The sequence below is a fragment of the Phodopus roborovskii genome, unplaced genomic scaffold (assembly GCF_943737965.1).
Source record: "Phodopus roborovskii unplaced genomic scaffold, PHOROB, whole genome shotgun sequence".
In the NCBI taxonomy this organism is placed as follows: Eukaryota; Metazoa; Chordata; class Mammalia; order Rodentia; family Cricetidae; genus Phodopus; species Phodopus roborovskii.
In genome coordinates, this window is record NW_026126416.1 from 6,330,009 (window position 1) to 6,401,626 (window position 71,618).

Genomic DNA, 71,618 nt, shown 5'->3' on the forward strand with positions numbered 1-71,618 from the left:
AGTGGCTGCAAAAACATCACGTGTTAACAAGTAAGTGAATTTACAAACATGGAATCCAGAAATAATAATCTACTGCATCTTCAAAGCCTATTACTGCAATGCAGAACAAGTCTGGGAAAACTCAGCTCTTCCCAACTGATAATGAAGAGATGCTAGCACTCTTTTAAATCAACTGGCAACAGGGTGTTCCAGAGAAGAGCTCATTTTCAGGACAGATGTGAATATTTCCACAGGAGTCAAATCTCATACAACTCAAATCTGCCTCCATGGGAGTTATTTAAATCTGATGTATTCAGCTATTGGCAGTTAACAATCATAGTCATATCTCCTGAGTGCTTTGCATTGGAAATGGTCCTGCTTAGCTGGTGCCCTAAAGGCTTGGCACACACAAAATACACACTACAAATCTACACCTCGATGATGTCTATGTAGTTTTACATTTATGGGTGAAGATTAAATGGGAATGCATATGTTAAACGGGAAAGAGTGGTTTGGGGATGCCTCTGTGGATCAGAAGCTTGTGGTCTTAAGTATGGGGATGAGTTTGAATCTGCAACATCAGTATCAAAATCAGGCACAGTGGTTGTGTATGTGTAACTTTGGTGTTGGGGAAAGAAGTGGGGGGGAGAGAAACAAGAAAGGCTGATCCCACCCACTCTCTGGCTGGCCATTCTACAATCGATAAGTCTATTCTAAACAGCGAGTCATAGTTCAGTTAGTTCAGTAAGAGACCTTGTCTCAAAAAAATAAAATGGAGAACAATTAAGGAAATATCCAGCTAGTGTCAACCTTTGGCCTTCACATGCACAAAGACATTCTCTCTCTCTCTCTCTCTCTCTCTCTCTCTCTCTCTCTCTCTCTCCCTCCCTCCCTCCCTCCCTCCCTCCCTCCCTCTCCCTCCCCGTTTCCCTCTCTTTCTCATAACTCTTAGAGTGAAAAGAATCTTTTTAGAGATGTACAATTATGGGACAGTATCACTTTCCTCCAAGTTTCTTTTAATGTAACATTAAATTGTGTACCAAAGATAGTCAAAGGGCTTGGGGAAAGTAAAACATTTCCACTCAGCAGTTATGTCTGCAATTCAGAATCATAACCTTCAGACGTCTTATTTTAATCAAGGTGCTTGAGAAAGATCTTAAAAGATGAATTTATTTTTTACCTGTTTAAATGTTTTGCCTCCATGTACTTAAGTACAACACATGTACTTAAGAGGGCATCAGATCCTCTGGAACTGGAGTTACAGCTGGCATGTGGGTGTTGGGAACTGAACCCAGGTTTTCTGCAAGACCAGCAAGTGCTCTTAACCGATGAACTTCCTCTCCAGCCCCTCAAGTGGTCATCTTTGCTGTTTGCTCACTTTCCACAATTAAAAGTATCAAGTAGGACTGAGAATATAGTTCAGTTGCTAGAGAACTTGCCCAGCATGCATGAAGCTTGATCCTCAGCATGGCATAAAAGTAGTACAGTGTATGGTGGTACATGTCTACAATCTTAGAACTTGGGAGGTAAAGAGACAGGAGAATCAGAGGTTCAAGATCATCCTGGGATACATACTGAGTTAGTCTGAAGTATACAAGAGTCTATCTTTACAACACAAAAACAAACAAAAAGAAACAAGCCACCAAGTTAAGTTTAAAACTTGGGCCATTTTTCACACCAACTAATGAAAAGAATAACACTAAGTAGCAGTAACAATGTGTATAGTAAGCATTTTCTAGTAAGAATCATTTTAAAACTTTCTCCTGGTAGATACTTACTGATAACTAATTTTATCATTCCTAATTTGGGGTCTCAATTACATAGAATGTTTTCTTTTTCTTTCCAGACAAAGTATCACTACCTAGATCAGGTTGACCTTGAACTCACAGACATCTACCTGCCTCTGCCTCCTGAGTACTGAGATTAAAGGTGTGTGCCATCACAGCCAGTTTTATAGAATTGTTTATTAAGGAAACTGTTAAGTTATATCTTTAAGGTTCTTTGAGTGAATATTTATAACATGTGTGACTTGATATGAAACATTACACACACAAACACACATACACACTCATCCCCTGCCACACAAATTTCCCTCACAAGCTCATCTTGCTTTGAATGTCTTTTGAAAATTAATAAAATACATCATTAATTAGTTTCTAGCAATGACTGAAGGTTATTTGTTCTCCCTAACACACTGCTTTAATGATTATAGATAAAGAGCTGTCTGAATGGACTCCATTTTTCTCTGCCTACAAAAGTAGAGCACAGTGTTTATGGTGTAGTTTGGCCTTGGTCTGAGATCTCTCAACCATTTCTTCCCCTTATAGGCAGAACTGAGGCCAGGATGCTGTGATGATTAGTGATGTCAACTTGGAACCTTGGAGATGGTCCTAAGGGGTTATCTTGATTGTGCTAATTGAAACATAAGACTTACTTATCCACGGTGGATGACACCATTCCCCATGTAGGATCCTGGACTATATGAGTAGGAAAGGGAAAGAGGGAGAGGGAGAAAGAAGGGAAGAGGGAGAGACAACATTGAAGTAGCACAGCATTTATTGTTCTCTGTTCTTGAGAGTAGACACTGTGACCAGCTGCTTAGAGTTCCTTGATCTTAGTTTTTCTACTGTGATAGACCATGACTTTGAATTCTTGGATTGTGAGGCAGAATTCTTTCCTTACTCTAAGATGCTTTTGCCGAAGTATTTTATCATAGCAGGAGAAACTAAGACAGATGTCCTAGAAGAGGGAATGGAAGCCCCCAACAGACTTCTTAGGATTGGAAGGGCCACTAGAGATCAGCGTGACCAAGTCAAACCAGGCTGTAGACTGACTTCCTCTAACACACTCGTGATGGTTCAAAACTGTCTGGAAAAAAACAAAAAGTTGAGTTCTAGACTTGGCATGGTGGCTCAAATCTATCTTTAATCCCAGCACTCAGGAGGCAGAGACAAGAGGATCTCTGTGAGTTTGAGGTCAGCCTGGCCTATATAGCAAGTCCAGGACAGCCAAGACTACATTGAGAGAACCTGTCTCACAAAACTAAAAACAAGCCAATATATAAATAAGGTTGAGTCCCTCCCATCAAGAGATAGCATTCAATTCCCCTCCCCGTATGTAGGCTAACTTTACCTATTTGTTTCAGTGTAGAAATATGTCATACCATTCATTACTCTACCTGGAACTCTAGCAACAAACAGATGGCAACATCCTTTATTTACATAGGTCATTTTCTGCTCCCTACTCTGTTTGAGCTACTCAGTCCTGCCTTTGTGGAGCATTCATATGAATGGTGGGTATTTAACCTTCTAGTCTACTCTCCATGTATCCTGAACATCCACAGAATGGGATGTACCCAGAGCCACTGAGAGGCAGGTGCCACAATTTGAATCAGTATCCATGTGTGAAATGTCTGGTTTTTGCAGTGTGCTTTTTCGGGAATCTATTCTAGCTCCTTTTCAGGTAAAATTGCAGGATGAGCCCTAGAATAGGTTGGAGTGGAGATACAGACACTGAAGGATAGTGACAGGGACCACTACTTGACTGTTCTGCAAAGCTGTTCCATTGAGACAGGCTTGAGAATGGCTCCCATCAACACCTGATGCTACATGTGCGTGTTTTTGAGTTGGCTCACTCCACCTAATCCCCCAACTGCTTCCTTTTCATCCTCCAACTCCCTTCCTCCTTCCTGCCTGCAACTTACTGCTCCAAACATACGAATTAGTTTTCCAAAATGAGAAGAATGTCCACAGGAGTTGTAAGTAAAACTGTGCACCAAGGGCTATCTTGAGAGCATCTTATAGTGAGTGGTTGGGCCCTATCACATGCCACATCAGTTTTTGGTAACTTGTTTCAAGGAGTTGGAACTGTCTTGCTTTGTTCTCTGAAGACATTTCTTTAGGTAAGCTTTGTTTTCCAGTCCCCACAGTGTATTCCAGAATCTCTCACTGGGCAGTGAGCCCACTTGCCTCACCAGCTCTGCATCAGCATTGCCAAGCCTAGATGGGTCTAGACATTGTATTAAAAAAAAAAAAAAACAGCTCCTTCTGGGACAGGCCTAGAAGACATTGGCACAGGATTGCATCTATCTATGGATATTAAAAATCTTCCTGGCAGACAGGATTTTGTCAAGATCCACCCAATGTGGCCAGTTATGTAAAGGATAAAGGAGTTCACTGGCTCATAGCCATTTAATAGAATTCGGTCAATAAAATTGAGTGGATTATGCCTACACGGAAGATATGCCACGAATTCCTAAACAAGAGGACCAAAAGAAAGTTGCAGTTTGAGGACGCTTAAAAACAACTCTGAATTTATATTGGAGAAGATGATGCATTTTTAACGTCTTGCTCTCAGAAATAAAAATAACTCTTTGGGCCAGCTGTTGATCCTTTTCTGGGAGAGCTTGGAGGTGGGGCACAACAGGGTTGACGAAATTGCACTGAACTGATGCATTAGATTACCTTTTTCAGTACCTTCATGTAGGTTGAGCATTCTCGGCTTTCTTTTTTCTTTCTTTCTTTCTCTTTTTCTTTCTTTCTTTCTTTCTTTCTTTCTTTTTTTTTTTTTTTTTTTTTTTTTTTTTTTTTAACATGCCCTGGTCAACCATCTATCCATTGCCACGTCTCAGTCATGATCAGTGAGTCCTGCGAATTTCAGGTTATCTCCCCTGGAAACTACTGGTCATTTTCTGAGTCTGCATTCCTCAAAACCTTGAAGTCCACCTTGGCCCAAGACCCCTCCAGAGGGACACGCCCCTTCTCCCTCCTCTCGGGAAACTCAAGATCCGCAAGGCAGACTCCCGCCTAGCCCTGCCCAGCAGCCTTCTGGGAACTGTAGTTGTGGCCTCTGACACAGCTGCCACTGTGGTGGAGTCTAGGACTACAGATCCCTACAGGCTCCACGCACCGCGCGCCTGCGTGCTGGCACCTGCTAGAGGCAGGGTTAATTCGTCCCGAGAGCATCGCAAGTCGGCGGTGGAGGCTTTGGCAGCGGCGGACGACATGGACAACGCAGGGAAAGAGCGAGAAGCGGTCCAGCTGATGGCGGAGGCCGAGAAACGAGTGAAGGCCTCCCACTCATTCCTGCGAGGGTTGTTCGGGTGAGCGTCAGTTTGCCCTTAGGGGTATTGGTGCCGGGTCCCTTGCCCAGCCAGCTGCCACCGCAGAGTGCCCCGCGCAACCTCTTAGGGTTCCTGGGTTCCCAAAGGCCTTCAGAACATATCCAAGTGGCCCACGCTTGGCGTTGGGTCCCGCGGCCCCTAGGCGCCATCGCATCCCCTGGGCCATGCCTAGGGGTGCTCTAGTCTGCATACACCGCGGGAATTCTCAGGCTTTGGGCACTCTCCTCCCCACCCCCACGGGGCACCCTCCCCCGACCCCCACGCCCGAAGAACCCGTAGCCCTCAACCCCCAGGCACCCTTTAACAGCCCAGAACGCCTACGCGACCCCGGAGATTTCTGTGCAGTCCCTTGCCCTACGCGTCTCCAGTGGTCTTATGTTGGTGCCAGGGTCCGCGCCGGGCTTCCCTCCGGGATCGTCACCTTCCTGACGGACCCGATTCGTTAATTTATCCTGGTCCGGGCCGTATGTGTATCACCTGGGGGAAGCCAGAACAGAGAGGTCCTGGAACTCAGCCTGGCGCGCCTGGCATCTGTTAGAGGCTTACTGGGAGCTGGGAGCGCAAGATCGGCGACCCTAAATCTCTGGCCCATGGGCCTTGAAAACATTTCCTGGATGGTGTGTTTTTCCTTTGCTGGAGTGATTTGGTATCTGTAGCCCGGGCCTCCTGTTTGATGGACCGTAACATTGCCTCTGTTTAAAGTCAGTATCTTTTGGGAATCCCGTGATTTCGCATAATTCTTACATGCTGTAGTAGGGAAAGCTTTACATTTTCATCTTACAAAAAGCAGAACGTGAACTGAGAGCTTGTGGAAGAATTCTGGGCTGTTGATTATGTGAATGATTCAGCTGTTTGTGACAGCAGCAGACATTATGCGTGTGCCTCGTTTATTTATTTTTTTCTCCATTTGAAAGTGAAAGATCTTTACCAAGAGCAGATTATAATTATTGGAGAGAACAGTAAAGTACATACTTAACTGAGACGCTATTTTATTTCTGTACAAATTCAAATTGGACACTTAGTTCTGAAAACATACCCAATGAGCTTTGACTTGTTTTTTCCAATTTCGTTCATTTGACTGCTAATTATATTTGTTATTATGTAACAGTTTAGTGGAACCCGGTTATGTTTCCATCCCCAGGAAATGCTTAGGGTCACTTTGATACAGTGCATGGTAGCCTGGTCTGTCAAGATAAAGAAGAGGAGACTATCCTTGGGGACTTCTAAGGGCATTTATCACTAGTAGGTCTTAAATTTCTCATATGAGGCTTGAAACCGTAGCCTATACTCTCTTTCCCCTTTAAAAGGGACAAGGAGCATTGCTCATGTTTAATACAGGTGCCAAATACTAATATTTCTGTCTGTGAGTCACAAAACACGAGATTCACTGTGTGAAATTTAAAGGCCAAGTGCCTCACCATGGGAAGTGATTGATTTGAATGCACAACGAAATTCACATCAGGGTATGCTTCCTTGAGCCTGTTGTGGACATTTCTTTTGGTCAAGAGGTGCATTGTTGTGAGGAAACTAGGTCAAATCTTGAGGCCGTCATCTAAAAGGAAACTTTATTTCTGAAGAAATGTGTTTTTGACTGTTGCTGCCCTATCAGTGACAGGCCATGAGGGAATACTTTCATCTTCCATCATTCATACTCAGTTTGCATAGAGTTACTACGACATACTCACGTAGAAGCAGCAGGTCAGGTTATTATCATGGCTTGGGAACCTGGAATAGGTTAACTTTGTTCCTTTGGGCCTCAGTTTCTTCTGCTATAAGCCACCGAGTATCTCAGATTAGTGATCTGTGAGTTCATATTTTTTAAAATACCTAGGCTTATGGAAATGGCTGCTGGGTGATTACCCACATATTCACCAAAGCTGTCAGCTCCTTTTTTCAAGGAAGCAGAAGGGCAGATGAGTTGAGTTTTGCAGGATTTTGGAGCCAAAAATTTGGTTGCTGGTCTTTTAATAAATAAATTCCTTAAGAGTTTTAGTCAGGCCAAGTGTCCTTTGCACCATAAGAACTGGAAGGTTCCCGGCAACATTTGGTCCTGGAAAGCTTAGGGGAAGAAATATATATAGAGAGAGAGCTTCACGAGGTTTACTGTAAGTATGCAAGTATTTGAAACCCCAAACCAGACCTATTTCTCTTTAAGTTTTAATGGGAAGACCATGGTTATGTATCAATTTTAGATGTAGAGTCCTGTGGTTGTGACATTACATGCATCTGTCATCACCTTACATGTTGCCCTGCCCTGCCTCCCTCTGGTTTTATTTTTCATATATGGTGGTGTCATCTATCCCCATGTGAGGCCCTCAGGCTAATGAAGAGTTAATAATCACATGTCTTGGTTCATCCAAGTATCATCAGAGTTCTTGTTTATGAGATGGACAGGTGATATTTTGAGGATGTGGCATTTGGCTTATTGCAGATGTTTCACGTCACTGACTATTAATCTCCCAACTGCAGATTAAAGCCTAGCCTGAGTTCATCTCCTATGTACTGCAGAAGGCTTTTGTGGCAATACTATGTCCTCAGTATTGTTCATAACTCTCTACTTTCTGTTGTTGCTTTAGATGGAAATATGCATTGATAGTCACAAGAATGGGTCCATTAGATGGTTGCTCTGTGTGTAAGCGACATGCCTTTTCTTCCTGGAAGCTAGAGGAGGGGAGGGGGCATCAGGACTTTTTCTTTCCCCAGCAAAGTCCCTTGTAGCTCCTCTACAGGAAAGTAGTCAAGGAAGGATACAGATGCACCTGCAGCCAGTGTTACTCTTGTTTGGTTTTCTATCTAATTCCTGGCTAAGGAGTGATGTGTCTTTTTAGCTGGAGTCAAATTAATTCTCACTTTTTCTGAAGAGCACAGTATAAAACCTCCACTTAAAAAAGTCAGATTTTCAGTTAGTGCATTGCTAGAGAGGAGCAGTGGAAAAGTGTGGTTAATTTCAAATTCTGGTTTAGAATCTCAACAAACTGCTAGGCTTATCTTAAGCTGGCCAAACTGACAGTAGGATACTTTCGAATTGCCAAGACCTGCTTGCTATCTTCAGTTGTTGCTAGGGGAACAAAGGTTGAGGATGTCTTACATAGTGCATATTAAAGAAATCCATATTTAGGGAATGACAGGGAAATGTTTCTGAGCTACCTTCATTTGTTTGTTTGTTTGCAGTTTGGGTGCAACCCCCAGGCCTTGTACATGCTAGGCAAGCATTTATCCTGCCACTGAGCTATATCCCCAGTGCCATGATGGTTCCTTTGCAATGTTCCTCAATCTTGGACCTTATCAAAGAGCTATGTATTTGGTGGTCTCGGTGTAAATTTAGTGAAGGATCCTTTTGGATTACAGCAACTAAGTATGAGTCTGCTTAATATCTGTTTGTGAAAACTCAAATATTTCCTAGGTTTTTGTGGGCTGTATCCATATCTTCAGTTGTTTTTATTTCAGTGAAGATTGTGTTTCCATGTTCAGCATGGTCATGTGATATAGCCTTGCTAGTGCTTACATCTTTCTCAGTTATATTTAATGTTTAAATGTAGATTCAACTTTTTTTTAAAAAAAATCATTAATCAGCTGGACATGGTGGTACTCACCTTTAATCCCAGAACTAGGTAGGCAGAGGCAGGTGGAGCTCTGTGAGTTCCAGGCTAGCCTGGTCTACTTAGTGAGTTCAGCCTGGTCTACATAGTGAGTCCCAGGACATCCAGGGATATGTGCAGAAACATCTCAGAAACAAAAAGAAAAAGCAACAACAACAACAACAAAAAATAATTACTGTGGTCATCCATACCTGTGATCCCAACAATCAAGAGGCGGAAGCAGGTGGATCTTGAGTTTCAGGCCAGCCTGTCTCAAAAATAAGGCAGTAAATGTAGATTAAGTTTCTTATAGAGACAGATGTTTCAGTGTAAGAAGCATGGGAGTATTTGTGTATGTTTCTTATAATGTAAGATCTAAAATGTGGATAACTGCGTATTATGTAGAAGAGAAATAATAATACATGGCCACTTAAATCTGTAATTCTGGGATTTTGTACTTTGGATTTTTTCACATATTCCTTATTTTTTAGAATTATTCATGAGTGTTTGCAAATGATATTGCTCTGTCCTGGTTGATTTATTTTTGTTTGTTATCTGGGAAGAAGAACTTCAGTTGACAAAAATGTGTGCCTAGATCAGTAGGCAAGTCTGTGCATTAGCCCCCAGGAGGTGATCCAGAGTTATATAAGAAAGCAGGTTAAGCAAGCCATGAGGAGCAAGTTAGTAAGCAGCATTCCTCCATGGCTTTTGCTTCCATTTCTGCTTCCAGATTCCTGCCTTGACTTCCTTTAGTGGTCTGTGATCTGGGGCATGTCAGCCAAACCAGACTCATATAAGTAAAACAGAGACAGGAAGTTGATACCCCCTGCAAAAAGCCAGTGAGAAAAATAAGTAATAAAGAAAGCCAGAAAGCAATATAGGTAAAAGCGGAAATAAAGTAGAAGGTATGGAAATAAACCTTTTCCTCCTCAAAGTTGCTTTTGATTATGGTGTCTTATCACAGCAGTGGAAGTACTAACTAAGGCATCCCCAAACTGGCATTTATTGAACTATCAAAACATTGGTTATAAACCAAGAGTGCCCATGTCACCAGATCACGGTAACATCCTAGTTATATAGGTGCTGGGAATTGAATCTGGGTCTTCTGTAAGGGCAGTGGAGGCATATGTCCAGCCCTCTGGTGTATTTCCAGGTCTGTGTCCCAAGCCTTTCGGAAGAGCCTTACATTAACTGTGTCTCTTCTGTGACTGTCTTTTGTGAGCAAATCTGAAGGTGATATTGATGTGACTGATCCTCAGCTGTTGAAGTACTTTGTTATAGTTACTGTATTTTCTGTTTCATTTGATCCTTTTTGTGATCTCGTTTTTTATCTAGAACATTTGTGGTTTGTTCAGCTGTTACATTTATGACAAAGTTTTTTGAAATGGTTCATCTTCTGTTCCTTACTTAGGCCTCTGTTATCTCATTTGTTCTGGGAAACACCTGTACCTTGTGTGTTTGAAAGTGTGGGCATTTTGCTATTTGTACTTAGACAACAACAACAAAAAAAAAAAGCTTCCATGCATTTTCATTTTTTAACCTTTCCCATTAGTCTTAGATCTGTGATAAAATGTATGCAACACCACCCACTGATATTCTCTAGTCATCTCTTAACCTTCCTGGAGTTTTGGTTTGTATCCTTGTATCCGTGGCACTTGAGGGAGTGTGACTGTCATTCCCTCTTGAGTTCTTTTGAAAATGCCCCACTGCTGTTAGCTATGTATGCTAGCATTGAAATCCACTCCTACCGTGATTTCTTAGATTTGTAAGCACCTTTGCTTTTTGATGTGGGAGCCCAGAAATTTTATTTATAGAACTAGATAGTTTACCTGGATAGCTCAGTGGACCTTCACACTTAGTTGGCCAGGTCAGTGTTTGGATTCAGGTGTTATTTGAGTCCTGGGAATTTTCTGAGAGTCTGATTGAAATACCTGTGTGAAGGGCTGTTTTCTCCTACCACTTGGAAGGAATCCAAGTACGGAGTCAGTCTCCTGGCCTGCCTGCCACTGAGTTCAGAAGGGCTTACCTGCAGTGATTCTCCTACAGACTTTACAGAGAGGGGAAACACACACACACACACACACACACACACACACACACACACACACACACACACACAAAACAAGATTTAAATTTTTGGCTCAGCCTGATTTGTTGTAAGTGGCACTGGACCAAGACTTGTAGAGTCTGGGCCAGATCAAAGCTTTAGTCATATTTAACCACAACACCATTTTGGAAAAAAAAAAAAATATTCAGATAGCAATTAACTCAGTCCCAATGGCACAACAGTTTAAGGCATGTTTACATTGAGATGCTTTATGAAGTTCATTTGGCTTCTTTCACAAGAATGGTTACTATTGATTGGGGGGATGGGATGGGGTAAATGGGGGAGAGGGGCTGGGAGGTTAGAAATGGTGCCTGAGATTGAGAGTCCATGGAGCTTGACTGAGGTAAACATTATGCTCTGGGTGTCAGGATTGGCCTGGCCTGCCCTAAGATAACATAGAAATCGCTTAGGTTGTTGAAAAGCACAAGTGACATCACTCATAAGAATGGATTTTATGGTCCAAAAGCAATGCTCAATATTTACGGGAAAAGGTCTGGGAAAAGAAAAAAAAAAAAAAAAAAAAACAAAACAAAACATAAATGCTGGAAGATACAGGGAGAGCCTGTCTCATCCTACAGCAAAGGATCACCAGGTATAAAATGACATCCTTCCTAGCTTCCTAGCTTTCCAGGAAGAGCAGCTGCTGTGTACCTCACTTCATTGAAGAGTTAAGTTGTGTGTTTAACTTCTCCAGTGGTTTTCTGTGTGCACAAGGCCTTTTGCCCTCTACACTTGCCCTTGACTCTGACAAGGAGCAGTGAGGGAATATAGAAAGGGCAGACACATAGACACACCTACAGAAAATCTGGGGTCAGGTGGGCTGTCTTTGCTCTGGTGGAGGGTACCAACTGTGCAACAACCTAGAACCTCAGTGTGACTGTTACCTAAAGCACATGGGGAGGAGTTTGCTATCTTGGTAGGAAGTCTCTGTGAGTAAGCATTTTCAGGCTGTAAACATGTAAGAGGAGGAAGCTGTACTTGATTAGTTTTGTACACATCAGTCAAACATCAGCACTGTCAACATTTGCTCCTAGACCAGAGAAAGGCTTTTTCCACTGATTCTGAGCTGAACTGTATAGTGAAGGCTTTGCCAGTTTCCCTTGGATCTGAGATGATGGATCCTCAACATGGCATGTCATCAATACACATTCACCCAGGACTTGATCTGCTCTTTACACGTTCATGGCTTTTGCTCCCCATAACCTGCAGCAGCAGTGGTAGAAGCTCCTGTGGTAGGGGAGGAGGGGTGTGGACCTTTGCCAGCTTCTTAGGGTGCTCTTTGCTGCTGAAGAGTTGGGTGCAGCGTCGGGAAGAAGTGATGCTGTGGAGCAGCAGTTAGGGCTCCTTTTCTTCTGAAAGACTCACATGATCCCCACTGTTGCCTTCTTCCCTTGCTCTGCCACCTGGCAAGGAGTTCCCTTCCTCCCTCTCGTAATGGCAGTCTTCTACAGACTATGGCCCTGCATGCCACTCCTTTTCTGTTCTCTGACCTGACCCTTCAAGCCTCATGCCTGGCTTTGGAATTACTTGGGTGGGTGAGGCTCTCTTGCTGGGGAATGGTTCCCTCTGAAGCTTGGAGCTTTGGCCTGCAGACCCCTACTTGACTGACTTCCAGCGGGAGCCCTCCACACTGGATTTGTTTCTCCTCAGCTCCATTTCCCTGAAGGCTTACTATATTCAATATGTGTTTGTAAGTTTATATTCAGGCAACATTATCTTTTAGGAATTGCAACAGTTGTTAATATTTTATAAAGATTGAAATTCAGTTCAAAGAATTAATTTTTACAAAGGTTAAAAAAATGAGATAAAAACCTTACTTTGCAGGCCATAATTCATTATGTAAACCAGGCAGGCATTGAAATCGTAGAGATCTCATGCCTCTGTCTCCAGAGTGCTGGGATTAAAAGCATGTGTCACCACACCTGGGAAAATGCATTTAAAACACCACTAGTCAGGTCAGGTTGTGTATAACTGGTTTATAAGTTTATTGAATTGATGCTGTTCGATTTCTTAGGTATTTACCTATTGTGCATTTGTTCTGTTACTGGCTCTTATTGGCACATACTCTGTTTATAACGTTGAACCTTCAGAACATTGCCAGAATAACAGTCCAGTTAGCCTTCCTTACTATTCGTACCTACCCCATTACCTTTACCTAGGAGATTAAGCCCAGCTATTACTTTTATCAGCCAGTTGTGAAATGTCGGTATTCTGTTTGAGAATCTGTTTTTCCCCCCTAAATAAGCAGAAGTGGTGGGGGAAAGTCTCATAAAGTTGAATCTGAATGTCTGGAAGAGAGCTTCAAAGAGTCATGTTAGCAGCATGTGTCAGTGCCCAGCTTGGTGTTGCTTCTTTCTCTTCATCTCTTGACCTGACTGCTCCTGTGTAAGGCTATGAATGGCATTATCTGCAGGTGGCCTGAGCAAGACCCAAGCCATAGATGTTTAGTCCTTTCTGCTGAACATTGAGCTCTGTTGTCAGTTAATAGAAAAATGGAGGAACTTTTGAATGCTGCCTCTCCTGTCCCATGGACTGTTAGACCTCACATAGCATTCTGAAGAGTATCCCCCTTCTGCTACCTTTTTGGTAAACATATTGTTTTTTAATTGGTACACAGTAATTGTACCACAGTGTGACATTTCAATGTGTGTAGTGCAGACCAGATCAGTTGCCATAACTATCACCCTGAATACTTATCACATCTCTCTGTGGGGAATATTCAGAGTCATGTCTGCTGGGTATTTTGAAATGTTGTCAACAATATATTTATCCTGCTGTGCTGTAGAACTTGAGGCATATCGCTGGATGCTGATGCATGGATTGAGATACAAGGGACTAGGTTTAATATAGTTTATTAATTTTATTTGGGGAGAAGTCATTTAGGTAAGAAACTAATGGCCCGCAAGTTCCCGCTCCAAGGATCCATAACCAGGCTGCTCTCAGTGACCTGACCAGAACTAAGAGAGTGTGCTGGGGTCCAGGGCCCCAGGCCTAACCTTACCCTTTATCACATACACACCTGTGGGCGAGGTCAGTGCTACAGGAGCAGGTAGGGTGGATATCTCACTTTAATTCCCGTTCTAATCTAAAGAAAAAGATTTAGGCTTTGATATATATATAAAGATAGAAAATATCAAGTATACTCTAGGAGAAGGAAATGTAAGAATATACACTCTTAAGAACTATTGCCAGTGAAGCAACAAGAACAAATGGCAAGAACTACCTATCCAGTCCTAGCATAAAGGCATAACAGAGATCACTATAGAGTTTTCCTAAGCTGGAAAGTTTAAGTCTTGTATCTAAAATTTCAATCTAGGAAGAGAGAACAATAATCTTCTGCCTCATCAAAGACCTGAGAAGGAGGATAACAATAATAGGGTAGGCAGGAAGTGCAGGTGAGCAACTTCCAAAAGGAGCATGGAAGACAGAAGCAGCAGGCTACCTGTACAGTCACCCAAAGTCTCACAGCAACATAGGGGCAACCCTCTTTGGCTAAGGCCTAGAGTATGGATTAAGATACAAAGGACTAGGTTTAATATAGGTTATTAATTTTATTCCAGGAGAAGTCACTTACATAAGAAACCAATGACCCACAAGTTCCCACTGCAAGCATCCATACCCAAGCTGCTCTCAGTGACCTGGCCAGAACCAAGAGAGCGTGCAGGGGCCCAGGACCCCAGATCTAACCTAACCCTCCCTCACATCCTCACCTGTGACCACACCAATTTGGGAGTGGTCAGTGCTACAGGTGTGGGTGGGGTGGATATCTCATTACAGGAGCATTCTTTCACATGTTTACCTGTGCCCCTGTACATGTTAGCCATCCTCTGACCTCTCCTACCCCATAATGCTTCCCAACCTTGGTAACTATAGTTCTACTCCATACTTTGTTTCAGTCAGATTTTCTACAGGACCAGAACAAGAGGATGGGGAAAAAAAAGTCAGAATATTATTAAGTGAGCTTTAAAATAGTGATGACAGACAAATCACACTGAGATGCTGAGGGCCTGGTAGTTACTCAGTCCTTAAGGCTGGTGCCTAAACATTAAGAGTAATCCCACAGAAGCTGTTTCTCATTTTCTTTGTGGATAGCCCATGTTTCTGGCATCTTCATTATCCTGATGTCTTTATTATAACTCAGGTTTCACTTTCATCAGTTCTGGCAGGGAATCTAGCCACATGTTGCTTTGCTACAGTATCTCCTAAGACCTAAGTGCAAGCCTCTATGACCTCATTACTTGCATTTTTCATGCCTCTAAAATCATTACCATGTGAACAGTGCTGGATTCTGGCAGCTTGAGGTGTAGCCTGACTCCTTGGACCACAGCTGCTGTGGTCTAAGCCTAGTAGAACACTTCCCTAGGTGGGTCTGTTAGAGCAGATGTCCTGGAGGCTTTCTGTTGAAGTCTCTCCTCCCTCTTTGTCCTCTCTTCTCCCCATCACCTTCTTTCTTTCTGAGACAAGGTATCATGTAATCCACACGGGCCTTGAATTCACTAAGTAGTTGATGATATGGTGGTGTGCATTTGTAATCCTAGCATTCCTATGAGCTGGGGTGTGTGTGGGATGGAGACCTGAGAATCAGTAGGAAGCTCTTGGACCAGCAAGCCTGGAGTGTGCAGCCTAGTAGCAAAAACAAGAGAAACCCTATTTCAGTGAGGTGGAAGGGAAGAACAAATTCCTAAAAGTTTTCTTCTGACCACTACACACTTATGTATACTCTCTTACATACAAAATGTACACATAAAATGATTTTATTAAAGCTGTGCAAACTAAAAAAAAAAAAAAAAAAAAAAAAAAAAAAAATGCAGCAAGATTAGCCAGACTTTAAAGTCTACACATTTCAGTGAACTTCTATACAGAAATAGTTTAAAATACAAGTTTCTCAAACAAGTTCTGGAGTTCTTAGTGGTTGTGGCCCTGCCTCCAAGGCACTTTTCCTATCCACTCAGTGTCTGTGACTTCTCTTTCATGGCATGAATCTTTAACACTTGAAGATTCTTTCTCCAAACCCATGTTACCCACAGCTTTTAAATTGTTTGTGTCCCTTTCCTCTCAAAACTACATCTTTCAGATCTTTCTGTTCTACTTGTCTACCATGATCTGGTTAAGAGTATCAAGCAGTAACCATTCTATAGCCTCAAATGCTACCATGTCCATTACTTTTTAATTCACCCTCACTCAGATTTTCAGGATGGGCAGAACATAGTCACATTCTTTGCCAGATATGCTACAAATGGCCCTGTTCTTGCTAGAGTCTTTGTTTCTCTCTGAAACTTGGTAAGTAACACCTTCATATATATATACAGCATTCTAGTTTTCTCTACCCCCACTGCAATGGCACATTAGGCTCTGTTTATAACCATGTAAGGCTTTGCTAGCATGTACCTCCAACTTTCTCCATATTTCTCTTGCTACATGATCAGAGCTGTCACCTTGATTAACCCCACTTCTGGTACTGATTTCTATATTATTTGCTTATTGCTGTGACAGAGTATCTGATAAAAGCAACTTAGGAAGGATTTCTTTGGTTCATAGTTTAAGAGAAGGCCATCATGGTGGAGGTGTGATAGTAGATGTGTCTGGTACTGTTGTCCTCACCTCTGGTACAGGAAGCAGAGACTGTATGGTAAGCAGGGCCCAGCTATAAACCTCAATGACAACTCCTAACGACCCACTTCATTCATCAAGGTTTCACAACCTTTTAAAATAGCACCAACAGGTGACTAGTTATGCTCAAACACATGAGCCTGTGGGGACATTTTCCCTTCAAGCCATAACACTATCATACAGTGAACACACACACACACACACACACACACACACACACACACACACACACACAAATGGCAGAAGTGCTATACTTTTATATTTCATTTTTATTTTATTATTGAGATTACAATATAATTACATTATTTCCTCCTTCCCTTTCTTCCCTCCAAACCCTCCCAAAGACATTATTAATAGCCTGTGATGCTTTAGACCCTGACCAACCAACAGTTCAAAAGGGCTTTTCATGTCTAGTGTTAGGACTTTTTTAGATGGTCTTTGGCTCCCAGAGGGAGCATGTCAACCCAAATGAAAAATATTCATGTAAACTATATGTTTGTTTATATAGACTTATTGCATTATAGGTTTTTTGAGGTAGATGGTTAATAGTATGATTCCTTATGACCTTTTCAGACTTCATTATTGTTATTTTATTTTCTTCTCTCCTTTTCTATATTTGTGGCAGAGATATTTTTAAAGAAATTGAATTTGTCTCCTTTTTTTTGATATTTTCTGGTTTTGTTTGCTATTTTGAGGGATGCATAAATAACTTATTAAAAAACTCATGTTAAGTTGGGCTCACTACTGCATGCCTGTAATCCTGGTACTGGAGAGGCAGGGATATTTTGGGGGGGCTTTCCTCGGTTATACAGAGCAAGATCTTGTGTCAAAAAAAATTAGTAACAATACCTCCCTTTAAAAAAAAAAAAAATCCAAAAAACAACAGTGAAAGCAGCAGCAACAAAAAGCAGTAATGTAGACAGATTCTTGCATCCACACAGCAGCTAGCATTGCCATTGCACCCTGTGTGCCAGGCGCTGTGTTGACCTCTCCCTACAAGTTAGGTTGAGGAGATATTCCTGCTAGTGAAGAAGCATCATCCTGGGTAATAGCCCCCATCCCCCACCTCACCCTGGCGCCAGTAGTAAGCACAGTGGCCCTTGTCTTTGTAGTTTGGAGTGGCTGGATAGCCCTCAGGGTATCCTAGTTATAGATCTGAATTCTGGTTGTGCCTGTGCACTGCTACAGTGTTATTATTTGAGGTATTTCTACTCTAATATCTTGTGATTTTAGAGGCAGCTTTATTTCTGCCTCTGCAGTTGTCACCTTTCCTTTTGGGTACATCTCATGATGTGTCTGTGCCATTAATTCCCACAAGTCTACTTTGATACCTCCCTCCTCCCACCCACAGCTTTAAAATAGTATGTATTATAGTTGCCAGTGTGGCTGTGTGCTCCAAACAGTGATTATTCAGGGTGGGGAAAACTAGGACTTCAGAGTTATTTGGGGATTAATTGGGTTTTGGCAGCTTTGCTATTCGCAGAACCGTAGTAGGCTGCCTTGGGACTTTGACCACAGTGGAAAAGTGTTGGGGCTGGATATGATGTTGCACGCATCTTCACCCCCAAACCATGAGGTTTTGTGAACACCCTGATTTCCCTCCTTAGTGTCATGTGGCAGGCACATACTAACCTCAGCAGCTGTTTTCTCAGTAAGAAGCTCCTGCCTCTGAAATGGAAGGGGTGTCAGGCTGGGGCCTCCAGCTGGAGTCATATCTTGTGCCTGCTTGTGTTCCCTTTCTTGGTGGAGAAGGTGTTTCCTTGTTCAAGATCAGAAGCCCCTAATAGTAAAAGACACTGACTTTAGCTCAGTTCAGCTTTCTTCATGCCACTTAGTGCTGTGGACCGACATAATGTTACCTCATAGTAGAGATTCTTTTTCAATATGTTGTTTCCAAGAATATTCTATCTGTGGAGTTCAGGGTAGCTATCAGTTGAAATTATTTTAATGTAAATCTGAGGAGTGGCTTTAAAACTTGCAACATTTAATGTTGGTGTACATGAAGTAAGTAGTTGAGGTACTTTTAAAGACAATTACAAGTTTACAGCTACAGTCATTTGTGGAGACTGTTCTTTCCTTCCATCTTTACATGGATTTGGAGATTGAACTTAGGTTGCCAGGCTTGTGCGGCAAGAATCTTTACCATATCAGCAGCCTACCTTTTGTTTTTATATGGCTTCCTAAAGTACCCACCTGACTGCTTTAGGATAAGATTCATTGTTGTCTTGGATGATGACCTTCTGATCCTCTTGCTTTCTCAAATGCTGATAGTACAGGTACCGGCCATCATGTACAGTTATATGGGTTGGGTGAGAATCAAACCCAGGGCTTTGTGTGTGCTAGCCAAGCATTCTACCAGCTGAGCCACATCCCTAGACTGTATTCTCTCTCTCTCTCTTTTTCTCTCTTTCTCTCTCTGTCTGTCTCTCTTGCTGTCTCTGTCTCTCTCTCTTTCTTTAGATGTTTTGTTGTTTGTGTTGTTTGTTTTGAGACAGGTTCTCATGTAGCATGGGCTAGCCTCAAAGTCACTGAGGATGACACTTTAAACTCCTGGTCATTATGCCTCTACCTTCCAAATGTTGGGGTTATAGGCATATGCTTACATGCTTGGCTTTGTTTGTTTTTCAAGACAGGGTTTCTCAGTATTGCTTTGGAGCCTGCCTGTCCTGGAACTAGCTCTGTAGGACAGGCTAGCCTCAAACTACAGAGATTCGCCTGCCTCTGCCTCTCAGGATTAAAGGTGTGTGCCACCACCAATGCCTGGCTGCTCTTCAATTGATTTTTAAGAATGATTTTTTATGTGTACTTCTGTGTATCTATGCGTGGGAATGTGCACGAGTACAGGTACCATTTGAGGTCAGGCATGGGATCTGGATCTAGATGGCTGTTGTGAGCCATCCAGCGTGGGTACTAGGAACCAAACTCAGGTCTTCTCAAGAGCAGAATGTGTTCTTAATCCCTAAGCCATCACTCCAGCCCCCTTTTGTAGCATTGAGGGTGCTTGTGGTCATGCTGTTCAGGACAGGTAAGTGTCTCTTGATCTAATCCAGCTGGCTCATTCAGTCTAAATTTTCAGTCAGGAGCCTGTGCTGAGTAATGAAGATGAGCCACTGGCCTCCAGATGCCAGTATCTCTTGTGAGATGATGGTAGTGTCCTCTGGTTATTATAATGATAACAAAAAAAAAAAAAAAAAAAAAAAAAAAAAACAAATGGCTTGATGTGACAATATCTGGTGTGAACTTAGCACAGCACAGGAGTTTTGTTGTTTGCATCTCTACTTGAAAGTAGGATAAAGTACATTTTAATTAAGCTAGTTTTATTTAGAAACTTAATAAGAATGGCTGCACTAAACTGTAATTACAGTTGAAGATTCCTGGTACTTGACAAAAAAAAAAAAAAAAAAAAATCAAGACACGGGAAAAGGCTAGCTCGTGTTAACTCTGTAGAGCTGTGACTAAAAGTGAGAAACTCCTCATGAGGAATTTTCCACTAGGGAAGTCTATTAGTTCATTGCTCAAAGAAAAGAAAAGAAATAGAGATGGGTTGAAGATGGTTCAGAGCTTAAGAGCACTGGCTCTTCTTCTATAGGATGTGGGTTCAGTTCTCAGAAACTACACTGGCAACTCATAAGCTTCTGTAATTCCAGTTTCAGGGGACCTGACACCTTCTAACTTCCATGGGCACCAGGTACACAAATGGTGCTCATTCATTAAGGCAGGCAAAACATTCATACACATAAAGAAAATAAATATTTGGGGAAAAAATGAATGTGGTTGATTGGAGAGATGGTGCAGTGGTTAAGAGCACTGGCTGCTCTTCAGAGGTCCTGGGTTCAATTCCCAGCAAACACATGGTAGCTCACAACCATCTGTAATGAGATCTGGTGCCCTCTTCTGGCATGCAGGAATACATGCAGACAGAATACTGTATATACAATAAATAAATCTTTAAGAAGAAAAAAAATAATGTAAATTTAAAGTAGAGGAAAGAGCCCTGAAGGTTGAGGTTAAAAACCTTGCTTGTTTTGGCTCTTTATTTTTTGAATAGTTTTATGACATTCTGTCATTCCTTGTGTGACATGGCCCCAGTTTATTTTTATTTGGCAGGCAGGAATAGCTCTTTATTGAGATAAAATTCACCTGGCAGATAGCTTACCTGTCTGAAGTATTTGCTGATTTTTAAAAAAAATCTTTGCATATTGGAGTTGTGCAGCCATGACAGTAACCATCCCCAACTCAAACAACACACCATTTGCCTATGGCACCCCTTCCTGTTTTTCCCCAACACTTCTTTTTTTTAATCATTTTTCTTCTTTTACATCTCTATCCCAGTTCCCTCACCCTCCCATCCTCCTATGCCCCCCAACTCCCCTCTCATCTATCCCCCCTCCACTCCACAGGGAGGGTGATACCTTCCAGGAGGGATCAACAAAATCTGTCAACTCATTTGGAGTAGGGCTAGGCCCTCCCTCCTGCCTCTAAGCTAAGGGAGTATCCCTCCATGGGGAATGTCCTCCCAAAGTCCTTTCGTGCACCAGGGGATACATCCTGGTTCCACTGTCAGAGGTCCCTTAGACTGCCCAGGCCTTCTAACTGAGACCCATGTTCAGGGGGTCTGAGTCACTCCAGTGCTGGTTTCTCAGCTATCAATCTGGGGGTCCATGAGCTTCCCCTTGTTCAGGTCAGCTGTCTCTGTGGGTTTCTGTAGCCTGGTCTTGACCCTTTTTCTTATCACTCCTCCATCTCTGCAACTGGATTCTAGGAGATCTGCTCAGTGTTCAGCTGTGGGTGTCTGCCCCTGTTTCCATCAGCTACTAGATGAGGGCTCTATGATGACATATAAGTTAGTCATCAATCTCATTATTAGGGGAAGGCATGCTTTGATGTCTTGAGTCTGGTTTGTGACATTAGAATATCTGAGATTGAGTAGTTTAAAGGAAGAAGAGAAGTGTGTTTCTCAGCTCTAGAGAGTAGACCCTGAAAAATCAAGGTGCTGGCATCTGGTGTGATCCTTTACTGTCCTCACATGGTGGAAGTCTGTAGTTAAAGGGAGAATATTGTGTACTTGCTTGGCAATGGAGCAAAGGAGAGAGATCCAGCTGCACAGGCCCTTGCTGTACTAGTTCACTGATCATGGCCTACCTGAGCTTACTGGAGATGTGCTTGTCTTCTTTCTTCCACTCCCTGTCAACTCTGTGTTTCTACACTCCATTCTGAAGTCCTCATTATATGTGCTACACAGTCAGAGTCTCTTGGGCCTTGGTCTTCCTCTGAGATTTTATTTTTGCGATGTAGACAGACAAATGTCTTGAATGGAAGGGCTTGAGCTAATTAGAAGAAGAGTGGAATTCAGACACTCTGGGTGAATCACCAAAGTCTTAATTTTGGCTAGAAGAAATTGCTGAATGTATGAAGATATTCCCTAGAGGCTGGAGAGATGGCTCAGAGGTTAAAAGTACTGGCTGCTCTTTCAGAAGACTTGGGTTCAAGTCCCAATATCCACATGGTAGCTCACAACCATCTGTAACTCCAATTCAAGGAGCTCTGATGCCCACTCTGGCAACAAAACACTCATACACATAAAATAATTTTTGTAATTGAAAATAAATAAAAACCAAGCTATTCATCAATAAGAATTAGCTGCCCAATGAAGAACTTTCTAGAACTACATGCATTCTTTGCTGCTTGTGGAGCATCCTCTTCTCAAGATGTTTACACGGTGTTTTTCTGTACTATGTGTGGTGAGGATGGGCTCTGAGGTTCTTCCATGTTGGAGACAGGCTGGCCCCTCCCAAAGCTGACAATTTTGTGCCTTTTCTGGGGGTTGGGTGGTTGCTTTTCGGGCAAGGTCTCACCATGGAGGTTAGACTGGCCTAGAATTCACCATCTTCTTGCCTTTGCCACTCCAATGTGGGGGTTACAGGACTGGGCCGCACATCTGGCTTTTAGATTTTATGCTAAACTGTTAAGAATGGCAGGAGAAAGTATCTTGACCCTTCAAAATGTAATCTTTGAGAAATATACGTCTAATATAAAGAAGTCTATTTACATAGCCTGTTAGAAAACTTGCATTTCTAAAACTCTTAGATATATTTATTTTTTTGTGTATGAGTGCTTTGTCTACATTTATGTATGCCTACCAAGAGGATATCAGGTCCTCCTGGAACTGGAGTTTCAGATGGTTGTGAACCTCCATATAGGTGATAGGAACTGAACCCAGGTCCTCTGCAAGAACAAGTGTTCTTAACCACTGAGCCCCAAACTTGCATTTGTTATACATGGAACACTCTAGTTAATGTTTTAGATTCTGGATTCACCAGATCTTTGTAAAGGTGTCAGTTTTGTGGCCCAGGACAGAAACTTTAGCATTCCTCAGCCTCCTCATCTGGAATTTGGGGTCAGGAACAGTATTAATTGTTAAGATTCTGTAGTTTGTCTCATGCACTGAAGAACTCACTGAGTGTTTCAAGGTTATAATATTAGTGATTATTACATAATAAATAATAAAATAATCTTGTTTCAGGGAGAAAGGAGAGATGTGGGTGATTATTAACAACAAGTTTAACCTCCTATTTAAATTTCTCTTAGAGGAAACACAAGAATAGAAGAGGCATGTGAAATGTATACCAGAGCCGCAAATATGTTCAAGATGGCCAAGAATTGGAGTGGTATGTACAACATTTTGTTACATATCAGGCAAATACTTTAAAAATAATATTGTAGAAAGACAGGACTGCGTATTCCCTTTAAAGAGTGAGAATCTTGGTCCCCGAGGCAGGCATTGGAGCATCTCAAGTAACTAACCTGTTTTCATTGTTGACCACTGGGACAGTGTCTGCCTCAGTTTCAGCAAGCCACCAGTGGAGCAGGCTGTAGAATCCAAAAGAGCATTTCATGGACTAGGAAGGGTAGGTATGCTTCTTAGAATTGTACTCCAGTAAATGCAATGCCATAACTATAGGAAAACTCAACTAACAAAATGGATAGAAATGCCTTAGCATGCATTGAGAATTTCAAAGCAATTCTCTACTTTGAGTTCATTGAGAACTAGCTAGCACATTAGCTAGCACATTCTTTAAGGTGAGTCCTCACATTAAGATTCTTCTCCTTGTCTGAGTGGATTAACTCTTGCTAACACTAATTGAAGAAAAAGATGCCACCTTTTCCCTTGGAAAAAGAGACTTCTATAGCTCGGATGGTGATGGGACCCTTATGCAAGTGAATGTAGAGGCAACCTTAGGCCAAAGAGAACATGGGTCTCCTGCTTGGCAAACAGCTGTTTTAAAGTAGAAAGTGGCTCCTGCCTTTTCCTAGCTGCTATTTCCCATTGCCTTTAAGGCAGACACTTGGTTTCAAAGAAGATGCTTTTAAGCTGGGTAGATCTGAAAGGCTGCATCTGGCTCTGAAGTTCTGTATCAGCTTACTTTGCAGTAGAGCCTTAGTTAAAAGGGAGATGGAAGGGTTTCAAAAGCACTTATGCCTACACTGTATTTACTGAAGAACAAATGGAAAATAAACAGAATTGTCCCTGTAGTCCATCTTTTCTACTCAAGTCCTGTAATCAGGTGAAAAATGATCTTACCCAAGAGTGCTTACCGGTTTTCTCTGAAGGTAAGATCCTAGGAGATTCACGTGGAAAGGTCCTTGTCCTCCATGTACCTGTGGAGGTCTTCCATGTCTTCTGCTAGGATGATGTTCCCAATGTCCCTGTGTTCTTCTCTTTCTCAATGTGTGGCTGACTATAGCCTGAACTGTCCTGGAACTCATTAGAAGCCCAGATAGGTTTCTACTTGGAGCCATCTTCCTCCCTTGTCTGCCAGATGCTAGGTTAGTAGGCATGTGACACCATGCTTAGCTCCCAGGCAGTCTTACTGAGGCTGAGTAAGTCAGGTCATATATTGGGTTTGTACACTGACCTTCCAGGACTGCCTTCTTTCTTCTTCTGACCTCATGAGCTCATGCTCCTGGCTCCCACCCCAGAACCTTGGTATGTGCTGTTACCTCTGTGTGCATACCTGCCCTTGTTTGTTGCTTTCTTCAGATCCGTCTTCAAATGTTATCTTCTCAGCCCATTCTCTTTTAACTACTCCTCATAACCATCTCCTTCCTGGACACTCGCTACTCTTCCCCACTGCTCACACCACCACCTAGCAAAAACATGGAAGTTACATGGTGTTTTAGTTACTTATATTTACACATGTTCTTCACATAGTGGCTCTCACTAGCATGTAATTTTAAAGGTCAGAGTGTTTACATGTTTCCATTCTGACTTTATCTCCCAGGTCCACACTGTGTCTCTGGGATGGTAGATATTCAGTATATTTATTTGTTAATTGAATAAATAAACACAAGGCTCTGAAACTAAGGCAGTGGTGTACTGGTGGTGATCATAGCACATTTTGTCTCTTGTAATTTTGAAAGTTATTTTATAATGATTAAGTTAATGCTTTTCAGCCACTATTCAAACTAAGCCTGACACACTAGGCAGCTTCCCAGAGGCCACTCTCCTGTAAAGACACTTCCTGGTCGAGAGAGACCTTCCCTTGTTAGCAGTGGCCAGGATATGTGTTCCAAGTGATAAAGTGTTGGCATGAAGAGGTAAAACCAGCACTAACTATTGTCTCGGAGATTGAGATAGCTCAAAGTAGCTGGCTGTTGTGCTGTGTGTACCCCAGCAGGAAATACACAGGTTCTGGGACGGTAAACACAGTAGAAAGTGAGATGCTGGTAGGAGCTGTAAAGTGTGCTGGAGCACAGGGATTTGCGGAGGACAGATGTGTCTGCAGCAATGGAAGTGGCCAGCACCAGTGCTTCTGGAGCCAGGTCCTCCCAAAACTTCACAGCGGGTCCAGGTCACTACATTCTTCCAAGGCAGAGCCCATCAGAGCTCCTGATCAGCTGGCTGATTGCTGCAGCTAGCTTCGCCTTGGCACTTCTCAGTCTTTTGCCTCTTATATGACTCTTCTGTTGCCAGCAGGGATTATTTTGATCCAGCTCTAGCCCTAAGGCCAGTTCTCATCAATCAGTATCTCCCTTATTGCTTTTCTGCTGCTGGAACAAAATACCTTCATCTGATTTATAAAATACAAGTCCAAGATCAAAGAGGTGCCAGCAAATTCAGTATCTGGTAAGGGCTCCTCTCTGCTTCCAAGATGGCATCTTCTTGCTTCATCCTACAATGCAACTTGTTCCTTACAGTATCTTCTATACTGGTATTAATTCCTCTCATAAGTGTGGAATACTCATGGATTAACAACTCCCTAGAGGCCCTAATGAGTAATACTATCACATTGGGTATTAAACTCCACAATATGAAAAGGGTGGGGGACACCAACATTCAGACCACAGCAGCATACATGTTGTGCTAGGTAGTAAATGTTTCCTAAATATCTGTGTTCTCTTGTGTCAGACACAGAGGCATAGGACAAGAACTGAACTGGGGCAGGCTACAGGGTTTGTGTGGCTTTCTTTCCTTGATGATGAGCAGAGGTCCACATGGGAATTTGGTTGATGCCTGTGAAGAGGGTATTTGGGACAAGGGAGACAGCTAAAGCTTTCATAGACTTGAATGTTTTATTTCTTAAGGTAAATTTAAAGCAAATGGTTACTTAGCAGAGTGCTTTGTGATTGTCAGTACAGCCTCTAGCTGTGAGCAGAATTCCAGAACAGCTTGAAGGAGGAGAAGCTTACTTTAGCTCATGGGTTCAGGGACTTGGTCTGTACTTGTTTGACTCCATGTGCACAGATAAAATGTCATGGGTTAGGGGGGATGAGGGGGTGAAGGTAGAGGGGCTTCTCTGTCTTACTGTGGATAAGAAGCAAGAGCAACTGTGGATAAGAAGCAAGAGCAAGGAAAGGAAGGTGGCCTTGACAAGCCTTAGCCCCAGCCCTCAGTGACCTTGATTTTTCATTTAGGCACACCTCTTGAGGCTTCTAGAACTAACCAAAATAGCACCACCAGCTGGAGACCAAGCATTTGAAATAGGAGCCTAGGCATGGTAACACATGCTTGTCTGTAGTCCTGACACTTGGAAGGCTGAAGCAGAGGGAATTGATTAAAGCTTCAGGAAAGACAAGACCTGGTCTTAGCAAACAACACCTTCCTTCCCCCAAGTATTTTAAACTTGAAGTGGTTCTCAACCTGTGGGTCACAACCCCATGGAGGTTGAATGACCCTTTCACAAGGGTCACCTAAGACCATCAGTAAACAAGGCATTTACTTTACGATCCATGGCAGTAGCAAAATTACAATTATGAAGTAGCAATAAAAATAATTTTATGGTTGGGGGTTAGCACAGTATTAGGAAGGTTGAAAACTGTTGCCTTAAGTTTTTGTGCCATTCTAAGTCATGATTTTCCTAGTGGAGCAGATTGAACAATGACACCTGAGTGACATGGACATTGGAAATGAGAAATGAGAAGATGAATAGCCTTGGCTTTAGGGCTTAGCCTTTCTTTAACTGTGTAAATCTAAGTGCCCCTTTTTGGGCTGATCTTATGGTGAGGGACAAAGATCAAGATCCTAAATGTTGGCTGTCAGTCATTGAATGGTGAGCCAAAAAAAAAAAAAAATGGTGGTTTGGTGTCCAGGATGCTTGGCTGGTCCTCTAGAACTACCAAGGGAAAGTGACCAACACTAAGATGCACTTGTCTTGATGCATGTGGTCTCTGTCTGCAGGCTTCTTTTTAGAGACTTGTACCTTTCCTGTGTGGGATATGGCATCATCTTTGGAAAGGCTGTTCCTTACTGTTTAACCATGCATCTTCTTCAGCTGCAGGAAATGCGTTTTGTCAAGCCGCCAAGCTCCACATGCAGCTTCAAAGCAAACATGACTCTGCTACCAGCTTTGTGGATGCTGGAAATGCTTACAAGAAGGCAGACCCTCAAGGTAAGGCCACTGGGTGTCTGTGTCACTGACCAGCATTGTTTCCTGTGGTGGTGAGGTTAGTGTGCCATGCTGAGCCCTGGTAATAAGAATTCTTGCATTACAGAATAAGAAAGAAATTTTGTTTGTTTGTTTTTCAAGACAGGGTTTCTCTGTGTAGCTTTGGAGCCTGTCCTGGAACTAGCTCTCGTAGACCAGGCTGGTCTCCAACTCACAGAAATTCACCTGCCTCTGCCTCCAGAGTGCTGGGATTAAAGGCATGCACCACCACTGCCTGGCAAGAAAGAATTTTGGTCATTTTAATAATGTCTACTCTAATCATAAAGACATCAATTTGGAGGAATTGAGGGACATTTGAGACGGTTTTTCATCATGTGCTACAGTTGGCTCTGCACTCTCCTGCCTCTGCCTCTCATGTGCTGGGATTACAGGCACTTTCTCATCTTCATGAAATAAATGAATGAAGAAGGAAAGCCTGGTGTCCCATCCTACTAAGTTTATCTCACTTAGTGAAGGAGTACAGTATCCAGTGGTTAAAAAGGTATCTTAACCACACAGCACTCTTTTCACTGTTTTTCTAAGTGCTTTTCCTAGCTTTTTTTTTTTTTTTTTTAATAGGAAAGAATGTTGGACATCAAATTAATACAACTTTTTCAAATGTTACTTCTTTTTCGAGGATTAAACTAAAGGTATTACAATCCCATACATATACGTGGTCATCTTTGAGTCCTCTTTTCTTCTATAGTCTATTTTGTTTACAACCCAATCCTCTCCTGTCCAAGTCACGCCAGAAAGAGAGCCTTTCCTGGCTCCCCTCCGACCTCCTTCCACAGGTCACTCCGCCCACGGCTCCACCCCCAATGGGCGTGGTCAGTGCCACAGACGTACTATCTCACTACAACACACAAATCTAAACTTCTAGAAATATATCCCAAAGAAAATGTCATCAAACTTTTTTGTGTAAAGATTAACCATCTTTTTATTTCCAAAAGTGAGAGATGGGACACAGTGGGTATGAGCAGAATGACTCCATATTGTAAGATACCACACAAGCATCCAAGCCCCTGGTTTGGGGCTGGTTGTGATGACACACATCTGTGATCCCTGCACTTGGGAGAGTGAGGCTGGAGGCTTAGGGGTTGCAGACCAGCCTGGAATATGAGACACTGCCTCAAAGAAACCAAAGTGCTTGGTTTCATAGAATGTATGTTGCCTTGGTAAATGTTCACATGCTAATTAAGGATCTGAGTGTTGTATGGCCATAGTTTCCCAGAAAAAAAAAAAAACAAAAACAAAAAAACAAAAAACTAAAAACAAACAAACCCTTGTGCATGTGGAAATACAGTCAAAACACTGGGAAGTGCTGAAGTGGGAATGCTGGGCCTAAGTGGTGGTATAAATAATACCTCTCTGTTTCCCTATAATTTGTAAGGTGTAGCAGTTAGTGTACATTTTTAAACACACTGTAGGGAAAAGTCACTTCATTTTTGTTGTTTTAGTCACTTTTCTATTCCTGCAGTCAAGCTTTGCCTCCTTGCTGCCTCTTTCAAGCTGAAGGCAAACTTGGTGCTGTCAGCCACAAAGTTCTATGAGAACTTTCTGGTACATTGTTTTAAGAAATGAATATAAGTTGTTAGCATTGTCATTGTGAAGGTTTCCCTTGGTTTCATGGATGTGTATGCCAATGTAACTTTTAGGTAACTTTTAGTGTACCAAAAGTTAGTGCCTTTGAGCGGTGTACACATTTACATGTTTGGCTTAAGAGTTGAACAAGCATTACAAAGTGCTTTTGATGTTGACCCCATGAAGAGTGGAGACTATGGAAATGATCTTCCTTGTGAAGAGGTTGATATTTTCCAAAATTATATAAACACACATGATACTAATGAATGCATTTACTGTATACAGTAGCAGGTTTCATTTATCAATGTGGGTGACAATCCCTGTGGTCTTGTTTCCTTTGTAATAGAATCCACCACCTGGATGGACCCCCTAAGAGTTACTGAGCCACACTGCTTTAAATTCCAGTGCAGCTGCTAGGAACAAAGCCACCCTAATGAATCTGGACTGTGCATGATCACATCTGCTCCCACTAACCAGCCTGCCCACCGCTACCCCAAATTTAACTCCTTACCATCAGTAGTAGCAGCCAGGAAACAGGCTCAGCTGAACCCTCTTTCACTGAATGAATTTTTCATTGTTTTTCTTAAATGCCCACGCTTCAGAGGCTATCAACTGCTTAAATGCAGCCATCGACATTTACACAGACATGGTAAGACATTGCATTGCTTGAATGGCTGTGGGGTGGACTCCTTGAGCTGCTTTAGAGTTGTTTTTCCTGGTTCCAAAATAATTGGAGTTTTGTGTAGATAAAGCACATTATGACTCTGCTTTCTCCCCTAGGGAAGGTTTACAATCGCAGCCAAGCACCACATCACGATTGCAGAGATCTACGAGACTGAGCTTGTGGACATTGAGAAGGTAAGCACGACTATGCCCAGGAGAGTAGTTCAGAAGCTGGATGCTTGGCCTGTTTGGAATCCTCTCCTCTTTCTCAGCTGACTGGAGTGGCCCAGAATCATTACAGTTCTCCTGGAGGAGACTGCCTAGGTCTAGCTAGCTGAGGAAAGGGGCTGTTTACCTGGAGTGCCAGAGATTTTCTGAGCTTACCTGTTGGTGTTTTATTCAAGTTAAAATGGCCAAAAGACTTTCCACCTGTCTGCTGAAGTTCTCTGAGGCTCTGGAGGAGTGGAAGGCAAACTCTGCACCCTCAGTCAGCATCAGTCACTCAGCATCACTACTCTCATCTGTGTCCTGCTTGCCAGCTTTTCTTCTGGGGTCCCACAGCCAGTGGATTTTACACCGAATTTTCTTCTCAAGTTGCGCCCTCATTCCCGAGTTCTCTCCAGTCGGCAGGCTTCCTTGCCCTTTCTCTTGTCCCCATCCTTGTGCCCTTAATCAACTTTTCTAGCTCATGGCCCCCTAGCTAAGATTTAGACACCAGGATACTTATCAGATGACACCCCCACAAATACACACTCTTTACGCATCTCCACCCCATTTTACGGCCACCTCTCTCACCTTTCGTCCTGTGGCATATGCTTGCTCACCATTCTGGTATTTCTGTCTCCTTCCCACCTCCCTACCCTGGTAGATCTTGTTCTGTTGAAAGTAGTTTAGGAACTAAAAACTGACAGGTGGTGGTAGTGCATCCCTTTAATTCCAGCATTCAGTAGGCAGAGGCAGGTGGATCTCTGTGAGTTAGAGGCCAGCTTGGTCTACAGAGCTAGTTCCAGGACAGGTAGAACTGTTACACAGAAAAAAAGAAGAACAACAAAAAGAAAAGTGAGGAGCTTGAGACTGAAGGATTGTAAACTCAAGGCCAGTATGGCTGCTTAGTGAGACACTATCTCAAGAAAAACAGTTATGTATACTTTACACACACATACAGACATGGAGGCAGAACTAAATTGTTGGCCCTTGACTTTGAGGCTCTTACATCATTGGAAGTTTGAAATTTATGTTTGAAAAGTCAATGAGCCAAAGTACTGGTTTGTTCTAGATAGTATTCACTGTCAGTATGACAGGTGTTTGTATGCACTTTTGTTTCCTTCACAGTGAGATGTGCCATCAAGCATGCAGATTACTTCTTATAGCTTCCTGAAGTAAAACACTCACCCACATGTAAACAGGTCCTGCATATGTGATCCTTAAATGACCCAGGGGAGATAAAGCTTGTTTTTGTTTCTGGCTCCTGTAGAACCTGACTTAATAGTATTGCTTATAGCATAGGATAGGCACACACTGTAGCTTTGTCTTCAGCCTGAGGCTATGTGTTCTAAGAGAACTGAACCTATTTTAAGGTTTGTTTACAGTGTTGTATGTGTATAATGGACTCCTAGAATGGAAATGGTGAGATGCCCTAGGTTCCATTAGCTCTAAGGCCCACAAATGCCTGCTAAGTTGAAATGCCACTGGAGTAAAGATCCATTGCTAGTGACTGCTCTCCTTTCCTGAGTCTTTCTGTTAAAACTTGGGAAACTGTGGAGTCTGGGTGTTGGTTTGATTAGCATTATTTAAAAAACAAACAAACAAACAAAAAAAAAAAACCAACAAACTTACAATGCAACGTCTGCACCTAAGGTTATTTCAGAAGAGGAGGCAGAAAGATTTAAAAGTCAGAGGAACAGGGAGTTTGCTGTGAGACTTTCTCCCTGTAGGCTACATCCATAAAGCCTCATCATCATAGTTGCCTAAAGATAAGCTGAACAAGGACAGTAATTGACATGCTAGCGTGGACAGAGGAAAGCCCAGGAGGCCTCAGCCCTAGACAAAAAAAAAACAAAAACAAAAACAAAAACCCTACAGGCAGCTAAGGATTGTTGAGAGTAGGAGAAATCATCTGCCCCAGGGATAGTAATCATGCCAATCGGGTATCAACATCAAATGTTGAGCCCTGGTACACAGACTGAGCAGATCGTATTTATGCATTTAGACATATATGTATAACAACAATTAATGAAAAAATAGGCCATGAATCTGAAAGAGAACAAGAAGGGTCTAGAAGGAGAAAATGATGTAATTATAATCTTGAGAATTAAATGACTAAAATAAAACCTTGTAACCAGGGGTAGTGTTAATACCAGCATTTGGGAGGAAGAGGCAGTGGCATCTTTGTGAATTCAAGGCCAGCCTGAACTCAACAAGTTCCAGGCCAGTTCCAATGACCTAAAACTAAATAAAACTTATTATGAATATCTTCCTAATAAATACTGTTAGACCAAATTGTTAAGTGTGTACTTCCCCCCATCCTCCCATCTGAGACAGCAGCTCCTATGACTCAGCTCAACCTTGTTCATTGCTCTCAGTGAAAAACTCGTCCTCTCCTAGGAAGAGGGTCTGTGGTCCTTGCCTTTTTTACAGGAGACATGGGTAAGTTCTTTGTGCCCTGATCCATTTATTGCAGTGGAAACATTGCTAAGCAGTTCAGAGAATAAAAACAGTTCAGAAGGGGGCAGGAGGACCAGGCCAGGCATTTAATCCAAAGCCTCAAAGAGGCCAAGCATGTACCCTACTGCTAGGCTAGGCCCCAGCCCCAAAGCGCCCCCCCCCACTCATACAGTCATAAATTTGCTGAAATTTTTTGGTCCTCTGTATGGCTTGGCCAGACAGTGGTCTAGTTGGGGCCTTTTGTTCATTCACTTCTGGTTACTGGGCATCTGCCACATGGTAGGCATTTTTCTGGGCTCAGGGATGCTATGGTGAACAGCAGTCCCAGGCCTTTCCTCATGCAACTTGCTTCTGTGGGAGATGGAACCATGTGTGACAGGTCTGAGAAGGATTCCAAGTGATTGATTTGTCCTGTTCCTTTTTTATGAACTTTTGTATCTGCTAAAAGTGTACCTAACCTTTTTCTATCTTGGCACCTCTTCCCATTACCTTTAACTGTATATAGCTCGTATGTTTAACCAGTGAAGTCCTTTTTCTTTTTTTCCTATTATGAATGATACTGAGGAAATCTGTTTGGGAAGCATATTAGCTGAAACAGAGTAGAGGTGTCTTATTGAAGAATTGTTCAAGGTGTGTGTTCTTGGTACGCTCCACAATCCAGAGACTTCAGTAGTGTGGCTCCGACAGCTGTAATCACTACAGATAGGCAGAGGCTGCTGGCTTTTATAAGGGTATTCAGATGTAGTTTTCAAGCCTGCTTTGTTCTATTTGTTTTCTTATTTCTGTGCCTAGCATCTTTAGTCTGATTTTCATGTGTACTAGTTGTGTATTTGGGGCTTATTGGGAAAGCTTTGTAAATTAAGGCAGAGGACTGTAAATCTCTGCTTGCTTGTATATGTCTACAAGCCAACAAAGGTGTTTTACTGCTTAACCATCAGAAGCAAGAACTTTTGTGGTACATAACCATCCTGTGAGATTGGGTCAGTGAGGTGGCTCAGGGGGTAAAGCACTTGCCATGTAAGTCTTATGAACTCGTCCAATCCCAACACTTGCTATGTAAGCCTGATGAACTCTTCCAATCGCCAGGACTCACACAAAGTGGAAGGAGAAACCCACTCTACAAAGTGTCCACTGACTTCCACATCCCCCTGACCCTCCTTATGAAAATAAACTTTTAAAAATATTTAAATCATGCAAAACTGATGTTTTATTGTCAATCTCTAAACACAGCAATCATTCCTTTGTTTTTGGTGGCTGTGCTATTACATGCTCACTGAGTACTTGCCAGCAAATCTATCAGCTGCTAGACCCCAAAGTGTGATTTAAGCCACTGCAGAAAATGCTTATCTGATTCCTGTTTTAAAGCCTCCTGCTTACTTATCTGTTGCCATTTGGGCTGCAGAAGCCATTATTGGTTTTTCAGGCCCTTACCTGTAGACATGGTCTATTGTCCCATAACCACCTGAAAAACAGCCAGTTATTTCCAGATTTATCCCCATTGATTTGTTTGCTTGTTTGTTTGTCTGTCTTTGGTTTTTAAGACAGGGTTTCTCTGTATAGCTCTAGCTATTCTGGAACTCACTCTGTAGACCAGGATGGGCTTGAACTCACAAAGATCCACCTACCTCTGCCTCCCAAGTGCTGGGGTTAAAGTCATGCACCACCACCACCTGTCTCTCATCAGGCTTATTAAAGCAGTATATACCACCATCCTGTTCTAGCTGCTTTATATACTTGGGGCTCTGGTAGTGTGTTCTACCTTCTAAACTGTTGAGGGGTCTGATTTCACTAATACTCTTGGCACAGCTTGATGGGGGTGTCTAGCTTTCTTCTCTCTCCATTTGACTGTTGCGTGGGTTTCACCTGTTTTAAATGGAAGAAACACCTTTGCTCAGGTGATATTTGTAGTAGGAAAAGTCAAAGCTGTTGCCATAAGTTGTGGAGTAAAACAGCTGCAGATCTCTCTAAGTTAACCATACAGAGTGCTGATTTGACAGTGACTGGTATGCTGGAATAAGGGGTCAGTTAGGAGGCAGGTTGATTGAATGCTGTCATCTTCAGTCTGTGTTGTCAGTCACCCCAGACCTGGCCATGTCTTTTAACTTTTGGAAATGGAAAAGATGAAGAAAGACATGCAGAGTAAGATGTTTGGTCATTTACATTCTATCAAAGAAGTAGTCATGGAGCCACCCTGACTGCAGTGGAAGCTGGACCATTTGCCTTGAATGAGGGAAACTACTGGTGACTTTTCTGTTACTGTACATAAAACAGAATGACCAAAGCAATTTGTGGAACAAAGAGCTTATTTTGGTTTAGACTTCCAGGGGGATAGAGTCCATCATGATAAGGAGGCATTGTGGTAAAAGATCACATCTTCAACATCAAACAAGAGGAGAGAAAGAGCTAGAAATGGGACAGGGCTGTAAATTCTCAAAGCCCACCCTCAGTGACATACTTCCTCCAGCAAGCCTGTACTTCCCCATACCTCTCCATAGAGCACCATGGAATGGGACCAAGTTGTCGGATATGTAAGCCTAAGAGGAACAGTTCTCATTCAAGCCACCACAGATAGATTCAGATGAAATCAAGCATTTTGTCTCCAGGAGGCTTCAGGGCCACATGCTTTGCTGAGGAAGCCAAGGTCTGAAAGATTTAACACTGGAATAAGCTTAATTATAGGGAAAAATAATGGTGTACATGTAGTCTTAAATTTTTTATTACATTTATTCCTTTATTTTGTGTTTCCAAATGTGTGCTGTAACACACTTGTGGAGGTCAGGAATCTCTTCTTGACTTCCACCATCAGAGTTTCAGGAATCAAACTCAGGTTGTCAAGCTTGGCAGCAAGTGCTTTTACCTACTGAATCATCTTACCAGGGTGTGGTTTTTAAATGCAATTCTTTGAATGCATTGTTTGTAAACTAAATATATGTACTTTCAGGCTATTGCACATTATGAACAGTCTGCTGATTACTACAAAGGAGAAGAATCTAACAGGTATGTGCTTTTCTTCATATCTGTAATGGGTTTTAAATATGTGGTAAAGGATAGCTCATCTATGTCGTCTGAGCAGCTCTGCAGAAGCAAGTGCCCTCAGGCCATGTCTCTTCAGTATTGTCACTTACTATGTACTGTCCTACTTTCAGCTCTGCTAACAAATGTCTGCTGAAGGTGGCAGCGTACGCTGCACAGCTAGAGCAATATCAGAAAGCCATTGAGATCTACGAGCAGGTAAAGACACTGTTGACACCTTGACAAAGTTTGTTTGTTTGTTTGTTTGTTTGGTTGGTTTTTTGAGGCAGAGTTTTCTCTGTAGCTTTGGAGGCTGGCTGTCCTGGAACTCGCTCTGCAGACCAGGCTGACCTTGAACTCAGAGATCCACCTGCCTCTGCCTCCCAAGTGCTAGAATTAAAGGTATGCACCACCAACGCCCGGCCACCTTGACAAATTTGAAACAGTCACTACTACCTACTGCTTAAATATTCCCATCACTCCCAAAAGAACCTTGGAAAGACAACCTGCTTTCTGTTTCCTTGATTTGCTATTATTCTTGACCCTTTTACATATATGGAATACTGCAATAACTGTTTTTGTGACTGACTTTGTCATTTGTCATGTTTTCAAGGTTCTTCGTGTTATAACGTGTCAGTGTTTCATTGCTTTTCATGGTTGAATAATGCTTACTCTATGTGGTTTATATATTCATTTGTTGATAGGCATTTGAGGCGCTTCCACTTGGAGTCTGTTGAGGGATGTACTGCTGTGAACATTTGCACTTAACTTTTGTGGGAGCATGTACCCAGTTATCTTGGCTGCATACTTGGGATGGAATAGAAATTGTTGGGATTCATGGTTCCCAAGCCTGCCTTGCTGAGAAACTACCAGACTCTTACAGAGTACTGAATCTTTGAGTGTTCCCAGCACAGTGCCCAGGGCTCAGCTTCTCCACATCCTCACCAGCATCTCTCTGTGATCCTTAATGAATTCAAAGGGTCATCTCTTCTTTCTCTCATGATGAGTGATACTAATTTTTGTGTGCTCACTGGGTATTTTCCATCATTGGTGAAATGTCTGAGTCATTTGTTCATTTTGATAATTAGGAGTTCCTTTTACATTTATTTATTTATTTTGTGTGCATTTATTTATTTTGTGTGGAGTGTGTGAGTGCAGAAAATAGATTACAGAAAACCTGTGGAAAGGAGAGGACAACTTGAAGGGATTGGTTCTCTCTTTCTACTGTGTGGGTCTTGAGGATCAAACTCACATCTTCATGCTTGGCAGCAAGCACCTTACCAACAGAGCCATCTCACCAGCCTGGAAATTTTTAATTTTTATGAACTCTGGTTTGTCCTTTCCTTTTTACTATCTGTACTTTTTGTCTTGCATTTAAGTATAGTCAAATTGAGCATCATGAATCTTTTTAACCAGTGATTTGTTCTAAGGGTCTTAAGATTTTTGCCTTGAGTTCAGGTGTTTGATCCATTCTGAGTTAAGCTATTAGTGTGCTTGTTAGACTAGGATCCACCTTCACTCTAACGCATGGACATCACTTTACTCATTGTCACTTGTTAAATACACTCTTCAGTGGTCTAGAAGTTGTTTCACTAGTACAGGGCTTCATTCTTGGCCCTGTACTTCATCCATCTGTTTAGCTTTATGCCAGTATCACTTTGTTCTGACAGTGTTGTCTTTACAGGGACATTTGAAATCAGGGACTGTCAGTCCTACAATTGACCCTTCCCAAGATTGTCCTCCTTCTGGATCCCTTGAAGTAACATAAATTTGGGGATCAGTGTGTTATCCTGCAGTGAATCTAGCTTCACTCTTAATAGGACTTGAACGTATGTAGAGCTATTCAAAGAGCATATTGGTCAAGGTTCTCCAGGGAAATAGAGTCAACAGATTGGAGTGCAGAAAGAAAAGAAAGAAGATTTTAGGCATTCACTCTCAGTGATAAAGGTTGAGATGGCCAAGATCTGTTATAAAAACATATGATGTGAGTTCTAGCCCGAATGCAGAAGATCATTGTCTTGATCTCAGAACTATCATGTGAGAAGGATCAAAGGATCAGCTGTCCTTTTCTTAAACTTCAAAAAAAAAAAAAAAAGAAAAGTATATGTTTTGTTTGTTTTTGTTTTTCAAAACAGGATTTCTCTCTGTGATGCTTTAGAGGCTGTCATGGTACTTGCTCTGTACACCAGGCTGGCCTCGAACTCATGGAGATCCACCTGCCTCTGCTTCCCAAGTGCTGGGATTAAAGGTGTGCACTACCACTGCCTGCTCCATCCAAAAAAGTGTATTTTTATTACATTCATTTGTTTATTGGGGCAGGGGCTTAAATGCAAGGACAATTTGCAGAAGTCAGCTCTCTCACCAGGCATCCAGAAAATTAAAAGGTTGCCCAACTTGGTGATATGCACCTTTACCCTCTGAGCCATCTCAATAGCCTCTTTGCTTGGACATATCAGTGAGTTGGCTGGGGCCCATCTCTGTTGGGGAGGGAAGTCTGCTTTTCTCCTCTGCTGACTGAAATTCTAATCTTATGCAGGGTGATATTTAGCCAGAATCTGGGCACCCATAGTTTACTCAAGTTACCTAGAATTAATCCTCAGAGAATATTGCCATTTATGAATATTTAGTATTTAAGTATTTATTACTTAAGTTTTTGTGCTGCTGTGATTAAATGACCGATGAAAGTAATTTAAAGACAGAAAGGGTTAGGTAGGCACTGGTTGCACATGCTTTAGTCCCAGCACTTGGGAAATAGAGTCAGGCAGCTCTCTGTGAGTTTAAGGCCTTGGTCCTTCAAGACCTCTATGGTTAATTTTGGTCAGCTAATGGCTAGTTGTGCCCTTTGGCTCAAAGACAACTTTATTGTCAGAATGCAATCAAAATATCATACAACAGACATTTGTTTTTCTTAAAACAACAAACGTCTAGTTGTACTTTGTAGGAAGAATGGGGGAAAGCTTAGACCCTTTCCACTGTCTCAGATGCATAAATCTTCTAGGCATGTTTAACAGTTCCCATGCCTAATAATTATCTCTTCTCTAGTAAAATGGCATACTATTTGGTGTTGAATATATTACTAAGATACTAAAATGTACTTTTTAAAATGAAACAGCTGAGTAGACAATGGGTTATTTTGCCTGTGCTAGTGACTTGCTGTGTTCTCTGCCTAGGTAGGAGCAAACACAATGGATAACCCCTTGTTGAAGTACAGTGCAAAGGATTACTTCTTCAAGGCAGCACTCTGTCACTTTATAGTGGATGAGCTGAATGCCAAGGTGAGAATACCCTCCTTGCCTTGCTGATGATTTACTTTACACTTGAGAAGAGATGCTTTGTCATTCTTGGTGTCTCTTCATTTAGTCTTAAGAGATATAGCAGTGGCTCACTGGATAAAGCACTTAACTCAAACCTGCAGACCCGAGTTCAGATGCCCAGCACCCACCAAGTAAAAGCTAGGTGCAGTGGCTCATATATGTGATGCCAGCTTTGAGGAGCAAGGCAGAGATAAGTGGGTCCCTGAAGCTTGCTGACCAGCCAACCAGCCAAGTGATAAGTATCATGTTCAGGGAGATGCCGCACCTCAAAAATAAGGTGGAAGATGATTGAGAGAGACACTTGATACTGACCTCTGGCCTTCATATATACACACTCATGCACTCATGTGCACATGCACCCTCCTTAACATGCTTGGGTTCACAGCCACATGAATACATACTTATTCTGCCCTGACACATATAAGTAAAAATAATAGCCCTTCCACGATGTGTGAGTGACTCTTTTGACAGCTGCAGTGCTGTCCTCTTCAAGTTCCTGTAGTGTAGTGATTGCTTTAAATAGAGTGGGGAACTAAGAGAGAGACAGTAACATTAATGTCTTCTGTCCCTCTTTTTCCATCTGTAATTTACTCTTGTGGGCAAGGCAGAGCAGCACATGTGGATGTCATAGCATACATATGGCAATTAGAGAACACCTTTTAGGAGTTAGTCTTCTTCCACTATACAGGATCCATGGATCAAACTCAAGTCATGCATGGTGACAAATGCCTTTACGTGCTAAACTACCTCACTGGCCCTATTAGCTTTTTTTGTAGTTGTTGTTGAGATGGTCTCCCTATGTAACCCTGGCTGTCCTGGAACTTACTATGTTCCAGGATAACCTGGAACTCACAGAGGTCCACCTGCCTCTGCCTCCCAAATGCTTCTAATTTCTCTTTTAGAAAATGCACAAACAAGCTCAAATGTGGAATTAGAGTAGTATGAAGGTCAGGGAAAGCTGCAAAGCAAGATGACAACTAGAAAGCAGGATTGGACCTGAGCAGCCTTGGCTCTGGCCATCTAGTGTTCAAAAGCCACAAAGAAAAATTGCTCTAGAGTCCCTCCTACCCTAGATATTTGGCATTTGGAGGGTATAATAAAGGAAGGTCTCTGTTTAGCAGACAAATATTAATCCTTGCAAGTGAATTAGATTTTTCAGTTTCTTCTCTCTAGTAGCCCAACTGAAATCTAAAAATTATTTCAGAAATTTTATTATCAATTGAAATTGAATACCCAACAAATAGGTTTCCTCTATTATGATGTAGAGTTTAACATTATATTTCTTCAACACTTCAGTGGTATGAAATAATTTTTTTTTTTAAATTAATAGGGCATTTTCAACTTTCCTAGTTCACTAGTTTCCTAGTTCCTAGTTTCACATTGACTGGTTGTTTTCCTTCCTTAGCTTGCTCTTGAGAAATATGAGGAAATGTTTCCAGCATTTACTGACTCCAGAGAATGTAAATTATTGAAAGTAAGTACTGAAGCAACCTGGAAGACAAAAGCCATTACTGTTGGGTTATGGCGCCTAAGTGGGACTGCTGATGGGTGGAGTTTTTTAATCAGTAAGTCTTCTGAGGGTGTATTGGTTACTGGACTTAATGTTTTAATAGAATAATCCAACACTGGGCAGCTTAACAGAGGAAGTATGTTTTGACTACAGCTTGATGGGACAAGTCCATCACAGCACTAGGAGCATGGGATGTTTGCTCACACTGTCTTCAGTGAACAAGCAGAGAGAAATGAATGCTGGTGCCCCACTCGCTCTTACCTTTTATTCAGTCCTGGACTCAAGAGATGGTGGGTCTTCCATCTTCAGTTAAGCCTTTCTAGAAAAACCCACAGGTGTGTTTGAATAGCAACTCTAAACTCAGTTGACAATGAAGACAAGCCATCACTTGGGTACCCCAGACTTGGCCTTTTCATTGTAGATATTCATATGTCAAGAGGGTTAGAGTGTTTAATACTGTTTTAAAATAGGCAGAATTGAAATAGCAGTCAGAGTTAGATCCTTTTCTTGGGTAATTCTTACATTTAGATATATCCTGTTTTGTTAGCTACTAGGAACATCAGTGCAGGCAATACCCAAGGTGTTTTGTATTTCTATAGAAACAGGACTTTCTAGATTAAAGTGTTTTCTCGACTTTTTTTTTTTTAATGCCATCAGAAACTTCTAGAAGCTCATGAAGAACAGAACAGTGAAGCTTACACTGAAGCAGTAAGTTATACCTTCAGGAAATATTGCACTTTTAAAGATCTGCAGTATAAAAATTCTTTTTTCTTTACATTGCATAAATTCTGAACATTTATTTGAATGTGGTTCAACTTGCTTGTATTTTCTAAAGCTGTCTTGCATGTCCCACAAACTATTTCCACGAAGGGTTGGAGAGATGGCCCTGTGGTTTAGAACATTTGTTTCTCTTATAAAGGACAAGAGTTGGATTCCCAGCACCCCACAGCTCATAACCATCTGTAACACCATTTCCAGGAAGTCCAGTGCCCTCTTCTGACCTCCATGGACACTGTGTAATACATTAATACATACAAAATTAATATATCTAACATTTTTATTTAGTTCCATTAACCCGTCACCATGCAGAAGTTCTAGTTGTATTGAGCCCTGATTCTTGAGGACTAACTTACCTGGGATACTTCTTCAGGAACTACTGACAGAGTCGTAACATAGTTTTGGTGTTTGGAGACAGTGACAGTGTAAAGGAGGGCTTATGGTTAGAAGTATCAAAACTGGGCCTTTGGTGTACTTTGGTGTATTTGTGTTATAGGTTACTTTCTTTATGCTTATCTTTTTTCTGTTCTTTTGTTTTTCATCTTTTGTAATCTTGTATTCAGAGTCAAGCAGATTTCTCAGTAGCTTGGAATGAGTTCAACTCTAGTCTTAAAGTGACAGTGAAAAGGAATATCTTAACTTTTACCCTTAAACTGCTTTCACCAATGTCATTGTCTTTCTTTGCATAAGCTGAAATCCATCAAGGAGATTCTGCTCTCCATCCCCTAATTATTTGATTATATTTTTTTACGATCCATAAATTATAGTTTTCTTATATCTTACCAATTTTTTTTATTTTATAAGTTTTATTTAAATTAGGAAATCTTATTTTACATATCAATCCCAGTTCCCTCTGTCTTCTATCCTTCCATGTCCCCTTCCGACTCCCTTCCCATCCCATTCCCCATGCACTCCCCAGGGAGGGTGAGACCTTCTATGAGGGATCATCAAGATCTGTCAAATCATTTGGGGTAGGACCTAGACCCTCCACCATATACCTAGGCTGGGGGAGTATCCCTCCACAGGGAATGTTCTCGCAAAGTCCTTTCATGCACCGGAGATACATCCTGGTTTCATTGCCAGAGGTCCCATAGACTGCCCAGTCCTCCTTGCTTGCTGACACCCACGTTCAGGGATCCTGGTTTGGTCCTATGTTGGTTCCCCAGCTGTCAGATTGGGGTTCATGAGTTCCCACTTGCTCAGGTCATCTGTTTCTGTGGGTTTTCCCAGTGTGGTCTTGACCCTTTTGTCACTCTTTCCTCTCTAAAACTGCATTCTAGTAGTCTGGCTCAGTGCTTAGCTGTGGATCTCTGCTTCTGCTTCTGTTAGCTACTGGATGAAGGCTCTAGAATGGAATTTAAGGTAGTCATTATCATTATAGGGGAAGGGCATTTAAGGCACCCTCTCCACTATTGCTTAGATTCCTCGTTGGGGTCATCCTTGTGGGTCTCTGTAAAGTTCTCTTTACTAATTCTTATGCCATGCCAACTGTCCTCTGTCACATAGAATTTACCTTTCCATTTATAATAGCTTTTCTGTATCTTTACCATACACATGTTCACATACAGAGGAAAATTAAATACACAGGCTTATGGGATAAAGGAAAACTGTTGGGGGGAATGTTTTGTTTGTTTGGTTGGTTGGGTTTTTTGAAAACAGGTTTCTCTTTGCAATTGTCCTGGCTGTCCTGAAACTCACTCCATAGACCAGGATGGCCTCGAACTCACAGAGATCCACCTGCCACCTCCTCTGCCTCCCAAGTACTAAGATTAAAGGCATGTGATGGCTTTAATTTCTACCTGGCTAGGAAAACTGTTTTTAGTGAGGAAAGCTATAAATTAGAATGAATATTTTTTTTATAAATGTTCATTTTGTTTTTTGTAATATTTATTTCATGTGCATTGGTATTAGCTTGCTTATATGTCTGTGTGTGGGTGTCATATCTTGGAGTTAAGAGTTATGAGCTGCATGTGGGTACTGGGAATTGAACCCAGGTATTCTGGAATAACAGTCAGTATTCAACCAATGAGCCATCTCTCCAGACCTAGAATGCGTAATTTCTAATTGTCAGTGGGTTATCGAAAAACATGTTCAAACAGCTTAGGTCACTATCATCTTGTGTTTTCAGTGTATTTCAGGTCTAATTCCTGTTCTTCATTCCTTAAACCAGGTGAAAGAGTTTGACTCAATATCACGCTTGGATCAGTGGCTGACCACCATGTTGCTTCGTATCAAGAAGTCTATCCAAGGTGATGGAGAAGGGGATGGAGACCTCAAATGAAGTGCTGACATCTTTGTAGCATGCAGCTCATTCCTTTTTCATTTTGTCTTCGGGCAGAGTGATCTTTCTGGGATGTCCATTCAATGACAATTTTGTTGTAAATATGCCACACAATTTATGTATTGTTTCAGCTTGCCATATCTGTGTCACTGTGGGAATGGGAAGCTTCTATTCAGTTTGTGGTTATGACACCAAAATATATAATGCTAATCAGAGTCCTCATAGTTTTCTGAGAAGTACTGCTGAATCTTATTCCTGTTCTTCTGATATTTTCAGGCCCCGTGTTCAGTGTTGCCATGTGTTTTTCCCTTTTTCCTATACTCTGGTACTCAACCCAGTTTTATAGATGCTTTGCAGACATTGTGCATTAGTATCTGTATGGACCCTTTACACAAGTGGCTTAGTTTAGATGGTTATTTAGGAAAAAGTTTGTAATTCAGTAGAAACTGTTCGGCTTTCTTTTAGTTATTTTGATGGTGCTAGTGATGAATTCATTTGCTTTTCATTTTGCCCCATATGCTCACATGTACATGGCAAACACTGAGAACAGCTGGGATGTCTTGGCATCACTTGCATTATAAGGGGAAAGAACTTGCTGGCAGGTGTTGTGGTCCTGTTTATTGTGGATGAATGTCAAGATGGATTTCAGTGATTTTCTTTTTTTTTTTTTTTTTTTTTTTTTTTTTTTGTAACTTACAACCTATGAGAAATGGATTTTTTCCCTTTACCAAGAGTTTCCACTGTTACTTGTAATGGAAATCCCTTCTTCATATTTGCTTAAAAATGTTTTAACTTTGTTCTCAGATTTGTATACCTCTCACATTGTCTTCTATGCCAAGGTCATGCCAAACTTGAGCAGAGCTGGGCTGAAGATTCCAGCTGAAGCTTAAGAATATGTGTGGTTAAGTATCCATTTGCTGGACATGGTGGTTAAGTGGGGGTCAGTTTGGCATTAGTATGTTATGTCTGGTTGGATAAGAAACTAACCTGTGTCTGATGGTCCCTGGTTTATTTCTTAACTGGTGATTTCACTTGTATGTATGAATTCTGCTGTCCTATTTGATTTATATAAGATGTATGATGTTATTTGGGATTTTGACCCTCCCTGCTACTTTATGTGCTGATGCAGTACTGTAGACATGGCCTTGCTTCCCGAGTCTCCTGTGCATATTTGTATGCTGAGATGATTTGTGCTTGAAGAGCATGTGTTACTAGAAATACTTCATAGTCCTAATGTGCTGCTGTCATTTGACAGACAATGACTCTCTGATTAGTCAGATATGAAATGGCATTGGAAAGGTGTTTTCATCTTTGGATGGCCCTAGAGTAAGGTTGATGGCTCCTACTGTGCAGTAGAGTGGCTGTGCCAGATTAAGGGCAAAAAGAGGAGAGTTTGAGGACTGATGAGAAAGTCAGATCTTTCACAAGTGAAAGTAGCTGGATGGGGCTAGAAACATGGCTCCTGCTCTTCCAGGGGGCCCAAGTTTGATTCCCAGCATCCATAGTGGTGGCTCAAAAACACCTGTAACTCCAGTCCCCAAGGAGTTCTGGTATCCTCTTCTTCCTTCAATAAGTACATGTATACAGATAAACACATACAAATAAATGACTATATATATACATGTAGGCAAAACACTCAAGTATAAAATAATGAATCTTTTAAAATTATTTTTAAGGAAAAAATTAGCAGGAGATGAAGTTGAAATTGGTCCCAGGAGGACAGGTAGATGGCTGTCAGGCACTGTGAAGACTCTAGCTCAGTCATGGTGGTAACAGGGTGTGTGTGTGCAGGAAGCTCAGAGGCCTCTACATGTCTGGAAAAGAGGGAATATGCCCTAGAATCTGATTAAGATTCCTTTTTCCTTCAGTGCTTTTGTGTTTTCTGAATAACTGGCTGTACCAAAGGTGTACTAGTTTGCACTCAAACCTAGTAGATCGTTCTTGACTCCATTAGAATCTCTTTAAGAAAAGACAGAGAAAAGTGAGTTATTGGGGCTGGAGACATACCCTCATCTACTCTTCCAGAGGACCCATGTTTAAGTCCCAGCAATCATATGGGGACTCAAAGCTGTCTGAAACTCTAGTCCTAAGGGATGTACCATCATCTTCTCACCTCCACAGGCACCAGGCATGCATGTGGTGCACACATGTACATGTAGACAAAACACAGATATACTTAAAAATAAGGTTTTTAAAAACTTGTTTATAGAAAAGTGAATTATTGCTTTGTTCACAGCCAGCTCCAGGAAGCCTTTGGAATAAAGCATGTAAATGGTTGTAAGTCAGTTCCAATAGGAGAGCATTTGAACACTGGCCAGTCTCTGTTCTCTTCCCTCACTAATTCAGTCTTCTGGTGTGACCATTTAAAACCTACATGGTATCTTTTAAGACATTTTGGTTTACTTTTCACTACAATACCTTAACATACCTATCTAGAGAAGTGTTGGGTTTTTAAAGTGTTTGTATTCTTCCAGTTATTTGCTTTTACTGAAGTTAAGTGCTTAGGCAAGCATCATGAACACTTGTAATCCTTTAGTATTTAAGAGGATTGAGTTGGAGGATTGCTTTGATTTTGAAGCCAGCCTGGGTTATAATGTGAGACCTTTTATCTCAAAAAAAAAAAAAAAAAAAAAAAAAAAAAAAAAAAAAGGAAAGGAAAGGCTGAGATCAGTCGGTGCTTGGGTTTATTGTGTCCCAGCACTTGAGAGGCTGAGGCAGGAAGAATATACTAAGAACAGACCTAGCAGAGGGTAAAAGAATAAGCAAAATGTATAGATAGCAGTATGCAAACTTACTTCCTCCAAATATCCTGTGAGCATAGGGCAATGCACTGTCTCAAGATGCCTAGGCTTAGGCTTTCAAGGTCTCTAGAACGTTATGATCAAAACACAGTGATCATTTGTTATAGTTCTCATACTTGGGAAAATCCAGAGATAGTTCATAGTTACATCAGTTGGAAAGCTTTGCTTTTGTGGCAACATTTTTATAGCTTGTGTGAATTCCTTTTTTTTATTTAATGACATAAAACAGTATTTTTGCAGTTGTAACCATGTGTGGTGGTGTCACTACAACCAAAGTATATACACCAGCCCTTGTGCATTTATTGTTCCCTCTGGTGTTGTGCACTCAAAATGTCCAAATACAAACCTTTGTGAGTATTGGAGGATCTGGCAGCACAGCATGCCCATGACCTGCCTGCTGCAGTGTGAGCTGTAACCAGTAGCAGGCCCCGTGAAGTCCGGAGTTGCTCTCAGGCAAGGGAGCACGTTATAAAAACTAACCATGTAACAATAAATCTGCCCTAAGCTGAAAAGACATTTTATGTGAACTTGTACAGTGAATAAAGTAGAAATTATCAGTAATGGTTTGACTAGTCTTTTTTAGCTAAACTGACTCATGTCAGAACTAGTTGCTTTGAAGTTGTTCTCATAAAATTTACAGTACTGAAATTACTGATGCTAGGCTTTTGTGCCATGCTCACCTGATGGTTCAACATGTTGCCTGAAGTTAGAAGGAAACCCTGGTGTCCTCTCTTGCTACAAGTCAAGTGCCAGTGGCTGCCAAGCTCATTTTTTCCCTTCCTTGAATCCTTTGAGCTTCACTGTCACTTGCAAGGCAGACAAAAGGGGCTGCTGGAAACTGTTGTATTCTGGGAATGACCTGGAAACCCAATGTTCCCCTTCCCTGAAAAGGCCATATGTGGCCTTTTTAATATTGTAAGTAGGTATATCCACAGGGAACTAAATATAGCTGCCCATGGATGTGTGAAGTACAGACCCTTGCAACTGAATCACAGAACTTTGCAAGTGCTGATTTGCAAAATAAAATGAATGTGCAGTAGGCCATCAGAAATTGTTGGTTGGTCTCTGCAAGTCTGACTATCCCAGTGTCTCTCCTTGGTTAGCTTTCTTACTCTGAAAGAAGTAGGAGCCTGGCTTCAAAAATAGCCAGAGAGAACAGTTACAGTGGTATAACACTAAACAAGTTAAAGTTGTGATTGGAGACAAGTCTTGGTGATTAATAAGACTGGTTCCCCTTCCAGAGGACCCTGGTTGTATTCCTAGCATCCACATGCTGGTTCACAACTGTGTATGTAACTCCTGTTCCAGGGTATCTGATGTGTCCTTGGGCACCAGGCATGCATGGAATATACAGACATACAAACAGGCAAAATATCCATACACATAATTTTTTTTTAGAAAGTTAAGTTATAATCTACGCTGCCATTTAGATAATTACCAACAGCAAAAATCCAAAGGTTCTCACTACTTTCCGGTCTACTTTTTAAATGACTACAAAAAACTTTGGTAAAACCAAAGGCTAATGGAGCCCTCTAGAGTTTGGACTGTGTTTTAACACAAAATGTGCTGAGGGCCATATCATAAGAACAGCAGATGGGCCAGGTGGTGGTGATGCACACCTTTAATCCTAGCACTTGGAGACAGAGCCTGGCCTCTGGATCTCTGTGAGTTCAAGGCCAGCATGGTGTACAGAGCAAGTTCCAGGGCAGGTTCCAAAGCTACACAGAGAAATCCTCCTGTCTTGAAAAACTAAAAAAGCAAAACAAACAATAGCAAAGGTATCAGTTACCAGGAGGAAAATTCTCTGATAGGAAAAACCTCTTTGGGCAAGACCACATTTTTTTTTCTTTTGGAGACATCCCTGGCTAGCCTGGAACTCACTTTGTAGACCAGGTTGGCCTCAAACTTAAGAGATCCACTTGCCTCTGCCTCCCAAGTTCTGGGATTAAAGGCATCTACTACCACTACCTGGCCACACTCTGAAATATTTTTTGCTTCTGCCTATAACTTCACACGTGCTGCTACAAGTTTTCCCTGTATCATAGTGTGTTTATCTCCATATACTGGACAATCTGTGGATTGTCAAGAAGATGAACCCTCTTTAATCTATATTATATCATGTTAGCTAATACAGAGTTCTGATGAATAATAATAAATACAAAGAAATGCTACACAGTCAAGGCCTGTGAGTTCCTTCTAGGAGCTGCTTTAGATCACAGCTAAGGTTGATGGTTAGGAAAATAGTTGAATTCCCCAGCTGCCAGGATAATTGTGCACTATTAGCTGATATGAAATTTCAAAATAGCTTTAGATTAGACCAGATGCCTTGCTGGTTTTTAAGATAAACTATTCCCAGAAAAGCAATCTAGGGTTAAAAGTGCAAAGCAATTTAATTGCTACATGAAGTTTCTTTGCTAGGTCTAGCTAGGATAGTGATTAACTCTCTGCACAAATTCCTAACCTCAGTTTTATGATTGGGTATGTAACTCTTTGGGGTCCTGGGGCTGAAGAGATGGCTCAAAGGTTAAAAGCACTGATTGCTCTTCCAGAGGTCTCGCGTTCAATCCCCAGCAACCACATTGTGGCTCACAACCATATATAATGAGATTTGGTGCTCTCTCTGGCATGCAGGAATACATGGAAGCAGAATATTGTATACAAAATAAATCTTAAAAGAAAAAAATGTTGGGTGTTGGAATTTTGCAAGTGACAGGGAACAAAAATCTAAGGTCTAGAAACATAAACACAGCAGAGGAAAGATATTCTAACTGGTTGGGGCTACAGAAAATAATCTGATTTATAACCTCAAGAAAGTTTTCTTTTTACTGTTACTCAGGACAGAGTTCCTTTTGAGATTTGAAGTGTTTAGTGTCACTGTGCCTTGGGAATTGCCTACTAAACTGTCCCTAAGATTTACAGTAACCTGAATCCAAACTAAATTGATGACATCTCTTTCTGTCTAAACACAGCACTCTGAAAGCCCAGCATTTATGACTTCTGATCACAGAATATTAACTCAAAGTATTATAGCACACAATTTCCTTGTTTTCTTAGACTTCTCAGTAGTTTAAGTTTATAACTCCTTTAAAATGTTGTAAAATTACCTCTCTAGATAACAAAATTATTGATTCTATACTACCGCAGTTTGCAGCCTGCCAATAGAGTTGGCAAAGAAAAAAATGCTCCAGTCTGTAACAAGTTATTTAGATACATTGCATATGAGTTGTGGGGATGATTGTTTTTAACCACTTAAGAATTGGAATGTAACCTGTGTGTATGACTCCTATATTGCCTGATTTTATTGGGTATATAAGCTGTGAAGAACAGAAGATGCAACAACATCAAAGACTAAAGAAAGGCCCACTCAAGAGAATGTATGAGTGTCTTTTTTCCTAACCCCCTCAGAATAAAGTCTCAGTTCATGCTACGCTGTGGACTTTCTCTTTGAACCCTCTGTGCAGCCTGGAAGCTGGTTCTTCCAGGCTGCGTTAAAAATGGTTAGAATGGCATCAGGTCCCCTCTTCAGTGTGCTATCAGAACACATTTCGGGACCAAGCCACTGAAAGCAGTCTTGCTTTCTCACACAGTAACTGCTTGGAAGGACAGGAAGACACTGCAGAGTGGTGATAACTCCAAGTTTTATGTCCCTTAAGGATCCCCTTCCTGTCTTTGGAAAAGAGAAAAAAAAAGTATATAAACAACATGTCACTTAATGCCTGCTGTGAGGCGTACTGCAGAGAAGGTTAGAGTGCCCTTACATAGATTCCCCAGCTCAACACTGGCCACTGCTGAGCAGGGGCCATTCTGTAAATCAATCGCCTGTGATTATATAAATAAAAGTCAACAAGTTTTAGTGTTCATGTTATTAAACAAGTTAGACTAATTTTAATTAAGAATCGTTTTTCCTACAGACCCTGTTATAGCAATGAAAATAAATTTAGAATTGCAGAATCTTTACAAAGACATTACCACATTAAACAATTTTATTTAGAACTTCTAAAGAAACAAATTCAAGACAGTTCTTCCAATAGTAACAAAATAATCTATTGTTTAAATTCCTTCTCAACAAGATGACTTTATTCCATAACAGTTTATCAATCAGCTAGGCAGGTTTGCTCTTACCAGTTAAAATGGTCATGTGCCAGTCACTAGTCTTGTTTTTGTCTGTAAACTAACTAGGATAGCCAGGTCATAACTGAATGTGAGATAATTCAGCCCTGAACCTTCAAGAGCAAGTTTGAAATATTACAAATGCCTGGAACACCTTTTGATGGCTTCAACAGCTTCTTGAAGGTGTTACCACAAGTTAGCACTGGGGAAGAACCCTTAGTTTCTATCATAATGCTCTATCTTCTTCACCCTGAAATTAAGGTACCTTCCTCTTAGAAACCAGAGTGTTCTCATAGCAAGCTTAATAAGTTCAAAACAGGAAAAACAACTAGAAAACAGAATAATTAATTCTCCCATTAAGGCGCTCTTAAAATTAATGCTTAAGGGTCACAGGTGGCCAATGTCCACATATCCAAGGCCCTGCAACCATACATAAGGAATAGCAAATGCCACAAAATGCATTTCTCATAGTGAAATATGTTGAGCAATAATTAAATTCAGCATGAGAAAGCCAAAGGAACATTTGAGACATTTCTGGTTCTTCTATTCACTTGTTAAGGCATAGGAATTGAGCAAGCCAAGGCTTCTGGTACCCTCTAGACTAGTGGTTCTCAACCTTCCTAATGCTGCAACCCTTTAATACAGTTCCTCATGTTGTGGTGACATCCAACCCTAAAGTTACTTTTGTTGCTAATTAAATAACTGTAATTATGCTACTCTTCTGAATTGTAATGTAAATATAATGTGCAAACCCATGAAAGGGTCCTTTGACTCCCCCCCCCACCAGGAGTCACTACCCACAGGTTGAAAACCACTGCTCTAGACTCTTACATGCTTCTAAAGAGGTGGATTTGTAGCAAGTACTAGTCTGTCACCTTGCACTGCTGGAATGGAAGCTTTGGGGAATCTGGACATTATAGAAAAGCCTGGCAGAAGTACTTGAGATTTGCCAGGCTCACTCAACATGCTGGTTGTGAAAAATGTGACTAGTCAAATGCTCTGATACCTTCTCTTCATTTCTCACACCTCTGCAAACGAGACAACTGTTTTGCTAGATTCTTTGGTAGGACAGCTTTGACTTAATCTGATTTAGGGAATGAAATTGAACAGCTGCATCTCATCCCAGGCTGGATTTTATGACAGACTGCCTGCCCACACACATGCTGAGGTACTACACTGAAAATGTTCAATCTGTCATTCCTCTTCATGCATACAAATAGGGGGTTGCTGCTGGGTGTTGGTGGCACACGCCTTTAATCCCAGCACTTGGGAGGCGGAGGCAGGTGAATCTCTGTGAGTTCAAGGCCAGCCTGGTCTATGGCACTAGGTCCAGGACAGACTCCAAAGTAATACAGAGAAATCCTGTCTCGAAAAATCAAAAAGATAAAACAAAACAAAACAAAACGAAAAAACCAAACGGGTTGCAACGGAAGGAACAAATGCAATCTTTAGTCCCATCTTAGTGTCCCCAGAAAAAAAAATCTTATTTGCTTTTATCTCAGTAAGGAAGAAACAGCTGAAATACGGTTCCAGTTTTAACTTTGTAGAAAAATTCCCTAAAAGGATCAACACATGGACGTATAAGGCAAGGCGAGACCAAGAGACCACGAACAGCACTTTCCTAAATTGGGTCAATGCTGTGTACTCTGTGATTAAGACAAGCAATGGTTTAGACTTCAAGAGAATCAAGCATAAGCGTGATTGACATGTACAGCTACACCAGGGTTAAGTGAGTTGTGCTAACTGCCATGTTTGTTGATGAAATGTAGCTGAGATCATGCTTATCAAAATGTTTATGGAAAAGCTCTAAGTGATGTAGACGTGCAAGGTCACGGAAGTTTGCGGAAATATTCAAGGCCAGTCTCGCCTATCTATATCTTTGCACAGACAACTTTGTTCTCAACCCCTGGCATCACCTGGAATACAGCAATCACACAGACTGTTCGGCGTACAACTTGAAGCTCTCACTCCATGTTGGTCAATGAGGGAAGGTGTGCAGTCATTGAGCCTGTCTGTGGAGTCAGCTCACTAAGCTCAGTGATGGTGGTGGTGAGCAGAGCATCCTGAGACACCACTGCTTTACAAGCAGTGTCTGTAGAACTATTCCCCTGCATGGCAGGCACGTTGCTTTGAACTTCTAACAGGTTGTTAAAATGGCTATTTTCACCAAAAGATAGTAATCTATCTGAAAGTTTGGGTGATGCATATTCATCATCCGGTTGTTCTGTCTGTCCTTCATCATTCTTGGGTGAGCCATCAACAATGACAAGGAAAGACTTCCATGGTGTATTCTTATCATGTATCTACAAATAAAACAAAGTCACTACATATGTCTCTAAGTCTCCCAATTTACAAATACTTAGTAATACATTCATCTTTTAAAACAACATGTCCTCTTCCGGGCCTGGCATTGTGGCACATACCCATTTAAAAAACAAACAAACAAACACCATAATCCTAGCATGTGAGAGGCAAAGATAGGAGGGTTATGCATGGGTCTGAAGTCAGCCTGGACTGCAGAGCTAGACTATCTCTTGATCAAAAAGTAAATATTAAAGAAATAAAACAAAAATTCTCCCTGCTTTCTAGTGAGTTTCCTCTGCACTAATTACCACATATCTGCTTTGTACAGCAACCACTGCAGGCAAGTGTTTGGCACAGGTTTGGCTATAGGGAGCCTTAGCCCTTCACCTTATTCCCTGGATGTCACTGCAGGACACCTGAAGATAGAACCTGTTATGTCTGATCCTCTGGACTGGAATAATGACAGGTAATCAGGGTTAACAACCTACAGACCAGAAGGCTTTGTTTTTAAACAGCCTACCCATCACTTACTGAGGTGTGCCTCCGGAGAGTGGACTTGTCAGTAAATGTCCGTCCACATGCATTGCACATGAAAGGCTTCTCTCCTGTGTGGATGCGATGGTGGCGTTGGAGGGCATTTACCTGGGTGAACTGCTTCCCACACTGGTCACAACAATAAGGCCGCTCTCCTGAACACAAACAGAGAAGGGAACTACTCAATGACTTCTTCAGTCCACTTTCTTTAACTCTGGATGCACATCTGCATACCTTGGATAGTCTGTGCTCTCCCCAAAAAAGGAAAGCTACATTCCAATGACTCAAGGAAGAGGCCCTGGGAGAGGCACCAATCTACTATACTATAATACCTTAGAACTTAAGATTGTACCAAGAATAGGTCAATTCTGTGCAGGCAGCTGATATTGTATCTGTGAAATACAGACCTACTATCCATTTGTCCTAGTAACAAATAACATGTTTGTGTGCACGTGTCTATACTAACACCCATTCTTTATCCCTGTTTATATCTGAAAGACATGGACCCATACAAACACACATACTCAAATTGTCATACCACAGGAAGCATTGTGCCCTTTCAATAAACACCCCATGCTGCAAACAGACAGTCCCCCATTTGCATACTAAAGTCTTCTCGCTTTTCATTTTATCAAAACCAGAAACTGTTCCTACAAGGTGGCTCAGTGAATATAGGCACCTGCTACCAAGTCAGAAGATCTGAATTCAATCTCCAGGACCCACATAGTAAAAGGCAAGAACCAGCTCCTACAAGTTGTCTTCTGACCTCCACATGTGTCACCCACACACATACATGCACAAAATAAACAAACAAACAAAACAAAACAACTACAAAAACTACAAACTCAAAAGGTGGGAAGCCAGGCCAGTAGCTCTAGCACTTAAGCAGATAAGGATTCGAAATTGAAGGCCATTCTGGGCTACATAGCAAATTCAAGGGCTATATGAAAATCTATCTCAAAAAAGAAAACAGAAAAATAAGGTTCATGAATTAATGCAGTGGCACAGAATTCACATAGCATGTGCAAGGCTATATGTTCAACCACAAGTCCTGGAGTGGGTGAAAAGGTTTAAAAATACTATCATATGTAATTATACTTTAACTTCAAAACATCACTTAAAAAATACTACTATAAAAAAGTTTAACCAAGTTTCTTCTCCTAAAGCTTCGATTCAGAACAAATTTGGAATGTGCCTCACAGGTCATGTTCTTGGTGCCCAAGCTACTCACTGTTTTGAAGGCTGTGGAATCTTTATGGAACTGGATATTTCCTGGCTGGCTGAAAGCAGGTTAACCAAGCAGATTTTTAATATCATTCCAGCCTCTGGTTCTAGCTAACCCTCTCTAGTCCACACAATGTGAGGAACCTCCCTAAGTTCCTGCTGCCATGAACCTGGCCATGCTTTTCCCACCACAAGAGAATGAACCCTGAAACTCTGAGCCACTATCAGTCCTCCTGGGGAAGCTATTACAGTCACTGTAACACCAAAGCAACACTCTCCAAGTGACTTTAATAAATCTAAAACTTGTGAACTGTTTTCCTTGCCAGACTGAATGCTTCTCTGGTATTATGCAGCCATCCATACCTGTATGGATTTTAGCATGCTGGTAAAGGGAATTCCGCTGGGCAAAGGTCCGCAAACACACTTCACATTTAAAGGGTTTAGATCCAGTGTGGATTCTATTATGGTGTTTTAAGTACTCCTTAGAAGCAAAACTCTTGCCACATGTCTCACACATAAAAGGCCTTTCACCTACATGGAAAGATAAGACAAAAGTAGAAACAACAGTCATTAAAAGCACCTGGAAAATATGGTCTTCTTGATACACCTTGGCGAGCAGCATCGGACACTCTAATCAAACATTAAACATATTACTCTTGCTACTTGCTAAAAGTGATGGATATCTTGGGAGATCCAAACAGTGATTCAATGGGACTAGAATCAATGATATGGTTCAGCCACCTCAAATTTAATAAATTTAGTTACTGAAAACAGGAAAATGTTACAACTTTTGGGGATTTCTTGGATTATTTTCAACAAGTATTTCTGCAGCTCTTTATCAGAATAAAAGTCCCTCACAATGGATTACCAAGTGGCTTCTAGACTAGCGACACCAGTCAACTTACTTGACTGTAGGACAATTTCAATGACACCTCATTTTTTGTCATTTCAAGTTCTTTGTTTATTCTCCCAACTCACTCATACAGTCAATTGGTATGCCCGAGTTTACAAACATTAAAACATTGTCTTTCATAAAATTTAAATACATTAATAGTTAAATCTAGTTAAATCTGTGATGTGACAATGACTCCTCCACAGATTCCACAGGTGTTCAACATCCAGTAACACATGGTCCACCCCTCATCTGTCAGGACTGCGTACTTGAACCTGAGGCCTGTGTTGAGTGCTTAGATGTAAACAGTGTAAGCAAAGGAAGAGCTGGGTGAGTGAGTACAGTACATAGTGATGGACTAGGTTCTGTGTCCTGTGTGGGTTACATCAAAATTTTCAACCACAGGAATGTAATGTTGAACCAGAATAAAGCCAGCTTAAACTGTCCTTCTCATGGTAAACTATCACAAAGATTTATAGAATGAGCTATTGTCTCTAAATATGATTATTTGTCACTTAAGTATTTCTTGTTTTTTGCCAGGTTTTCAACAGTTGGCACTGACCATGCTTAACTGTTCATTGTTATAATAGACATTCAAGCAGAGATGTGCCCATGCCAATTCAAGAGTTGTTCCTCTGAGGCCATGTCATGACCTGGGCCATGGATTTCCAGCCTATTGAAACATTTCCTTACAGTTGGCCCATCATGTTGCTCCCAATTCTGTTCCTAAACATAGCAAGAAGAGAGCTGATCACACAATTTTTCGCAGGCTTTGGATAATTTCTTTAGGACAGACTCCTGGAAATGGACTTAAGAGTTGCAGCAATAGGAACTGTTTCATATTTCTAGACCTGTGGGCCCCATTTTAACACCTAGTGGCATACCACGCCACATGTACAGCAGCACTGCAGCAGGCGTATCTGATCCTCCCTTACAAGATGGAAAAGCTTTGTAACCTGCACAGCCGTAGCGGATGCCAGCTTCTAATAAGCAACTGCAGTTTCCATCTATAGCTAGGAAAGACAGTCAATCACAAGAGCGTGGTATTTACCTGTGTGGCACCTTTTATGATAAATCAGCATGTGGTTCTGAGTGAATCTTGCACCACACTCATCACAGACAAAAGGTCTTTCCCCTGTATGAATTCTGAAAGTACAACATTCAGATGATAACTCAGGGTATATTTCAAAGGTCACTTTGTAATACAATTTCCAATTTCCTCTGTATTGTGCAAAAAACATTTCCTCCGAGAGAGTTCAGAAAAAAATAATGGGACAGATCAAGGATGGTGGCCCACACCTTTAATCCCAGCACTTGGGAGGCAGATGCAGGCGAATGTCTGATTTTGAGGCCAGCCTGGTCTATAGAGCAAGTTCCAGGATGGCCAGGGCTATACAGATAAACCCCATCTTTCGAAAACAAACAAACAAAAAGGTTACCATACACCCCAACAAAAATGGAGTTTCTGTACAAGACCCAAGGACTATTATCTCCACTTTGTTCCACATACCAGAGTAGAACCACTGGGCAGCTCCTGCATCTCTCCTAGACTAGGACTTATTTATGCTGTGAAACCCTGGAAGGCCAGAGGTGTGCCTTTGCCTATTTTAGTATTAAAGAGGACCACTAATATTTGAAGCTTCCTCATTTGAAATAACCTTAGGAACTACTTACTGCTGAAGTACCATATGACCAAACATTTTACCATCATGTCCTAACACATGACCAGCCAGTCAGTCTAAAGAGAAAATCTGCTCTCCAACTGCTGAGAACCACATAGGAGTATTTCAGTTTCAAACAGCATGGTGTAGCAATCAGCCATGATCTGCTGAGTACATTCTACACAAGTACTTTGAATTCAGGCAAACTGAAGGATGACAGCCACCATGTTCTCTCCTGACAGTCTATTCTAGGTTGGAAGGCAAAGGTAGAATACAGTAGAAAATTCAACTGCTTGACTAGAATGAAGACATACATACTTAGAACTATAAAGTGGCACATGCCTTTGATATCAGCACTTGGGAGGCAGAGGCAGGCCCATCTCTGAAAATGCAAAGCAGGCACAGTCTACATAGCCAAGACCAACAAGGACTACACAGTGAGACACTCTAAAAAAACACAGTTCCTAACCCTCCTAATGCTGTGATCCCTTAATATAGTTCCTCACATTGTGGAACCATAAAATTATTTCCATTGCTACTTCATTACTATAATTTTGCTGTTATAAATTGTAATGTAAATATCTAATATACAGGCTATCTGATATGCAACCTCTGTGAAAGGGTCAGTGGACACTCCCCAAAGGGGTTGCAATTCACAGAGTGAGAGCTGCTGATCTAAAACAACAAAGAAAAAATAATAAGGAAACTTAGATATAAGAACTCACTATCCACCTACAGTCTGAAAACACAGAAAGCATCACTCAGGGGCTGGAGAGATGGCTCGCTTAGCAGTTAAGAGCACTTGCTGCTCTGGCAGAGGGCTAACATTGGTTCAGTTCCCAGTGCCCACATGTGGCTCACAACCATTTGTTACTTCAGTTCCAAGGGATCTGACATTTGCCTTCTGACCTCTGAGAGCACCAGGCACTTACATGATATACATACGTACATGCAGACAACACACCATATACATGAAATAAAAATACATTTTTTAAAAAGTTTTTAAAATGTTGTCTGAGTCTTAGATCCTAACTCTTAGAGATCAACCAATGAATTGCACTTTCCAAGCCCTAGGAACCTAAAAGATCACTAGAGAGGTATCCTACAGTACTATATATATCAACTCACTGGGCTTCAATGGGATTGAGTGAAGAAAAAGCCCAGCTGTTTTTCAAGTACAGAACACCTTGAGACCTCAGGCCACCTGGAGGCCAGGCACATAGCACCCCCAGGATTCTGGATAGCTCTGCTGTGCCCTTGCCTCTATGCTTGGGAGGAAAGGCCACATGAGAAGTTGAAGAACCATTTCTCAGACCTCCACACCTCCAAAGAGGATTCAAAGTTGCCTCTATTTCCCAAGTCCTAGATGGCACCGGTGGGGAAATGCGTATCTACAGACACAGACATGCTGGTCCAAGTCCTAAAACCATCTCCAACCACCAGTGCACTTTAGCACTTGGGAACCCATGTCCCCGCATGCAAGCCAGCCCTGCTCCACATAGCAATGTTCCCAGGCAGCCGCACCTCATGTGGGTCTTGAGAGCTGAGGGCTGTGAGAACTTAGCCTCACACTTGGTGCAGCCATAAGGCCTGTCGCCCGTGTGTGTGCGCTCGTGCATCCGCAGAGAAGTCTTGGAGCTCAGGCCCTTGCCACACTGGCCGCATCGGTGCCGCTCGCCACCACCCTCATGCACCTGAAGCACATGCCGTTTCACGTCCTTCTTACGCTTGAATTTCTTTGCACACATCTCACATGGGAAGTGGCGCTCACTACTGTGCACATGGCGCTGGTGGCTCTTCAGGTTGCAACGGTTGGCAAAGGTCTGGCTACAGGTATCACATCGGTACACTACCTCTGTAGCCACACCGTGGTGGTGCCTGATATGTTTCAGATAACTCTTCTCATACAGGAAGGCCTTCTCACACACTGTGCACTGGAAATTACTCTTCTTCTCCCCATCCTTCCCTTCTTCCTCCTTCTTCTCCCCCTCCACTTTCTGCAGACTTTCCTCTAATTTCACACTACTAGGGCAAGCCTCACTTTTGGAAGCTGGCTCTGTCTCCATCCTTTCAGGGTCTGGGCTTTGGTTCTGGGGACAACTGTCATTCTCTGCAGCTTCCTCCGCACTTTTCTGCTGTTCTCGGAGTCTTCTTGTATATTTCTTTTTAGGGATTTCCACAAACACCTTTCTTCCAGCCAGCCTCCCACTAGGTCTTCTGATTTTAGGGTAAGGAGGCTTGACCACTTCTTTCTTTTTGTCCAGTTTCTCCTTGCACTTTCTGGATGGCATTTCTGGCAAGAGGTCATTATCAACTCTCTCTACTGGATAGTCAGATGTATCTACAAGGTCACTGGAGTGAGCTTCCTCCCCTGGTACACTTGCTTTGGGGCTGGGGGTCACACTCACCTGGGGGCCAAGGCTGGCCTCCACCTCCTGAGACTCAGAGAAATTCTGTGATTCCAAAAGGACTGACTCCAGCATCTGCTTCTTTAGCTGAAAGCATGTTTCAGACAGGTCCAAACACTTGAGCTTTTCAGCCACTTCCAGCATCCGCTGCACCCGATCTTCTTCTACCTGCACCCTGGCAGTATAGACAAACTCCAGAAATGAAGCAAAGTCAACAACTTGAACGTCATTTAAACAGACATTAGTCCTGGTACCGTCTACATTCTTCTCGTTCAGGAACACCTCCTTAAAAAACTTGCTGGTGGCTGCCAGCACTGCTTTATGGGCCATGAAGTCTTTACACACACCCTGATACTCTACACTGACTGTAACGTCACAAAGATGGCCCAGAAGTCGGAGTTCATGCATCTCATGCAGAAGGTTCAATGGTGAAGATTTGGATTCCAGCAAAACTGTGCCACTTTCCATCTTCCTTCTAAAATAGCTTTGAAAACAAAAACAAGAATTAATAAACTCATGTATGAATAATCCCTGAAGAAAAGGAACTTGATATTATGAAGGTTAGATTAGTTCTTGAGAAGGTTGGTACCTACCAAACCCAACTTTTCTCATTGAAAGATTCAAATCACAGCTGAATGTGATAGCATGATCTATAACCCCAGGCACAACCCAACATTTAGAAGAAAGAGATAGGAAGCGCAGGTATGCAAAACCAATCTCACCTACACAACAATTTTAAGGCCAGCAAGAACTATATGAGAACCTATCACAAAACAACAAAAGCAAGCAAACAAAACACACAGACAAGGTTGAAGAGATGGCTCAGCAGTTAAGAGCACATACTGATCTTGCCAGGGACCCAAGTTTAATTCTTCACACCCACATTAGGCAACTCATAACTGCCTTTAATTCCACTTCTAGGGGATCAAACTTCTCAGGCACCTGTATTCACAAGCGCACACCCCAACAAAGACATATGCACATTATTAAGAACAAAATGAACCTTTAGGAAAAAAAAAACCTCACATGTAAATATAGAGTCAAATTACACTTCACTTCTTAGCAGTTTTCTAAAGTTTTTGAACAGCTTTCATGAGAATATTCTCATAAAAACAATAATGGTAAGACTTGCCCCAATGATAAGCACAAATGATTAGTTTACCTTTAGTGAAACTAAAGCAACTAAGGCAACAATTTGCTTATCCAGGTCATTTTCTATTCTACTCAAAGACATATGCCAAAGATATAGGAAAAATTATGTCTAATTCTTTGAGCAAGAAATTGTCACTTATTATCACTTCTACCACTGAAAACTGTTAAGTACTTCCTGGGAAAATAATTCAAAACCCCCCTCCTCTTTTGCAATGTCCTTAAATACACAGTAAACTACTGAGTTACTCCCCTGAAATAATTCAAGTTCCACAGCGTTTACAAACTGTGTTTCCTTGAGCAGGTTAGAGCCTCTCTGAACATCTACTTTCTCCACTTGGGAGGCCCAGCTATCCCGAGGCTTTAATTTAAGGGGCACAACATAGCAAACACTTCCAGCTGCCTGCCATTTGCTGTCTGTGGCATGCTTCCTACCCATAAAGCTACTGATGGAACCTCATCTTACAGGTGACAAGCTAGTAAGATAATTGGTTAACTGGCTGATGGGGTCTTGAGCCTAAGCCTCATGGTCCTATCTATGTTTAACTGAAGCTTCCCAACATACCCTTCCTTCATTCCAATCTCATCAAATGAAAAAAAAAAAAAAAAAAAAAATTTCCCCTGCAGTTGCCATATTCCCCTGGAACTCTTCTGGACTCTAAAATGCTAGCCCAATTTCATGTCGTCTGATCTGTGGACTCTGAGACCTCTGTCCCTGACTCTGTCTTCCCTTTCCAGGTTTGATTAGGTTTCCAAGTCTCCACCATCCAGAGAACTTCTGCTGATCTTCACCATCGCCTGTCCATCTCATTCAAGAGACCACCGCCTGTAGTACCCAGTCTCAAACATAGAAAAGACTCTCTTGGGGAGTGCAACTGTAAAATCAGCACCTGTGGAAGGACTGAAAGGGACTCTACAGGAAACACTACCTACCTATGGAGGAAGCAGTACCAGTGAGCCAATGCTCTGAGTCCCCGTGAAGATATAAAAAAAAAAAAAAAAATTGTATGCTTATAGCCTATACACATATTTCTGAGTGTATTAGGACGTTGCATTCTCTCAGACAAGAGAAAGGCAATTTAAAGAACCCACAGGCTATGTATATATTTTGAACTAATCAGAGGTCATAAATCCCCGAGTTCGAGCACAGGTCGACATTCCTGAGATGCCACAAATCTCCAAGCTCAAGCTCAGAGGACAGCAGCACTCTCCAGGAGCTGAAACGCCAAGATGCTGTAAATCCCATTATGTACTCTCTCCCTGTGTATAACCTTTGAGTATAAAAAGAAGCCCTTTCTCGGGGAACCAAATAATTTTCTAACTAGTTAGAATTGTCCCCCCCGCCCCGGCAGTACTTTTGAATAAAGTTGTTTCTGGTTAGTAGACTCCAGTGGTCTGCTTCCCGTTAACTGCACAAGATTCCAGCCTGGGGACAAAGGCTACAGATCCTCTCCACTTGATGCTCACATGGCCACCCTAACTTCCTAACATATCGCCCTGCCCCCTAAAGGTAAGTCGAGTCTTTCCAGGAGACCTGACTTCACCATCAACCAAGGAGACCCTGAGCAGATTTCCCCGTTTGTCTCTCACGGGTGGCAGACACCGGCTATTTGTGGCCTGGTGACAGCTGTGTTCCACTGTAACTCACTGGCATTCGGCCGCCCCTGGGTGGGCCGAGCATCCTCACCAAGGTCGCCAAGTAGTCAAGGGTCCGGACTCCCAGGCTAGGCCTCCAGGAGACGCTGCTCTCCGCATCCTGCCCACCCTTTACAGGGATCCTGGCTTTCACTCAGGGTATAAAGTACGGATGGCTGTGGCCTCCCTGACTGCACCGCCTCCGTCCCCACTGTGATCCCCCAGAGTCCCAGATGACCCAGGATCCTCCGAAGCTTCAAGGAGAACGAACTCTTGCTGCCAGGGTCTAGCCCCTCGTCCCCGACTCTGGCCTCCAGAGCCGAAAGAGTCCAATCTACCACTCTCGGCCTGGGTCACCACGGCCCGCAATTCCAAGGGACAGCAGGCAGAGGACATCCTGGAAGCCATCACACTCACCTCGCAGTCGGTGCCTCCGCCGGGCCGGCACCCTGGAACAGGCCCGCAGGAACCGCGGGTCTCGGGGTCGACGGAATGGTCGCCACGAGCGCGCCCCGCCCCCTGGTCGGTCCCGCCCCCCCGAAGGCTGGGAAGGCGCTGCGCGCGCAGGTCCAGCTGCAGAGGCGGTTCCGGGCGTTTTATTGCGCCGTCTTACGTGATTTGGGGCAGAGCTACTGGCTGGTAGCTCCTGGACCGTCACCTGCTTGGAGCCAAGGCTGCGCCTGCGCAGAAGACAGCAATAGCGGGGAGCAGTGTTAGTGAATAACCTGCGGCCATGCTGCTGCGTTCTTGTCCTCAGCTGATCGTTACGTTTCTGGGAGCAGAAATTCAGGCCTTCCTGGGTGCCGCGGTGCCCCAGGTCTTTGCATGGGGCTGGGGCCATGCTCGCTTGGCGTGGCGGGAAGCATGACGCAGCCTTGCTTTATTTGCATCCATCCGCTCTAAATCCGGTTTCCACCACCACGACCCCCTCCCTTTTTTTTTTTTTTTTTTTTTTTGGCTGTCTTGAAAGTAGCTCTGTTCCAGGCTGGCCTCCAACGCAGAGATCTGCCTACCTCTGCCTCCCGAATGCTGAGATTAAAGGCGTGCACCCCCAATGTCTGGCCCCATCCTTTATCTTAAAACCTGGTAATTTGAAAGTCCTGCCTTAGGTTTCCAGTTCCCGTTAAATAGTGATCATGCTTGATATTTCCACCCACTGCTAAAGCTTTACGAAGTCGCCTCCATACTGCCACCAGCCAACAAGACCTCTATTTGAACTAGAAATGCGATCTAGTCCTTTGAATTGGCCAATTACCTGAAATAAAAGTTCACTTCAATTACAAGATGAAGTTTAAACTATGTGTGGGAGTGCCATCAAATTATATTTGAAAATACCTTGGAATATATGTCTGAAAAGTTTCTACACCCTGATAAGCCAATGCAGCAATCCAAATCAAGCCGAAATGCTCCCTGATGTCCTTCCAGCCCCCACCCACCCCATCACAGCTCCCACCACCCCCAGACAGGGCGGGAAAGGGAGACCGGAAAAACCACAAGTGTGGGGTGTGGGGGGGAGAGGTGGGGGAGCAGTTTAAATACCCTGTGGGAGTGGTCTTGAGCAACTGAGCATCTCTGTGGGAGGGGTCATCATTTGGCGGGCTTTCTGAGATGCTGCAGGCTTTGGAAGGAAATAGGGGAGGAACTGGGTGGAACTTCCACCATAACAGCTTATATGTAGTTAATTGCTTTGCTACCAAAAAAAAAAAAAAAAAAAAAAAAAAAAAAAGAATTAAATCTTGTTTTACAATTCTGTTAGGAACATAAGTGAAACCATTCTGTGTAACTTGGAAAACACTTTTTGTGACTTTGAATACTTGCAAGATGTGTTATGGAGCCAACCACAAGGCAGCTCCAATGACCAAGCAGTTAGCTTGGATATATTGATGAACCAACCCTACGTTGTGAGCCCTTTAATCTTTATAATACCATGGTATTATAGGGAATGTTTGTGTGAATAAACTGAGAATATTTGAAAGGTAAATCTCGTAAGGGTTTTAAAAAAAGCGAGGAGGGAACAGAAAAGCACTCAGACTCGTATTCTTTGTTGTTGTTGTTATTTAATTATATATACAATGTTCTGCTTGCATGCTAGAAGAGGACACCAGATCTCATCATAGATGGTTTCTGGGAATTGAACTCAGAATCTCTGAAAGAGCAGATAGTGCTTTTAACCTCTGAGCCATTTCTCTAGCCCCACAGGGCAAGTTTTTTTGATACCCAGGCATATTGTTTCTACAGTGGAGCCAAAAGGTCAGGCACCAGCCAAGCAATTCTTTATGGTTAGGAGCTGTTGTCATTTAAAAAGCGGTGTGAGAGAGAAAGACTCCATGAGACAGAGTTCAAGTGGAGGTTTTTATTTTTATTAGGGGAAGGGATTGTAAAAGGGGGGGAAGGGGAGGAGAAAGTCCAGCCTCTGGGGACAGAAGCATCAGGAAGGAGAGGCAGAGACAGAGAGAGAGAGAGAGAGAGAGAGAGAGAGAGAGAGAGAGAGAAACAGATGACAGAGAGAGGGAGATAGAAAAAGAGGAAGATGGGAGGTGGGCAGGAGACCCTTTTAAAAAGGAACATAGTCAATATGCACAGGTGTTGCTCTTAGTGGCTGCAGCTAAGGTCTTATCCTGTCAGAACTCCAAAGGCAGGTGGGTACAAATGCCTAAATATTAGCAGGGGCTATTACTCATTTTGTGAATCAATTTCTCAAGACCTGAGGCTATTACCCAACTGTATGAACATTTTAATTGCTGAGCTCCTCACAGCCCACCAACCCTGCTCTTCAAAAACCCGTAATGAATCTGTATCTTAGAATATTTTGCTAGAAAACACTGACCCTACAAGGCCAACAAAGTTGTTATATGCCTTCCCAGTGAGAAATAAATCATTCTGCATACTTAGAGATTAGTTAAGGAAAGGTCTTTACTAAAGTACCTGCCTACTGGGGCTAAGGCCCAAATAAGGGTTGACACCCAACAGAAGATTTCATTAGCTTACCTATACATACTTTAGGATTATACATTTTACATACACTTTCATCCTTGAATCTCATTTAGGTTCTGGCCCCAGGTTACACTTTGAACAATTTAAACAGAGACAAGAGATGGCAAGTCTAGCTTTTAGGCAGATAGGGAATTTACACAGCAAGGATATATTGTCAGAATTATTTTAAGCACACCAGTTTTGTTGTTTTGTTTCCTAAATAGTTGTTACCCAGGGTCATCTTGCCCAAAGGGCAAATTTATGTTTTTCCCAAAAAGAGCACAATGAACTTAATGGCAGACCCGAACTTAATGATGCTGTGGCCTTGCACCACTCCCTTCAGCTGCTTCTTAGAGGTTTGTCTTTGGGGATGTGCCTAATGGCTTTAATCATGGTGAAGGCACCATGCATCCCAGCATCCTAAACTTTGTTTCTCTCTCACAGGTCTAGTTAGCATACTATTTCTCTTTGGGGTATTCTGGAGGCAGCTCCTTTAGCTAAATTACACTTGTGTGATTTAATGTCTCCTACGCGACCATTTTAGTGAATCTTTTATAACATTTGAATTTCTTCTACCTCAAAGTAACAAAAGTACTGATGAAAGCCTAGTCACCACTTCTTTTTGTGTCTCCTTTACTTTTGCTCAGACTCCTGTTTGACTCTGCTGACCTCACTTCATTCCCTTTCAGTAAGACATTGCCTTAACCTTTCTTAAGATTACATTGGATTTCAGAGCTACAGATCTGACCCATAAGCATCTTTGAGGCAATGACGAATTAAATGGAAGTCAACTATAACGTGTGTTCACTTCAAGGCGCTTATTTAGCTTATCTAGAAAGTTAGATATTGCGGGTCGCGTTGCGGAACACCCAACAGGCCGGGCCACGACCTTCAAGGTGAGCATCCACTGTAGATAGGTGTAGTAGCCTGGCAGCCTGGGTCAGCTCTTTATCACTCTGGGAGACTCCGAGAGCTGGTAGCCCACTCCGTTTCCAAGGAAACCGTCTTGCGATTGGTTTTGGGTGGTCGCGGAATGATGATGCTACAGTCTCGGTCCTAAAGGTCGACTGTTCCAGCGATCCTAACAGTTATAAGTGAGAGTCTATGGCAATTCTCTGCGGTCTTTTGACGTCCCTACCAGATTATACAGCCCTCTCTCTAAAACACCGCCACGCTGGAGCCTACACTCAGCATGAACAGCAGGGCGGGCGTGGGTGTTCATGGAGGAACTACACAGCAATGTCAGGATGTGCGATTCCCAGGCTCTAAAATCCTGCTAGTAATGTTATTTTTCAGTGGGTCAATGATGTGTCAGTTCAAGAGTCGAGTTTCAACAGGCCACAGGTTTTTACCTGCTTTGAATATGGGCTCATTATCACATTGACTATTCCCTCAACACACAACGGGATATAGGCCATTTTTTCACAAATGACAAAGATGGGTGTGTTTTTGTGAAGCTATCTATTTCCATTACTCACGCTGGACTGTTCTTAGAGATTCCAAAACCCAAACGCTTCATCTCTGGCTCTTTAAACACATCAGAGGACTTTACTTTCTTCCTTTCTTTCTCTCTCTCTTTCTTTCTTTCTTTTTTTAACATTAGGAGAAGAGCATATGTTGGGGAGATCAGAGAACAACTTGCAGGTGTTAGTTCTTTCCTCACCACTATGTTGGTCCCAGAGATTGAAAATTAAAATCCCAGAAGGCAATGCCTGAGAAACAGCTTTAATTTTTGATCAGTTCCTAGAAATTTCATGTCTACTAGAATTTCATTTTAAATTCACAAATCAATCACCTCATCAGTAATACGCTGAAAATAGCACAACACACCTTAAATGGTTCTTGGGATGTTTGTGCTGTTTCTGACTCTGTTACCCTCCAAGAGTTTGTGCTTTTCTACTACTAAATTCAGATATTTAATATGAATCTTATCACATAAAAGTCCACTCAATAATATCTCTTGTGGTAATATAATTACAAAAAAAAATGATATTAGTAGACATTTGTCGTTCTCACCATTTTCACTTTTAAAGGATGCTTTTGGTAATTATCTTATACGACAGTTGTGGTGGCACAGGCTAGTCTCAGCACCTTTTAAAAAAAGACTGAAAATAAGCAAGAGGAAGGAAATCACAAAGGGCTAACTGCTTCTTTGAAAACTCAGTAAAATCGGTAACTCCCTGAGAAAACAAACATTATTGATGATAGAAAGACACTTTTATAATACCAAAACCATGGGGGTGCAGTGCATGTGCCTGTAGTCCCGGCTACTCCATGGGCAGTCACCAGGAGCAGATGAGAGTTGAACAGCCTGAGCAATGTGAGACCCCCACCTTAAAGAAACACAACCTCCTGAATTTACCATTTCTTTTCACTGTACTGTGATCAGCCATAACATGACCCCACTGGTCAAGGTGATGTGCTGATTGCTCACAAATAAATCTTAGTGAGCTGTGGATGCTGGATCCTAACGCACAAGTGCTTAGAATATGGTGTCTTCTGAGGCTGACCAGATGAGGCCTGGGCAGTAGAACTCCCCAAAAGACTCCACACCACCCTGGTTATCCCAAACAACCTATGCTTCTAGGTGAGATGTCACAGTCCATGGATCAGAATCAAACTTACCCACTTTTAAACAAAAATTAATTTTACTGTATTGATGTTTTGTCTGCATATATGTCTGTGCACTACTTGTGGGACCAGTGGCCATGGAGACTGGAAAAGGTTACAAATAGCTGTGTAACACCTAGGAATTGAACCATGGCTCTCTGTAAGAGCAGCAAGTGCTCTTACTTGCTGCTCCATATTCAACCCCTAAACCTGTTCATTCTGGTCCCCAACATGCTGCTTTTCAGTGCCAACCCTAAAAGTATTTCTCACAGAACCCTTCCAGTGACCCACCTGACCAGGATATAGGATATGAATTAGAGAGATGTCCCTAGAGCCTTGGGAGCTTGAAAATAAGTCTAGTTTTCAGTCATTACTATGTCTCCATCACTGCTGAGAACAAAGAAAACTTTGCAAAGAATTATCTAATTTAATCCTGTTAAATGTAAAGATTTGTTTTCAAACTTTTCCAACAAGGTAGCACAGAAATGTCTTGTCTTTGTTAAAGCAAAATATAGGCTATATTCTCAATTTGGCAGACACCCTAGCAGGGAACCGTTATGAGCAGCTTTTTCCCTGCCGGTCTGGTCCCAAGCTGCGTCAGCCACAAATAACACACTGAGATATAATGCTGTTAGCCTGTTACTAACATTGCTTATTGGCTAGCTCTGTCTTAAATATTAACTCATTCCTATTAGTCTAAATATTTCCACGTGGTCATATCTTACCTAATAGAGGGCCCAGATCTCTGTTCTCTCCAGTTTCTACATCTTGACTATCCTCCCTACTTTCTCTCTCTCTCCTTCTAGTCTCCTAGTCCCGCCTATCTTGCTTTCCTACTGGCCAACAGTGCTTTATTCATTAACCAATACCAGAAACATATTTACAGAATGACATCTCCCATCAAAGAACTTGAAATACAGATTGCAAATGAGGATTTGTGATTAAAGCAAACTGCCTTTATTGCTCCAAAACAAAATGTGGTTTTTACAGAGTAAAAAGACACCTCCTTTCTTACTGAGTACATTCTCCAGGTCCCTGGGTGCATTTCTTAATTTGCAGACTGACAACAGTAGATAGCCTGGTGGTGACAGCATGGTGTTTGCCTTTAGTTTATGTGTGAAGTGCATTCTGGTGAGGCAAGGTTGGGCAGGGAGGGCAAAAGGAAAGATGGGTTGATGTGAGGGATGAAGGGGGGAACCCTGGCAGGGGTAGGATGTAAGGAATAGAAACTGGAGAACAGAGGTGAAGGGGAGAATTGGAGGATTCTATCAGAAAGGAGGGTGGGGTATGGAATGGATATTGAACAAAGCTTTGTCTTTGAGAACCATGTTAATTCAGATTCAAACATTCCCAGAGTGCCAGGAAAATGAGAACCTTGAGAATATGGTTTGTTCCAAGCCTGGAAAGTGAACACCATTCTGCTCTTACTATTTTGGGCAGTTAAGGCAGACTTTAAAGAACTTAATTCTTCGACTCCAGGACATTTGTATCAAGGTCTCCCCTGGAGACAGTTTGGGATATTTAAAGCTCAGCAGCATGTGCCTCCAAATCACTAACTTCTCATTCTCCTCCATTCTCCTTCCCTGTTTGTCTTCCTAAGGGGTCATGTTTAGTGTTCCAGGATCTTAGTCAATTTGTGGTGGAAACCTCCTGTTGTCATTTCATACATTTTAGTAGCATCTCAGCTTGAATTTCGAGTCTCATCTTGTCACCAAGTCTGTAGGACTGGTTTGACTGTTCTAGATGTGGCTTTGGAGTTATTTCATGGGTATGACTGGCCAAGACGTAAAGTGATATAATCATAGGTTAACTAGGGTTACTCTGGCAGTCAAGAGAGATCCAGAGTACTGCATGAGGATCCCACCTCTAGGTCACAGCCAGATTGCCTTGTTATTCATGATAAAGCCATGACCAGTAGTCTAGCATCCAGAGAGAAGTGTGAGAGGACACACAATCCCCCAGTTTAATCCTTCAGCTTCTGCTTCATTGGCCAACAGCACATCAAACCTAGTGCTAACTCAGACTGAAAAGTAAGTTTCAGGTAGGTCCTTTGTAGTTACAGCTTCTGTGTCCCCTCCCAACCTTGGAGCTTCTGGTAGGAGGAGCACTCAGCTGCTCTTCACATTTATCAGCAGGAACTCCCACCCAGGTGCTAAGAGCAAAGCCAATTGTCAGGTGAAGTAACTTTTTTTTTTTTTTTTTTAAACAAACCATACATTAAGATAAGGGTTCTTTTGAAAAATAAAATGCCAATACCCAGATCATATTTGTAGTGGAGGTGCTGGCTAGGGATATGACCCAGTAGAGGTAATTTCCAATGTTTTAAGGATTCTACCTACCACCCACAGCTCTGGATCCCCAAGATCACAGTGGGGTAAGAGTTCATCACAGACCCTTCCACTTTAATAGGTACTTCTTACTATATTTTCTGCCTTTCACACTCCATCCTTCTCAAAATTTAGACACAAGGCAGAGAAGCAACATTTATTTATTTGTCAATTTCCAGAAACAGGGTCTCTACCGATTAAGTAGAAAAATAGAAAGTTTACTACTTTTAAAAGGCAACTATGACAAACCAGTATATAACCAGGAAAGGGGTTTCTAGTAGTCAAACATCCAGTTTGCAGTGCTTCTGTGACAACAAAAATGAACGGTGTTTTCCACATCCTGAGATTTGTGACTGGTGACTGGCATTTCTCTGCAGAGCTGGGCCGAAGCCAAGAAGCCTTTCTCACCCTCACTAGCTGGCCCAGTCCTGGAATCGGAAGCAGTCACTTGCTATCTTCCACACTGTGTTAGTGGGTGAAGCCTGGGCAGTTAAGATGAAGTTCTGGTTGAAGTGCCGCTGTTTATTGCCCTCAAATTTCACTGATCCACAGATCACCACAAGGACTGTGGTCTGGCTTGGTGTAGCTTCATCATGGACAGGCTGGCAGTCTACCACGTTGATTTGGAACTCACTGGAAGGCAACATCTCAAAAAACTCGTTCAAGGATTCTTGTCCTGAAACAGCATTTCCATTCCACACTAAAGTGGCCGTGCCCATGTACAGGCGGGATAGCAGCCGCCGCCGCTTATCCATGGTAGTGTAGTAGACATTGACAAACTCTTCTGCAGCCCTGCAGGCCTGGTCCACATAGGTCTTGAAATCCACTGACGCCATCTCTGGTTCTGCTGAAAGAGGCTTCTGTCAGATTGGCTCCTCTGTGAGGATCCAGGGACTGTAGGACAACAAATATGAAAGGAACACATATGAATATCAAAGTCTATTCTGTTCTGATAAAACTTTATTTTTTCCCTCTTTTAAATTTAAATTAGAAACAATCTTGTTTTACATATCAATCCTAGTTCCTTCTTCCTATCCTCCCCTGCCCCCAATAATCCCTCATCCCATCCCATTTCTGATCCCTAGAGAGAGAGTGAGGCCTTCCACGGGGGAGTCTTCAAAGTCTGTCACATCCCTTGTGTCTAGGCTGAGAGTACCCCTCTATGTGGAATGGGGTCCCAAAGTCCATTTGAATACTAGGGATAAATACTGATCCGCTGGGCTCCATAGACTGCCCAGGCCTCCTAACTGACACCCATGTTCAAGGGGTCTGGGCTGGTCCTATACTGGTTTCCCAGCTATGAGACTGGGGTCCATGAGCTAGCTCCCCCTTGTTCAGGTCAGCTGTTTCTATGGTTTCCCCAGCCTGGTCTTGACCCCTTTGTTCATACTCCTCCCTCTCTGCAACTGCATTCCAAGAGTTCTGCTTCTGCTTCCACCAGCTACTGGATGAAGGCTCTAGGATGGCATATAAGGTAGTCATCAATCTCATTATCAGGGAATGGCATTTAAGGTAGCCTCTCCACTATTGCTTAGGTTGTTAGTTGGGGTCATCATTGTAGGCCTCTGGACATTTCCTTAGTGCCAGATTTCTCTTTTAACCTATAATGACTCCCTCTATTAAAGTATCTCTTTTCTTGCTCTCCTCTATTCTTCCCTACACTCAATCTTCCTGTGCCCTATTATCCTGCTCCCCTGCTTCTTCTCCCCTTTTTTCTCATAACTCCCTGTCCCCTCCCCCCATGCTCCTAATTTGCTCAGATCTTGTCCCTTTCCCCTTCTCCGGGGGACCATGTCTGATAAAACTTTTATGTTTTAAGTTTTAAAATTATATTTATGTGTATGTGAATTGTATAGGAGTCTTG

General features: G+C 42.1%; 3 protein-coding genes across 3 annotated transcripts in view; 1 reads left to right on the forward strand and 2 right to left on the reverse strand.

The window, feature by feature from the left end:
* The first annotated feature begins 4,940 nt into the window (after positions 1–4,940).
* On the forward strand, positions 4,941–43,810 carry Napb (NSF attachment protein beta). The gene is made up of 11 exons (XM_051183214.1): positions 4,941–5,080; positions 22,985–23,064; positions 27,169–27,285; positions 29,508–29,554; positions 29,686–29,763; positions 35,174–35,229; positions 35,379–35,463; positions 38,415–38,519; positions 39,964–40,032; positions 40,726–40,776; positions 43,016–43,810. Exons 1-11 carry the CDS (start codon positions 4,983–4,985, stop codon positions 43,124–43,126), a joined length of 897 nt encoding a protein of 298 aa, XP_051039171.1. The 5' UTR covers positions 4,941–4,982; the 3' UTR covers positions 43,127–43,810.
* Positions 43,811–51,472: 7,662 nt separating this feature from the next.
* On the reverse strand, positions 51,473–62,376 carry Gzf1 (GDNF inducible zinc finger protein 1). Its single transcript, XM_051183215.1, has 6 exons — positions 62,262–62,376; positions 58,177–59,544; positions 56,043–56,137; positions 54,463–54,630; positions 52,873–53,030; positions 51,473–52,340 (listed from the first exon to the last, which is right to left on the reverse strand). The coding sequence occupies exons 2-6, from the start codon at positions 59,526–59,528 to the stop codon at positions 52,002–52,004; spliced, it is 2,112 nt and encodes a 703-aa protein (XP_051039172.1). The 5' UTR covers positions 59,529–59,544; positions 62,262–62,376; the 3' UTR covers positions 51,473–52,001.
* Positions 62,377–69,951: 7,575 nt separating this feature from the next.
* Nxt1 (nuclear transport factor 2 like export factor 1) overlaps positions 69,952–71,618 on the reverse strand; it is a 4,358-nt gene continuing 2,691 nt past the window's right edge. Inside the window, exon 2 of the mRNA XM_051183216.1 lies at positions 69,952–70,648. Coding sequence (XP_051039173.1) covers positions 70,168–70,590 — 423 coding nt within the window. The 5' untranslated portion in view covers positions 70,591–70,648 and the 3' untranslated portion in view covers positions 69,952–70,167. The remainder of the gene's footprint in view (positions 70,649–71,618) is intronic.

What these genes read in the sequence shown, in the direction of transcription:
- Napb (XM_051183214.1), top strand. Translation starts at nt 4,983, where the DNA reads ATGGACAACGCAGGGAAAGAGCGAGAAGCGGTCCAGCTGATGGCGGAG. An exon ending in AGCTTGTGGACATTGAGAAG is followed by an intron (nt 29,764 to 35,173) that starts GTAAGCACGACT and finishes ATGTACTTTCAG; the next exon opens with GCTATTGCACATTATGAACA. An exon ending in GAGAATGTAAATTATTGAAA is followed by an intron (nt 40,033 to 40,725) that starts GTAAGTACTGAA and finishes TAATGCCATCAG; the next exon opens with AAACTTCTAGAAGCTCATGA.
- Gzf1 (XM_051183215.1), bottom strand. Translation starts at nt 59,528, where the DNA reads ATGGAAAGTGGCACAGTTTTGCTGGAATCCAAATCTTCACCATTGAAC. An exon ending in TCATAAAAGGTGCCACACAG is followed by an intron (nt 54,631 to 56,042) that starts GTAAATACCACG and finishes CTTTCCATGTAG; the next exon opens with GTGAAAGGCCTTTTATGTGT. An exon ending in CTCTCCGGAGGCACACCTCA is followed by an intron (nt 52,341 to 52,872) that starts GTAAGTGATGGG and finishes TTTTATTTGTAG; the next exon opens with ATACATGATAAGAATACACC.